This window comes from Nicotiana tomentosiformis, chromosome 10 (genome assembly GCF_000390325.3).
Source record: "Nicotiana tomentosiformis chromosome 10, ASM39032v3, whole genome shotgun sequence".
NCBI classification, from domain to species: Eukaryota; Viridiplantae; Streptophyta; class Magnoliopsida; order Solanales; family Solanaceae; genus Nicotiana; species Nicotiana tomentosiformis.
This window is the reverse complement of record NC_090821.1, coordinates 39,102,027-39,174,115: the sequence shown is the minus strand read 5'-3', so window position 1 is coordinate 39,174,115 and position 72,089 is coordinate 39,102,027. Positions and strand designations below refer to the sequence as shown.

The following is a 72,089-nucleotide window of genomic DNA, read 5'->3' as shown; positions in this document are numbered from 1 at the left end:
AAGAAAAGAAAAAGAAAACATGGGTTGCCTCTCAAGAAGCGCCTGATTTAATGTCGCGGCACGACACAGATTACCATCACTTCAAATGAAAAACTACCACCACGTGGCCATCATCAGCTTGTCCCAAATAATGCTTCACCTGGTGACCATTGACTCGGAATACCTCATCATTTTTGTTCTTCAGGTCCAATGCACCAATAGGTGTCACACCCACAATTTCAAAGGGACCACTCCATTTGGATTTCAGCTTTCCGGGAAACATCTTCAATCGTGAGTTGAACAACAAAACAAGATCGCCCATCTTGAACTCCTTGTTTCAGATGTATTTATCATGAAGGTACTTCATTCTCTCTTTGTACAAGGACGAACTTGCATATGCATGGTATCGGAACTCATCCAATTCATTCAAATATGCAACCCGTAAGTTAGCGGTTGCATCCCAATCAAGATTCAGCTTCTTTAAAGCCCACATGGCTTTGTGCTCAAGTTCCACCGGAAGATGACAAGCTTTTACAAACACCAACTGGTATGGAGACATCCCAATAGGAGTTTTGAAAGCATTCTGATAGGCCCACAGTGTATCATCAAGATTCTTTGACCAATCCGCCCGGTTAGCATTCACTGTTTTTGACAAGGTACTCTTTATCTCCCGGTTGGAGACTTCCACTTGACCGCTAGCTTGAAGATGATAGGGAGTCGTAACTTTATGAGTGACACCATACTTACTAAGAAAAGTGTCAAATGCCTTGTTGCAAAAATGTGATCCCCCCCCCCAATCGCTTATGATAGCACGTGGAGTACCAAATCTTGTGAAAATATTCTTCTTCAAGAACGCCACCAAACTCGTCGCTTCATTGTTGCATAAAGCAATGGCCTCAACCCATTTAGACACATAATCAACTACGACTAATATGCAGGTGTGTCCACAAGAACTCACAAAAGGACCCATGAAGTCAATACCCCACACGTCAAAGATATCGATCTCCAAAATGGTAGTGAAAGGCATTTCATTCTTCTTCGAGATTCACCTGGCCCGTTGGCATTCATCACATATTTTCACCATATCACTTGCATCTTTGTAGAGAGTGGGCCAATAGAAACCACGACTTAGCACTTTAGCCGCCGTTCTTGCTCCGCCATGGTGACCACCATAAGGCGAAGAATGGCAAGCCTCAAGAGTAACATTTTGCTCTTCATTCGGTACACATCTTCTAATTTGACAATCCCGTTTGAGCTTCTTCCTTTGATTTGAATAAAACTCATCCGGGATGATCCACATACAAGGAAGTTTGCTAGATCGGCGAACCATGGCACCTCCTTCATTGAAATGGCCAGGAGTTTCTCATCGGGGAAAGAGTCATTGATTTCAAGGCCATCATGCGGCTTCCTCTCCTCCACCAAATGAGACAAGTGGTCTGCCACTTGATTTTTACTCCCTTTCAGATCTTGAATGTCAATATAAAACTCTTGCAACAATAGCACCCATCTCATCAACCTAGCTTTTGAATCTTTCTTGCTCATAAGATAGCGAAGTGCCACATGATCCGTATGAACAATAATCTTTGCACCCATCAAGTATGGGCGGAACTTCTCAATTGCAAACACAATGGTAAGGAGCTCTTTTTTAGTAACGGTGTAATTTACTTGGGCATCATTCATGGTCTTACTAGCATAGTAGACCGAATGAAAAATCTAATTGATACGTTGCCCCAAAACTGCTCCAACCACTTCATCACTACCATCGCACATGAGCTCAAAAGGAATACTCCAATTAGGAGCGGTGATAATGGGAGTTGATGTCAACTTAAACTTTAGCAATTCAAAGGCTCTCATGCAATCATCATTGAAGTCAAACTTAGCATCTTTCTCTAAAAGCTTGCACAAGGGGTTCACCACTTTGGAAAAATCCTTTATGAAGTGCTGGTAGAACCCGGCGTGACCCAAGAAACTTCTAACGCCTTTCACTGATGTTGGAGGTGGAAGTTTAGAAATCACCTCTATCTTCATCTTGTCGACCTCAATGCCCTTCTTTGAAATTTTGTGGCCAAGGACAATGCCCTCCTAGACCATGAAATGGCATTTCTCCAAATTCAACACCAAGTTCGTTTCATCACACCTTGCCAATACTTTATCCAAATTTTCCAAACAATCATCAAAGGAATCCCCGACTACCGAAAAGTCATCCATGAAGACTTCAAGGTAGTCCTCAACCATATCCGTAAAGATCGCCATCATACACTATTGAAATATTGTCGGTGCATTGCATAAGCCAAATGGCATCCGCTTGAAAGCGAAAGTGCCATAGGGACAAGTGAAAGTTGTTTTCTCTTGATTTTCCGGGGCAATAAGGATTTGGTTGTAGCCCGAATATCCATCTAGAAAGCAATAGAAAGCACAATCGGCTAACCTATCAAGCATTTGGTCAAGAAAAGGGAGTGGGAAATGGTCTTTCCTTGTCACTTTATTTAGCTTTCGATAGTCCATACACACTCTCCACACAACTACTGTTCTTGTTAGAATCAACTCGTTCTTATCATTGGTGACCACAGTTATGCCCCTCTTCTTAGGGACACATTGCACCGGAGAAGTCCACGAACTGTCGAAAATGGGGTAGACCATACGGCATCTAACCACTTGATGATCTCCTTTTTTACCACATCTTGCATGGCTTCATTGAGTCTCCTTTGATGTTCTATGGAGGGTTTGGAATCTTCCACCAAGTTAATCTTGTGCATGCAAAATGCGGGGATTATTCCCCGAATATCCGCCAAAGTCCACCCAATAGCTTTCTTCCTCCTATGGAACACCGCTAATGTGGAGTCAACCTGCATGTTAATCAAACAAGAGGAAAGAATAACCGGTAAAGTAGAACAAGGGCCAAGGAATTCATACCTGAGATGTGGAGGGAATGGCTTCAACTCCAACATAGGGGGCTCTACAATTGAAGTCTTTATAGGAGGGGTTTTCCTGTTCTCAAGATTCAAGGAAAGCTTATGGGGTGCATAGTTGTACGACCTCATTGCTTGCAAAGAATTAACCCATTCCATGAAGCCATCCATCTCGTCATCATGTAAATTTATCAAGACGGCCTCCAACATGTCACCCCACATTAATCGTGGCACTTTTATCATCAATAATCATATCGGTCACCAAGTCCACGAACGAACACACTTCATTGCTACTCGGTTTCCTTATAGATTTGCACACATGGAACACTACCTTTTCATCACCCACCTGGAAAGTGAGTTCTCCGGCTTTTACTTTAACAAGAGCCTTCCCCGTAGCAAGGAAAGGTATACCAAGAATAATCGGGACCTCGTATTCTACTTCACAATCAAGAATAACAAAATCCACCGGGAGAATGAACTTGTCAACTCGAACCAATACATTCTCAATCACCTCCAACGGTCTCTTCATTGTACGATCGACCATTTGTAATCTCATAGATGTGGGTCTTGGTTGCCCAATTTCCAATGTCTTGAAAACTGAATAGGGCATCAAATTGATACTTGCCCCAAGATCACAAAGAGCTTTGGCAAACTCGGCACTTCCAATGGTGCAAGGGATTGTGAAAGCACCGGGATCTTCCAACTTAGGAGCCACCGAATGCACAATTGCACTCACTTGGTGAGTGACTTTGATAGTATCAAAAATCATCGATTGATTCTTTGTCACCAAGTCCTTCATAAACTTTTCATATTCTGGCATTTGCTCCAAGGCTTCAACTAATGGCACACTTATCGAGAGACTCTTCATCATATCAAAGAACTTTTTAAATTAATTCTCACCATTTTTCTTGGCGAGACTTTGAGGATATGGAGATGTGGCTTAGGCAATGGTGCCTTAGATTTTTGCACTACCGGTTCCAGTATGTCAATCACATGCTCCCTAGACGGGTTCACTTCCTCTTGAGTCTCGTCCACCGTGTCATTAATATTAATTCGTACTTCATCATTAGCTTGCACTACATTGGTTGGGATCTCCTCTTATTCTACCACTTGCTCATCATCCACAAGCTGCCTTTGACATGAGGTGGGTAGATTCCCACCTCTTCTACTTCTTATAGTAACGGCCATGGCATGCCCTGTATTGTTCCCACCCTTTGGGTTTACCACTATGCCACTTGGTAGTGTCCCCTTTGGACGAAAATTTAGAGCTTGAGAGATTTGACCCATTTGCACCTCTAGATTGTGGATCGATGTGTTGTGTGAAGCAAGTTGGGCATCGGAATCGGCATTCTTCTCCATCATTTTTTTGAACATCTTCTCAATACGGCCCATTTCATTGTTAGAAGAACTAGGACCATGGGAAGGATAAAGGAGTAGCTTGCTCGGTTGTTGAGACATCGGGGGCCTTTGAAAACCTGACCCCTGATTTCCTTGATTGTTGTTCCACCCGCCTTGGTTGTTTCCTCCCCAATTACCTTGGTTATTATTGTTATGCCAATTCCCTTGTTATTTCTTCCACTCCAATTTCCTTGATTGTTTCCACCACTCCAATTACCTTGATTTTGAGAATTCCAATTGCCTTGATTGTTTGAAGGTCTCCATTGTTGTTGACTAGGGCCTTGGAAGTTGTTTCTTTGCCCTTGAAAATTGTTAACATATTGGACCTCCTCTTCTTGGTCATTGTAAGATTCATCTTGAGCAAAATCCACTATCATATTGCACAAAATTATCCACTCTTTGTTGCACTTGTGGACTTCTTGTTCTTCGCTTGTTCACCATCATATTTACTCCCTCCATTGCATTGACTTGACTCGGGTTTTGCACTTGTTGAAGTTGAGCCTTTTCCAATTGGTTCATGGTGGTAGTCAACTTGGTTATGGATTGTCCATGATCATGCAACTCTTTGTGAAGGTGAATCACGTTGGGGTCACCTTGTGGAACATTAGCTCGAGATTGCCACGCTGTCTGCCATCTCATCCAAGATATCACACGCCTCCGCATAAGGCGTAATCATGAAGTTCCCATCGGCAAGTTGATTCACTACACATTGGTTGGTTGTATTGATCCCCCGATAGAAAGTTTGTTGAATCATGTTCTCCGTCATATCATTGTTGGGGCACTCTTTCACCATTGTTCTATATCTTTCCCGTATCTCGTGTAGTGGTTCATTGGGATCTTGCTTGAATGCTAGAATTTCATCCCGAAGAATAGCCATGTGCCCGGGAGAGAAGTACTTAGAGATATATTTCTCCGCTAGTTCATCCCAAGTATGAATGGAATGATTTGGCAAACGTTCCAACCAATCTAAAGCTTTCCCCAGTAGAGAAAAGGGAAAAAGCCTTAGCCTCAAAGCATCCTAGGAGACATTTGTTTGTTTGCTCCCCTAACACGTATCTACAAACCCCTTCAAATGTTTATATGCATTTTGACCCGGTGCACCGGTGAAGAACCCTTGTTGCTCGAGCTCGTGGTGGAGGTGGGGGTAGAGCAGGTACATTGTCTTGAGGCGGTCGGCCTCGTCTATTGGCCTGAGGTTCAAGAGGGACCTCATCCATTTGATCATCCTCAACATCCACATCCCCCACGGCTATGTTTCCGAGATCGTTGTTTGCCATGATTGCACCTACAATAATCACACGTTAATAACAAGAAAGGAAAGCAAGATATCCCAAAAATACACCTAAATATATAGCTAACACCGTTTTTAGCTCCCCAGCAACAGTGCCAAATATTGATCTCGTCCAATTCCAATCCTCTATTCGAGGTTATGAAAATGGTCAATACAATAGTAATACCCAACAAGAGTCGGGGTCGAATTTCGAAGGGAGCTATATGAATGGGAGTTAGTAGTGTATATCTTAGCGTGTGAGTTTGTATATCTAAATTTGCACTTCCACAAAGTTTGGTTGTTTAAAAAAACTAAATTACACTACGATTGCAATTTAAAGACTAAAACTAGAAAATTATTTTTTGTTGTTTTTCAAATGATATAAAAGGCCTAGAGCTATGACCTTCACCTAGGTGTTTGCTTAATGGGTTGTAAACTTTAAAGCTTGTTTTATTGGTCGGGGTGTATTATAGCTCTCAACACTCGGTTACCCACTCAATACCTCTCGGTCAGAGAGTGATTTTTCCCAATTTGGCTTTCTCAAGTCCAAATGGGTATTGAACAAAATGGTTGAATAAAAGCTCAAGTCGGGTTTTATTATCTCTAGGTTCAACCCTTTAATTGGGCTTATCAATCTCTCGATTGACCCAATTTCTTGTTAGCCAAGTTTTTCTAGACTAAGTCTCTCTTTCTCAAGTAGAAACCAAGTCAAATAGGTATGAACTAATAGTTGCAGTCATTAATTCTTCAAATAAAAGCAAGAACAAGGCTAAATAAAAAATACTCAACTATAAACAAGCAATAAATCAAACACCCATTAAGTTTACACACTAGGGTTGGGTTACAACCCTAGTAAACATCTAGCTACTCATGCTTAAATTGGAAGAAAAAGAAGAAGAAATGATAATTAAACCCATATTGCTAATTAAAATGATAAACTCTATGTTCAAAAAGCTAAAAATAGCAAAAACTACTAAAAAGAGTAAAAGGAACCGCCTACTATAGCAGATGATGTCAAAAGCTAACATAAAAAAGTTAAACTCTTCTATTTATACAGGGCTGGAATTTTTGGACAAAAATGCCCTTTTCGGAGGTTCTGCGGCCGCACAATTCCATGTGCGATCCGCACTTTTCCTCAGCTTAAAAGGATTGGAAATCTGCAGCCGCATAATTCTGATTTGCGACCGCACTGCACTCTTTCTGTGGTCAGCACAATTGTAAGTGCGGTCGTACCTTGTGCTTCTGTGGTCCGTACAAATGTGACTGCGCCGCGTAGCTCTTCTTCGGCGGCCGCACAATAATTGTGCGGTCCGCACTTTTGGTGGGCTTGAGATGCAGGTTCTCTGAACTTTTGCTCTGACCCAGCTTCTACGGCCGCACATTACATGTGCGGACCACATTTTGCAACATTCTCTGATGGAAGATTCTTCACAACCTGCGGCCGCAGATGATATTATGCAGTCCGCACTTCTGAGCTTTTGTGCCTACTTTTGTTCTTGAGTTCAGATTACTCCTTCTTGAGTTGGATTTCCTCTCGAGAGCTCATCTTCCAATATTCCTGCAATTAAGCACAGTTCATCAGTTTTCGGGAACACATTTAAGCACTTTTGGACTAAAACCAAAGCTAAATGGTGCTAATAAGTAGTCAAAATCCCCACTATCAAAGGCCAAGTTCGCATTTGCGAAAAAATCATCGCAAATGCTATGATAGCAGAGGTTTGGGTTGTTTCGCATTTGCGAAAGAAATCTCACATTTGCGGGGTTCGCAATTACAAACCACAGGTCGCAATTGCGACATCTGTGCCTGGTCAAAATCTGAGTTAGACGGGATTTTGTTTCATTCTTTCAAATTTTCAACCCTAAAAACCTTAGAACCGATTTTCCCAAGAGCGTTTCTTCCTCAATACATGGGTAAGTGACTCTAACCTACTTTCTTTCAATTACCCTCTACATTTCATAAGATATCAACCTTAAATCTAGGATTTTCATAGTAGAAATTGGGGATTTGGGTATAATTAGGGATTTTTGTAAAATTGGAATTTAAACCTCAAATTGAGGTCGGATTTCGACATAAATTACATAACCGGGTACGGGGGTGAATGGGTAATCGGGTTTTGGTCCGAATTTTGGGTTTCGACCAAGCGAGCCCGGGGTTGACTTTTTGTTGACTTTTTCAATAATAATTGAAATTAAATCTCTTTCATTCGTGGGTAGTTCCTAAGGTTTATTTTGAATCGTTTGGTTAATAATTTGCTAGATTTGGTTGGTTGGGAGGCTTGTTTGAAAGGCAAGGTCGTAGTTGGACTTTGAGTCGATTGCGGAGCGAGGTAAGTGTCGCGGTTAACCTTTTCTTGAGGGATTAGGACTTGTTTGCCTATTTGCTACGTGTTTAAATGTGTGGGTACAACGTATATGTGAGGTGATGAGTACTTATGCGTTGTTGTTGGGTTAAAGCATGCGGGTGGGACTTGTTCCCTTGTAATTTATTGTCTTCTTTGATTATGATATCCATGCTTAGACTAGTTTATTACTTAATTGATCGTTCTTTCTACATTTATGAACTATTTGCGATGATTGAGTATTTTTGGAAGTTGAGGTTCGGTGTTTTGGAACCGTTGTTGAGTAAAGTTTATTCTTGCTTATTTTATCTCCCAAACGTCTATATTCATTGCTGCATGGTAAAGGATAGTGTTAAAGCACGAAAGGTGATGACGTGCCGTTTAATGCGTCATTTACTGATTAATACATGGTGAGAAAGAGAGTTAAAGAACAAAGGGTGATGTCGTGCCGTATTTATCGTTTCATGGAGAGGTTAAAGGTAAAAGCACGAAGGGTGATGTCGTGCCATTATTATTATTTCATGGTGAGGTTGAAAGCAAAAGCACGAAAGGTGATATCGTGCCATTATTATTATTTCATGGTGAGGTTGAGAGTAAAAGCACGATGGGTGATGTCGTGCCATCTTTATTCAGTACATTTATCCGTTTTCATTGGTTGATGGTTTATTTGACTGTCTCATGTTGTCATTTCCTTTTGTAGTTATCGTATCTTGTACCCCCTTTCCCATGTCCCCTCCCAATCGTATGTGTTTAATCTCTATTTGTTGGTATGTTACACGTATATCTTCGTTTGTATAGGTTTAATTATGTGGGTGTCCTGTCATAGCCTCGTCACTACCTCGTCGAGGTTAGGCTCGATACTTACGGAGTATATTAGGTCAGTTGTACTCATACTACACTCTACACTTCTTGTGCAAACTTTGGTACTGGTCCCAGCTGTACGTGAGGCGCATCAGCTCGGATTGGCATATCTGGAGACTCGAGGTAGATCTGCTGGCGTCCGCAGACCTTGAAGTCCCCTTCCTCTTTCCTTATTTACTGTTCATTTCATTCGAAACAATTTTATTTATTTCAGACTCTATTTGTAGAACCTCTAGAAGCTCGTATACTTGTGACTCCAGATCCGGGTTATGTTTAGATATGCTGGTTATTATGCTACTTCGTATATCATTTTTATTTCATCTCAGTTTAATTGGTTTATTTATTTGAACTGTTTTAAGAAATTGGTTTAAGAATTTCCCTAACGTTGGCTTGCCTAGCGAGTGAAATATTAGGCGCCATCACAGTCCCGAAGGTGGGAATTCCGGGTCGTGACAACAACTTTGCTCACATTCAAGACTAGCCATGCAGAAATTTATTATAGTTATACAGTCAGACTTCTCTATAATAGCATCTCTATATAATAGTCATTCACTATAAAAGTCAAGTATTCCTCAGAACCGATTTTTTAAGTTATATTTTACCTCTCTATAATAACTTTTTACTTATAACAACAACTGTCAAATTTATAGCAGAATGCTCTTTGTAAAATTATCCAGCTATAACAGTCACACACATATATATATATATATATATATATATATAATTATTAAGATTACTAATAATAATTTTAATAATATGCGCACAATCCTTTCCATTAAACACAATTTCTGTCTTTACTAAGATATAAGATTTGAAGATTTGCACATGATATCTTTTCCAATGGACAAATTCCAAAAAATATTAAGATAGAAAATTTAATTGTTAGGCTTTTATATTATCTTCAAGGGAAAGCTATTGGATACCTCTTTCCTGAAATTTTGGACAAGAATCTTCGCCAATTCAAGTGTTATATCACTAGTAAGAGAATAAAACTACAAAACAAGCTACAATTACAAAAATTCTTCCATCAATCTTGAAAGAATGTATTTTTCTAGGTAGCTTTAAAATATCCGCCTTAGAGTTTAAATCTTTATACGTTTAGTTATGAATTTATTATTAATGTATTAGCTTTTTTCAATATTTAACTAGTGAAATATTGCATCTTTTGAGATTTTAAATTTGAATAATATATTTTTATTTTTTTATATGTAACATTAAAAAAGGAAAATAATTAATTTTTGGATAATTTTTATCTATAACAGCCAAAAAATATTTAAATGTCAAATGTTATTATAGATGTATAACAGTCATTCACTATAAAAGTCAAAAAATATGGAAACATACGAGATTGTTATAAAGAGGGTTATTGTAGTTCGAGTCCATGTGAAACATGCTCCTATTTTATATGTTGGACTTTTTGTAGCATTAATATTCCAGCTTATACTATCAATAATTAATTAAAGGTCCTACTCATGCCTAATTAAAGGTCCGGCCAGTGGAGAGTGTCAACACACCATTTAAGCATTTTTAACGTCCGGGCCGGTTTGGGATCTGGCCTATTAGAAATTGGGAACCTTTCAAAACTACAAGTCCTTAAAGATTAATTAACATTAATTACAACTAATTTCGTACCAAAAACAATCTTACTCCCTACCTAAATCAAGGAGTTAGATATTACAATAGAATCCCTAAATTTAAGCTTCCAAAAACAACAACAACAATAACAACAACCCAGTGAAATTCTAGTAATGGGGTCTGGGGAGGATAGTGTGTACGCAAACTTTACCCGTACCCGAAGGAGTAGAAAGCTTCCAATAACAATCTTCCCTAAAAAGTAGAAATGAATTTAGGAAAACACCCCACCAGCACATTTAATAAGCATAGACCTTTGTTTTGGTAATATGAAATATATTTTACTAAAAAATAGAAAAAGTATTTTTCAATTCCTTAATTAAATAATTCTTTTTATTACGAAACTTCTTCTTCATTCTGTTTTTTTTTTCGTGAAAACAAAGTGGTATTATAATGGCCACTAATAACTATTTTATGCTAAAGATCAGTTTCTAAAAATCATATTTGGTATAGGCTTTTAATTTTAATAATAATAATAATATATTAATGGTATATATTTGATATAATATGTGTATACAAATAAATTATCTCACATATATTACTTATATACATATAATATATACAATCCACATTTAGTGTAATATAACATATATACGTATGTATAATAGATTGTTTCTTTTACATTTGTACTAATATATCATAGATATTACATACATACATACATACATATATATATGTATGTATATATGTATGTATGTATATTATATCAAATAGTAATATTTAGTATGAAGTATTCTAATATCGCATAGCATCCATACATGCCCGTATAATATATATATATACTCTCGGTATTGGATTTGGTGTAAGATTTGGGAATGGGCGGGAGATTTGGGTTTGAAGAGAGAAAGAGACTTGATATAAACTATTGACCGAGAATCAAGGGAGATATTTTAGGGATACCAAAAGTTATATAGTATTAATATAATTAAAGAATAAAAAAATTAAAAAATAATTTGTATTTATGAAATTCAAAGAAGTTGTAACTTTTTAAAATTATTTTTAAAAAGTTGTATTTGTATAAATTAGGAAATTTTACCTTCTATAGCAAAATAGTACTGTCACGACCCAAAATCTCACCGGTCGTGATGGCGCCTATCTCAATACTAGGCAAGCCAAAAATCTCAATAAACCACCATATCTTTTAAATTTGAACACAAAATAATTAAATTCAGCGGAACAATTTCAAATATAACACTCCCAAAACCCGGTATCACTGAGTACATGAGCATCTAAATATGAATACAATATCTAACTGATAAAAACTACTGTCTGAAAGTATAGAACAGTACAATAACTGAAGGAAAGAGAGACAAGGTCAGTGGATGCCAAGCAGCCACCTTGATACTCTCCAACAGAAATAACTCTGAATTCTAGCAGTCGTCGTATCCGGGAGCACCTGGATCTCAAACCGTGTAATTTCTCACTCTGCTATGCCCTTGCCTCGAGAATTGGTCTCCGAAAGCCTCGTATCTAGTCACAATTAATTTGATTCAGTCCACACAATTATAGGAATTAATTCCATATCAAAATACTAATATTTTCCCGCAAAATCCAAAATTACACTCCAAAAAATACCCGTAGGGCCCACATCTCGGAATTCAACGAAACTCACAAAATCCAGCAACTCATTCGATTATGAGTTCAACCACACTATTTTCACTCAAATCCGACTCTGAATCAGTATTCAAATCCAAAAAAAATCGTTTTATAAAATTTCTACAATTTCCCCCAAATTTTCATTTCAAAATACTGATTACATGATGAAAACAATGATATATTCATATATGTTAACCAAATCTGAGTTAGAATCATTTACCCCGACGAATTTCTTGAAAATCCTACGAAACATAGCCACAAACCGAGCTCCCAAAGTCCAAATATGAAATAATAGCCAAACCCTCGATTTTATAATACACAATCTGACCGTACTATTTTTGTGCGGTCCGCACATTTCAGGTTCTGCGGTCGCACAAAAATTGTGTGATCCGCACTTCGCAGCTTTTCCACTACCAGACTTCAGTAAATTAGCCATAACTTTCTCTACAGATGTCCAAATGATGATTTCTTTACTCTTTTCGAAACTAGACACGAAGGGCTACAACTTTCGTTTTAAGATCATCTCAAAATTCTTTGTGGATCAAAAGATATAAGCTTCTGAAGTCGTACCGGCGAATCTGCAGAACTCCCTGGAGTGCGGCCGCGGACAGAATTGCGCGGTCCACACTCATCCTCTGAGGTCCGCACATCTCTGCTACGGTCCGCACTCTTATGTGCGGTCTACACCTCTCTTTCGCCTCAGCAGCCCAAAATATGCGGTCCGCACCCCCAAAAGTGCCAGAACAATATTAGAGTGTCGAAATATCCGGACTCGCTTAAAACTCACCCCGAAATTCATCCGGAACCTCCTGGACAAAAAACATATATGAATTTCAATCATAAAATATGCTACGGACCTGCTCGCGCACTCAACAAACTGAGAACATGCCGTCTTGATCCGATATTGACCATGGCCAAACTCCCAAATTTCTTAACTTTACTAATCCCAATCAATGATCCAAAAATACACCCAAGCCCCTCGGGACCTCAACCAATTATACCAACATGTCCCAAAATACAATACGAACTTAGTCGAATCCTCAAATCACCTCAAACAACGCTAAATCCACCAATTACACCCCAATTCAAGCCTAATGAACTTTGAAATTTCTAATTTCTACAAACGACTCTGAAACCTACCAAATCACGTCCGATTGACCTCAAATTTTGCACACAAGTCATAAATGACATAACAGAGGTAGTTCAATTTTCAGAATTAGATTCCGACCCCGATATCAAAAAGTCAACCCCCCTCCCCCGGTCATACTTCCCAAAAATCTAACTTTCGGCATTTCAAGCCAAATTCCACTACGGACTTCAAAATAATTTTTCGGACATGCTCCTATGTCCAAAATCACCATACGGACCTATTGGAATCATCAAAACTCTATTCTGGGGTCATTTACACATAAGTCAATATCCAGTCAATTATTTCAACTTAAACTTCCAACATGAAATTCATTCTTCCAAGGTAACTCCGAAATACCTTGAAACCAAAACCAACAATTCACACAAGTCATAATACCTCGTAAGAAGTTATTCAAGACTTTGAATAGTTGAAAGGATTCTAAATGCTCAAAACGGTCGGTCGGGTCGTTACAAGTACACCCTATTTATTATAAATCAAAACTATTTTAAAATATTATTATCTATAGCTACCTTTTATATTTTATAGAAAAATAGGTATTTATGGTATACACTAACGTTGAGGCATAAAATACGGTATTTATGTTTTTTCTTTCTCTTTCTTTCAGTTAACACACGTTCTCTCTCAAATCACAGCAAGATTTTTCTTCTTTCTCTCTCTGCAATCTCTCTCTCACACCAAGATTGTAGGAACTAATTTCTTAGAATTGATCCTCAACGTGTTTGCTCCAAAAATTTGTGGTAATTGGTGGCCGGTTCACGCCAAATTACTCTGTCATTCTTCTTTTTCTCTTCACTTTTTTTTCTATTTTCCCCATTGTTAGGTTTTCAGCAAGAAACTTCAAAATTTGTCTTCAATGGCTGATTCAACAACTCTGAAGAGGGTTACACGAGGTATACCCACTAAAGCACTCAGTTTTGATGGGCCGTCTTTTGATTTGCGAATCAGTCAAGAGAGACATGTATTTGCAGGTTCATCAGCAACCATGGAATCCGAGAGGCGAACAGAAATATGCAATGACCATATGAAATAAGGTCAAGATGAGAAATCTTCAAAAAAAATCCACAGTTCCAAATGATCCTCAAGTTTCGGTACAAAACTTAAATGTGAAAAAGAGAAAAAAACTTATCGATGTTGCTTCTGGGAGCAAGGGAAAATAGGTCGCTAAAGGAAGTAGCCCGAAAATACGGAAGGACAAGGTGATTTTTAAAAAAATTGTTTTCACAAAGGGCGATCCATCTTGATGACGAATTCCACTATAACAAGAAATCGAAATCAAGCGTTCGATGTCTGCTTGTTCTCCCCTCTTCAATTCCTAATGAACTTGTATTTTGTATATTTCTATAACCTCCCTGATTTTTATTATACATTTATTTATGTATATTAGTCCGCATACACTGATTTTTAGTTCGTACAATATTTTTTTATTTTTTGTATTTAGTTGTATTTATATGTATTTGAGTTCAGAAAAAAATATTTTAAAATACACCAACAGTTATGTCATTGTATGTACTGTATTTTGGATATAATGAAAATTATGTATTTATCTGTATTTGAACTCAGAAATCACCTATATTAAATACAATGAAAGTAATGTACCAAACTAGTTATATTCATCTGTATTTTCAAGCATGTATTTATCTTTTTGAGGTGTTTGTATGTAGGAAATAAAATTCTTTGTTAAACACCCGCCTACTTCATCGCTGCATATCAATTCCTATAATAACACCGAATAATCTCCGACCTCAAAGAAAAGCTTAGTCCAGAGCAGTATAAACTATTTGGTAATACCTGTTTTGGTATATTCCTCGGTATGAAGCATTGTGAGGTTCAACATCAGTTGTTCAGGTGCTTAGGGTACTAGAGATGGAAGAAAGTTCTCTTGACTCATTTCTCATACATATGAATGGTACAACATTGTGCTTTTCACTCAGGGAGTTTGCGATAATTACTGGTCTAAATTGTGTTAGTGATGTTGAAGATTTTATGTTTAACACAAAGAGGCCTAACAGGATTGTGAAAACATACTTTGGTGCAGCAAAGACTGTTAGGAAGACTGATTTGGTAAAATGCTTTAATGAAAAGAATTGGAGTTTTGACAACAATAGAGATGCCATTAAAATAGATGTGTTGTATTTCATACATACATTCATATTATCCAGTGAGAAGAATTGCACAACCATTCCAAGGTTATATTTTGACTTGGTCGAGAGCAAAAGATATTGTGATTACCCATGGGGTAAGGAGGCATTAATGCCCTTCTCAAATCTATTAGCCAGAAGAAGTATTATAGGATAACTGGCATGCTTCTTGCTATGCAAATATGGTTATACGAGTGATGTTCAAATGTCGACCCCAAAATTGCACTCCGAACTGATAACCAGATTCCCAGAATACTCAATTGGAAGTCCACTGACAACCAGCCACCGTTTGCTTACTTGGTGAACGGCATGTTCAACGACGAGGAAAATTGGATAATTTATTATTATTTAACTAACTAATATTATATACAACATATGTTTATGTAATTAAATACATTGTTATAACTCAATTCAAAATACATTTGAATACAGCATACAACTATATACATGATTGCACAAATACAAATATACAGCAGAATACATAATACAGAAATACAGCTTTCACATTTAATACATTGTTATTAATTTTTACATAACATATGAGAATATAAGTATATACATGTCTGCCCATATTTAGATATACAGTAACTTATGAGTGATACAGCAATAGAGATTTACATTGAGTGTATTTCTATTTTCAGCTGAAATACAATAATATTCAATCAACCACTAGTGAGCTTGCAGTTATTCAGGTGCCTCCGGATGACGCTGATATAGACCAAAGTCCTCTTCATACAGACCACAATGAGGAGGATTCTGATGACTTTAGTCATACACCCCCTCTTCAGCTGAAGAAGAAACATGATGCAAGTACAGGTCCATCATCATCACCACTTCACAAGAAGCGCAAACAGCAGCTAATTGATCCCTCACCTGTAAAGAGTCCAATAACATATGTGTCTACTAAACCTCATGCCAAGAATCCTCCTTTTTATAAGATTGAAATCAAGGAACCTGCATTGAGGGATAAGAAGCCAGTTTATCCAAAGGCATCACATCATGTGGAAACAAACGACACTTCTATCCACCATGACGTACCAATTGATACTAAATCTGATGATTTGTCTGTCTTGGGGGAGGATCTAAACTCATTCAAGAATTTTGTAAATATTGTTAAAACATATTCATCTTTACATTATATGTCTTCACTTTCTTGTATATTCTAACATGTTTCTAATTGTTGGTTTAATTATTAGGTGATGGGCAAGTTCGCTTCTCTACGAACATTGATCAATGACAATTTCAAAATGTTTTTTGAAGATATTAAAGCCAATCAGAACACAGAAAAGGTATATCAAAGAAAGAAATATACTGGAAGACACGATTGTGGTAAGGACAACTTGTGTGACCATCTGAAAATTCAAATACAATATGATACAGCTGTCGCGGAGAGTTCAGAGGTTAAACTTTTTTCACTGTTTAGTATATATATTGTGTAATAATTTATGTTTAATCAGTTTATTTAATTGTATACATGATGGAGTTCTGTATAAATACACTAAAATACAATACTTTTAGTTATATACATTATTGTTATATATAGATAAACGGTAACATACATAAGTCAGAATACAGGTATATAGATGAGAATACAGTGATATACATGTGAATACAGTTATATAATACATGTGAATACAGTCAAATACATGTGAATACATTGATATACTTGTGAATACAGATATATAATACATTTGAATGCAGTTATATACAGGACTGCCTACATACAAATATACAATTATTGTATTTTTTTTAAATAATATACATGTCTGCCAACATACACTAAAATTGGTACTTTATGTTTATTCTATTCTCCTGCATATATTTTATTCAAATAAATAGTATATTAATGTATTCCATTATTCTTTATCTTAAGGGTGTGGAAAAGAAACTGTTGTAACGACCCGACCGGTCGTTTTGAGTATTACGGCCCCGTTCCCCAATTTACTGCTCAATTTATACCTTATAATTGATTTATAACTTATCGGGTTAGTTGGTTCGGGTCCGAAAGGAATTCAAAATGAAATAAGACACTTAGTCTAATTATTGAAAATTTAAGTTAGAAACATTGACCGGATGTGGACCTATGCGTAAAAGATCTCGGATTTGAATTCTGATAATTTTAATAGCTCTGTATGGTAATTTTGGACTTAAGAGCTTGTCCAAAAATTATTTGGAGATCCGTAGTGGAATTAGGCTTGAAATGCCGAAAGTTTATTTTTTGTGAAGTTTGACCGGGGGTTGACTTTTTGATATCAAGGTCGAAATCTGATTCTGAAAATATTAATAGGTCTGTTATGTCATTTATGACTTGTGTGCAAAATTTGAGGTCAATCGGACTTGATTCGATAGGTTTCGGCATCGAATGTAGAAGTTGGAAATTTCATAAGACTAAAGTTTCACGTGAGTTCGCACAAGACCTAATTTCAAATTAGTATAAATCTGATGATACGAAGTTTTATATGGTTTATTACCTATTAAATGAAACATCTTTGAGTCTAGTTTCTAATGCTTCAAACCATTTATCATTTGAACATTCCTACAAGAAGTTATGACCAAATTACCAAACGCTCGAAAAATGCAATTATGCGGCAAATTGTGCGACCGCAAATCAATTATGCGAGCCGCAAAACAGGTTTGTGACCCGCAAAATGGTCGCCGATATGCCCAGCGCACACCACTTCTGGGCATCAGTTTTGCGATCAATTGTGTAACCCGCATACCTATTTGGCGGTGCATTGTGCGATCGCCTACCTGTTTTCGGAGGGATAATTTTTCAATTTTCATAACCCGACCCCAATTTGATAAATAGGTTTTGGGGCTTATTTTGGGGCAATTATCTGATGATTTTAGAGAGAAGTGAGAGTGTTCTAGATAGAGGAAGTAGATGAAGTGTCTTGTTCATCAAATTCTTATCCAAGCCTTAAAATCCAACAAGAAATCCCTCAAGTTCTTCATCAAAGAGGTAAGGTTCTAACCCATAATCTTCAATTTCGAGTTTGGGTAATGATGGGTGATTAAGAGTATGATTCTTGGGTGTAAGACTATTATTTATATGTATCGATAAGGTTTATGGAAAGAGTGTTGAGTTCAAATGGGTAAAGATTGGGTTGAAAATGGTATAAATCTTCAAAGACTTTAATTGAAGATTTGAGGGTTGAGTTGATGTCGGAATTTGGTAAAATATGTATGGTTGGACTCGTGGTTGGATGAGCGTTCATATTTTGTAACTTTTGTTGGGTTCCGAGATGGGGGCCCACGGGCGATTTTTGAGTTAATTTCGGATTTTATTGAAAAAATTAGTATTTCCTTATGGAATTAATTACAATAATTGGTATTGACTAAATCGAATTAATTGTGGCTAGATACGAGGCTTTCGGAGACCAATTATCATGGCAAGGGCATAGCAGAATAAAGAATTACACAGGTTGAGGTAAGTAATACTTCTAAACTTGGTTCTGAGGGTATGAATCCCCGAATTTGGTATGATATGAATTGTTGAAGGTGACACACACGATAGGTAATGAACATGTATACGTGCACCACAGAAATTGTGTCTTGATCCTGTGAAGTTGTAAAATTAAAGAATCGTGTTATTATCTGAACATGTGGCTCGTGTTAGAGAAATAGAGCTGAGGCTCCTATTAAAGATCATGTTTAGGCTACGTGCCAATATTTTGGGACCCATGGGGTCGTGTTGCTGTTGAGTTAATTGTTCAAAAATATACATTTTGCACTCAGTAATATTTGTCCATTGTTAGGATATTTATGGGATTGAGCTGCGCAACGCAGCAGGCCATAATGGCTTTGTACATCATTATTATATGGATCGGGGTTGCCCGCCTGCAGCAGGCCTTATAGGCTTTGTTATTATACGGATCGGGATTGCCCGCCTGCAGTAGGCCATATTGGATTTATATCACGTTTGGGATGAAGGAGCCCCTTCGGAGTTTTTACACACCCCCAGTGAGCGTAGATGATCATATTTATTCGAGATGGACTTCCCAGGGCATGGACTTGCCTTACTTACTGCTTTTATATATATTTGGGATGGATTTTCCCAAGGCATGGACTTGCCTTACTTATTTGTATTGTAACGAGTTTATCTAGACATGGATCTTGTCCGTATCATTTATATTTGGGGGATAAATTATCCCAGCGTTGGATTGGCCTTATACGGTACTGGGTGACTGACTGTCAGTTGATGTGTATTTATATACGGGTTGGAACATCCTGGGCTGGATTGGCCATAAACAGTACCGAGTGACCGGATAATTTGTGACCAGTATTTACATGAGGCCTTTCTACTAAGATGTCATATTCCTTATATCATGCAGTATTGATCTATTTCACTTGTACTGAGTTTAACTGTTGAACTTGAAAGCATGCCTATATTTCTGTACTATTATTTATATTGGACTGTACCTGCGGAGCTCATCATTTCTTTCGGCCTAGAGGTTAGTCTTGTTACTTATTGAGTTAGTTGTACTCATACTACACTCCGCACCTCATGTGCAGATCCAGTTTGTTCCGCTGTTAGTTTTGTTAACTTATTTTAAAAAAATAGCTTCAAAATGTAATTGAAACCGGCTTACCTAGTCTTAGAGACTAGGTGCCATCACGACGCCTGTGGTGGGATTTTGGGTCATGACATTCAGTTATTGTATTGTTCTATACTTTCAGACAGTGGTTTTTATCAGCTAGACATTGTATTCATATTAGATGCTCATATACTCAGTGACACTAGGTTTTGGAAGTGTTATATTTGAAATTGGGAGATTTTGAATTTAATTATTTTGTTTTCAAATTTAAAAGAAATGGTGGTTTATTGAGATTTTCGGCTTGCCTAGTATTGAGATAGGCGCCATCATGACAGGTGAGATTTTGGGTCGTGACAACTGCCTACCGACATTCCTGCCGATGGAGTTCCACATGGTAATTTAAGTGGAGACACATCAAAGGCCTCTACAGATAAGATTCCTGATTGTGGTGATTTTAGAGATGAAGGGCCTACTGAATCTGAAGTGACAAGTGCGATACCACCCAAAACTGCCTAGGATTTATCTGATGACCCAAATAGAATACAATTTGATGTTCTACCTCTTGCCGCTCAAATGTCTGGAGAAATACATGTGTCCCAATTTGAGTTGGCCGGCGAGGACATTTCAAGTCAGTTCCTGAAACAAGAATTATGATACATCCTGCAGCTAAACTTGCTTATGCAACACTGTTACCTTTACACACGAATCGGCGTCCAAGTAGATGGAATTCTTTGCCCTACGAGACAAACTTCGACTCAGACGGTTAGTACCTTTGAATACAAATATACATTCTGATTTTCTCATTAATATCCTATTAACGTTTATCAAACTATATTTTATATTACTATGTTCACTATAATTAGATGTCCTTATTTATGACTCCGATGAACTGCATGTAGTTCAGTGAAGTTGACTCCCATTTTTGACAAAAAACATCCTTTTCGAGATGATTTTATCATGGGGCAACTTTGACACTTACTATGGGCTAACAATAATATGTCAAAATTTTAATTAAGCATGGATTACATGAAGAATGCCGAAAAACCCAATAACAAGAAACAGTAAATGATTCCTTCACCAATATTAAGTCCCAAATTTATTTTTCCTCATTTAACTAATTATATCTCAAGCCAAAGAAGAAATATCAATTATAATTGGTTCCAAAGATTTATCATACGCAAATTATGTCGAGGTCGTACGGCTCTATCCAACATAATATTTAAATTGTACACTGTCGAGGGTCGAACGACACGAACCATAGATGCATCTATCTGCTATCGATGCGTTCAGCCCACTCTACAAAAGAGAAAATACATTTACAACAACCAATTCAAGATTTATTAAGGGGAAATTATTCAAGGGAATACCAAATTCTCATTAACGGTCAAGAAAATATAGTTTAACCTTTTACAATTCCTTTATCAAGTTTCAATATGATTTAAGCAATTAAATTAACAAGTAGGGTATAACATTGTAAGTATAACATGGTATGAGTCCTAGACTACCTGGACAATAGCATAATTAGTAGCTACGTACGGACTCTCGTAACCTCGTGCGTACGTAACCCCCACAAATAGAAGCACATTTTAATTAAATTCTCCTATGGGGTTAATTCCCTCTTACAAGGTTAGAAAAGAGACTTACCTTGTCTCAAGCCTACTTTTGATCCAAGATTTGTGCCTAAACCCTCAATTTAGTGCCAAAAAGACTCGAAACTAGTCAAATGTTATATAAAATAGTCAATATAGGCTCAAAAGTTCATATTCTAACTATTAAAGCGATTACCCAACCCCAATTGAAGAATTTCCAAAATACACCACCAGTCCCACGTGCCCAGAATCCGAAAATTTATGAAGCAAATTGTTACTCATAGCCTCATGAACGCAAATATATGATTTTCATCTAATTCTATAATCAATTTCGTGGTCAAATCTCATTTTTATCCAAAACCTAAGTTTTCATCAAAACCCTTGATTTTATCAAATTTTTACATGTTAATCTACCCATAATCTCATGTTGTGTAGAAATTACTTACCTCAAAGTGCTAGGTGAAAACCCCCTTCCAAGAGCTACAAAATCGCCCAAGAGATGAAAGAAAATGAGGTAAATGGCCTAAGTCCCCCATTTAATAAGTTGTGCACAGGTCTCAGATGTCGTATTTGCGACATCTAGTTCGCAAATGCAACAAATCCATCGCAAATGTGAAGCTAGGCTTCTACTGCCAAGTTCGCAAATGCGGACACTGTTGAGATCGCAAATGCGACCAAAGTGTCGCAAATGCGAACACTGCCCAACTCACGCTTCTTCGCAATTGCGAAGCCTTCCTCACAAATGCGAGGTTCGCAAATGCGAACAAATTCTCGCATTTGCGAGACCTACAACAGCTGCCAAGAAACACCAGAAAAACTAAAGTTTTTCTCATCCTCCCGAACGTCCGAAACTTACCCGAACCCTCGGGGCTCCACACCAAACACACACACAAGTCTAACAACATCATACAAACTCGCTCGAGCGATCGAAACACTGAAATGACATCAAAAACCACAAAACAGACGCCAAAGCGCATGGATTAACTCATGAACTCAAAAACTTCTAAAAATACTCCCGCGCGTCCGATTCCTATCAAATCAACTCGGAATGACACCAAATTTTGCGTGCAAGTCTTAAATGACATTACGGACCTACTCCAATTTTTGGAACTGGAATCCAAACTTTATATCAAAAAGTCAACCCTCGGTCAAACTTTCCGAAAACTTCAAATTTTCATTTTTTGCCAAATGACCCCGAAACGACCTACGAACCTTCAAATCCACTTTCAGACGCGCCTCTAAGTCCAGAATCATCATACTGAGCTATTCCTAGGCTTGAAATCCCAAATGGACGTCTATAATGTAAAGTTCCACTTCAACCCAAACTTATAAAATTCACCCAAATGCCAACTTTCACTATTGGGCGCCGAAATGCTCCCAGGTCATCCAAAACCCGACCCGAGCATACGCCCAATTCCGAAATCATCATACGAACCTATTGGGACTGTCAAATCCTGATTCTGAGGTTGTTTACTCAAAACGTTGATCGAAGTCAAACTTAGCCTTTTAAGCCAACCTTACAGAACCAAGTATTCCGATTTCAATCCGAACGCATCCAAATCCCGAGATAACCATCCCCGTAAGTCATAAAATAGTAAAAGTATGTATGGGAAGTCTTATTTAGGGGAACGGGGTTCTAGAAAGTAAAATGACCGGTCGGGTCGTTATATTCTCCACCTCTTAAACAAACATTCATCCTCGAACGGGTTTAGAATCATACCTGGAGTGTTGAATAAGTGTGTATATATGCTCTGCATGTCCTCCTCGGACTCCCAGGTCGCCTCCTCGACTAGTTGGCCCATCTACTGAACCTTTACCGCAGAAATCCACTTGGACCTCAACTGGCGAACCTGTCTATCAACAATGGCAATTGGTTTCTCTTCATAACCCAAGCTCTTATCTAGATGAACTGTGCTGAAGTCTAACACATATGACAATTCGGCATGATACATTCGGAGCATAGACACGTGAAAAATCGAATGAACTCCCGATAGACTGGGAGGCAAGGCAAGCTCGTAAGCAACCTCCCCAACTCGTCTTAACACTTCAAATGGGCCTATAAACCTTGGGATCAACTTGCCCTTCTTCCCGAATCTCATGATTCCCTTCATCGGCAAAACCTTCAAGAGAACTTTCTCATCTACCATAAATGATAAATCACACGCTTTTTGATCCGCGTAACTCTTCTGTCTGGACTGTGGTGTACAAAGTCGCTCCTAAATCAACTTTACCTTTTCTAAGTCATCCTTCACCAATTCCGTACCATATAACTTAGCTTCACCGGGCTCCAACCATCCGATGGGCGAACGACATCGCCGACCATACAAAGCCTCAAATGGAGCCATCTTGATGATGGATTGGTAACTATTGTTATAAGCAAATTTGGCCAAAGGCAAGAAATGATCCAACTGACCTCCGAAGTCAATCAGACACGCCCTGAGCATATCATCCAAAATCTGAACTGTCCGCTCCGACTGCCCGTCGGTTGCGGATGAAAGGCTGTGCTGAGCTCTACACGGGTCCCCAATTCACTCTGTACTGCTCTCCAAAAATGTGACGTAAACTGAGGGCTTCTATCTGATATGATAGAAATTGGCACACCGTGCAACCTAACTATCTCCTGAATATAAATCTGGTCCAACCTCTCTGAAGTATACGTAGTCACAACCGGAATGAAGTGTGCCGACTTGGTCAATCTATCAACAATGACCCACACTGCATCGAACTTCCGCAAGGTCTGCAGCAACCCAATTTATTATTCAACTTCCATATTCAATTTCTCATGATTCAACAATCCATTTTATTTTTACTATTTTCTTAAAAGTGCTGAAAATAATGTATTCAAATGTAGTTGTATTAATAGTATTTTAGATACTTTGAATACATGAATATTTTAGCTCTTTCTGAAATTAATGTAGTTATATTTATCTATATTTGAAGTCTAGTAAAAACTTTGTTTAAATACATTGACTGTACATGAACCACTTACTGTATATATACATGTCTTGTATCCATTTTTTGCTACACTATATATATTCCGACAACGGATTTTCCAACAAGCCTTACGAGGAGCTCTAGGAACTCTGAATAGTTGTTTGAACAACGAGTTACATTTATGTACCATTAGTGCCAATATTGGCATGTTGGGAACAATGAAAGAAATAACTGATTAGTCTTTCTACTGTAGGTATTATTTTTTTCTTTCAAAAAATAATAAATAAAGAATCATGGTAACCATTCGAGCTGACGAAATTAGTAATATTATCCGTGAACGTATTGAACAATATAATAGAGAAGTAAAGATTGTAAATACCGGTACCGTACTTCAAGTAGGCGACGGCATTGCTCGTATTCACGGTCTTGATGAAGTAATGGCGGGTGAATTAGTCGAATTTGAAGAGGGTACAATAGGCATTGCTCTGAATTTGGAATCTAATAATGTTGGTGTTGTATTAATGGGCGATGGTTTGTTGATACAAGAAGGAAGCTCTGTAAATGCAACGGGAAGAATTGCTTAGATACCCGTGAGTGAGGCTTATTTGGGTCGTGTTATAAATGCGTTGGCTAAACCTATTGATGGTAGAGGTGAAATTTCAGCTTCTGAATTTCGATTTTATATATACATACGGGACTGTATGAGGATACATGTCATATAATAAATTTACGCTATACTGTTATACATATACATACATATATATACATCAAATACATACATCCTACTTTACTTAATACACCATTTTTTTAATGCATCGAGAAACTTAATAGTAATGTATATAGTCATCTACATTTTTAAAAAAATCATCCAGGAACAATAAAATTATAACGACCCGATCGGTCATTTTGAGCTCTAGCACATCGTTCGGCGGTTTGAGGCCTTAAGTAGCTTCGCTTCATGTATTATGACTTGTACGTATAGTCGAATTTGAATTTCGGAAAGTTCGGAGTTCATTTGGAAGGAAAATTCTCAATTCGGAAGTTTTAAATTGAAAGAGTTTACCAAGGTTTGACTTTTGAGTAAACGACCTTAGAATCGGAATTTGAAGGTTCCAATAGGTTCGTATGATGATTTTGGAATTGGGCGTATATTTGGGTTAAGTATCGGATGGTCCGGGAATATTTCGGCGTTGATTGTGGAAAGCTGACATTTTGAAGGTTTTAGAATTTTCTAAGTTCGAGTTAAAGTAGACTTTGGTGTTATTGATATCCGTTTGGGATTTCGAGCCTTGGAATAGATTCATATTGTGATTTGTGACTTGTACGCAAAATGTGGCGTCATTACGAAATATTTACGTGTGATTCGGACGCGTTAGACGAAGGATGAAAGTTTGAAAGTTAAGAGAGTTTAAGAAATTGAGTTTGATCCTTAATTCTTGGTTTCGATGTTGTAATATGTGTTCCGAGCCTTCGGACAAGTTTACATAGGGTATATAAACTTGTTAGAATGATTGAACGGGGTTCCTCGGACCTCGGGTGAGTTTTGGAATAGTTTCGGACCACTTTAAGGCCTTTTGGAACTGCTGATAACTGGCGTTGGAGGTGTGCTATGCGATCTCGAAGAGTAAAGTGCAATCCAGGCCTTATGAATCGCGATCACGGAAGGAAGGGTCGCGATCGTGTAGAAGGAATTTCTACTAACAGTGGTCTGACTTGAGGAGCTTATATCTTGCAACCTATAAGGAATTTGGAGATGATCTAAAAATAGAAGTTTTACTTTGAATCTAGTTTTTGGAAAAGCAAACCATTTATCATTTGAAATTGTGTACAAAATGTTATGGCCATTATACTGAAGGGTGTTTGTGAAGAAGAAAATAAAATTTTTACATCGCGATCGCATGATTTTGTCCATGATCGCGATGAAGGAAACGATGCTGGAACTTTTCTTAACTGCGATCGCATGGATAATGACCGCGATCACAAAGGAGGAAGCCTGGCAAGTGTATTAAACATCTAATTTCAGGATTTTGAGCTCATTTTCTTCAATTTTATGTTTTTAGAGCACATGTGGGGAGATTTGGGGCGATTCTTGAAGATCATCTTCGCCATATATCATGAGGTTAGTTATTACTACTTGTTGTAAGATAAATACATGGATTATATATGAATTTAAACATGGAATATTGTAGAAATTGTGGGATATGGAAGAAAATTTAGAATTTGGTATATTTGAATTTTGACCACAAAATTGGGTATGGAATTAGGAATAAATTATATATTTGAGTTCGTGATGTTATTGGTAATGTTTATCTTTGAATATTTTCGGAATCCAGGCACGTGGGCCGAGGATTAACTTTGTTGACTTTTCGAGCGAAGTTGGGAATTGTAATAAATTGATTAATTATGAGTGTATGAGTATATTTTTATTGATTTTCATGATTATTTGACAAGTTTTGGATCGATGGGCATTGGTTTGAGGTGCTAGTGAGGCGATGGAGCCGGTTATGGAACTTCAGAGCGAGGTAAGTCTGTCTAACCTTGTGAGGGGGAAATTACCCCATAGGTGTTATATTGGTTGTATGCTACATGTTGTGGGAGCTACGCACGTATGAGGTGACGAGTGTCCGTGCGTATGCTAGAATTCCTGATTATGTCCGTGTAGACTTAGACTCACGCCATGCTTTAATTGTACTATTTAAGTTATTATTGCATGTTTAATTGCTTTAATTCGTATTATGACCTGAGACTAGACTCGTGTAGAGTAATGGACTCGCTATTTTAGATATTTGACGAGCTACTTGATTAGCCGTAGAAATTGTTCCTCCCTTACGGATTTCTCCCGCATTGTACGTATTCATCGAAAAGTTTTCTTGAATTTCATAACTCACACGTATATTCGTGAGTGGGGTCAAAGACCCGTAAAAGATTCATTTTCTTATAGGATTGGGTCGTTCGCCTCGACAGGATATTGTAACACACTCTTATGGGATCGGGTCATTCGTCTCGGAAGGATATTGTAGCACACTCTTATGGTATCGGGTCGTTCGTCTCGGCAAGATATTGTAACACACTCTTATGGGATCGGGTTGTTCGCCTTGGCAGTTCTATGAAACACTCTTATGATATCGGGTCGATGGCCTCGGCAGTTCTATGAAACACTCTTATGGGATCGGGCCACTCGCCTCGGCGAAATCATGTGAAATACTTGATAAGGAGTCCACATACTTATGTGTTTTCCTAACTTGAGATGTGACCATTGATTTGGTGTTGACCATTTCGTATTCCATTTGAGAGGTATCCGGCATTTGAGGACATTGTGTTCACTGTTCAGCTGTAAACCATATTATTTTCCTATAAATGTACTCATTGTTTACTTACCATGTTTCATGCTTGTCTACGTATTTATATTTGATTTACTGGACAACTAGTAAGTGTCAATGTCGACCACTCGTCACTACCTCTTCGGGGTTAGGCTAGATACTTACTGGGTACGTGTTGATTTACGTACTCATGATGCACTTATGCACTAAATGTGCAGGATCTGACAGGTTCATTCGGTGGTCATTTGGGAGCATAGGCGCAGCTGCTGAGGGGACTTTATGGTGAGCTGCAGTCCATGCTACGATTCGCAGCACACAGAGTTTCCATCATAATTATTTACTTTATCCTGTCTATCTTGTATTTCATACAGATGTTGTATTGTTATTGTAATTCTTAGTAGATACTCATGCACTTATGACACGGGGTTTTAGGATGTTCTAAAACTTATTTGTGGTTTTGCTTAGAATTGAAACACTTTTATTATTATTTCTACATAAATTGTAAGTTTCCATGATTTCAATGCGCTAAATTCTCTATCTGATAAAAATTCACGATTTTGAAAATGATAAAATGAATAATTAAGTTGGTAGTTCACAGTTGGCTTGCCTAACGGCGACGTTGGACGCCATCACGACCTATATTGAGATTTGGATCGTGACATAAATACATCTAGTCTAGAAAGCAATAAGTAATACAAAGTCTTTAACACATCTACAAACAGGGATTGAAGGAATTAAAATCAAAACATCAACTAATTCCTACGTGAGGCATTTCTACAAGTACGCTTATTATGTCCACCCTGCCCACAAATACTACACGAATGTTGAATCTTCTTTTGAAGCAATTCACTTAATGGCTTATCGCGCTTCTTCTTTGGCCTTCCAAGAGGTCTCTTCTATTTGGGTGGTAAGACAACTCCTTTGATATATGTGCTGGTATATTCCATTCACTTCGGTCAGGGAGAGGATACACGAGGACCTCGTATGTCATTAGAAACTTGCTTTTCAAAACAGCCCAAGCATGTGGGCATGGTACTCGTCCACTTGGAACCTCCCACAACTGCAATTTTCTTTTGGATGCAAACTGTGTAATGCCTTCCTTCATCATTCACCATGTGCAAGTATTCAGTCAATAGTACAACCTACATTAAGCGGAGAAACTTCAGTTTTGGACATATGTACAAAATATGTATTTGTCCATGAATACATGTAGTACATACAGTATGCGTGAATGCAGGCAGCATGTATATATGTATTGTCTCAATATACATATACAGTTAGGATGTATCCAAACAATTTATATGCATGTATCATAAATTACATGTATTTATATATGTATTAATCTATCAAATTGCAACTTTCTTATACATTATACCATAATTATAAATAACATATACATTATACCGATTGAATACATGCTTTCAATAAATAGGCAATATTACAGGATGTATTCATGTATTCATCCTGAATAAGTACATGATGTATTCATATATCATAATTTCAGCAATGCAAGTAATTATAGTAAACTAATGAAAACTTACAGTCATACGTGTAGACAGTGCCTCATTCAATGTAAGAATCTCTTGATATTTTTTCCCAAGTGTTGTGTACGTGTGTGAAGCTTATTCTCAATTGCTGCAATTCCAATGTCCAACCATCTTCCTAACTTCTTCTAGGAAGTCATTTATTGGCAACTCTCTTGTTGATACAAGTGCCAAATTGATTGACTCCGCAATATTTGATGTCATAGTCCATTCCCGGTTAACAGGTGCATACAACCTAGCCCACTTTTCGTATCCAGCTAATACCAAGTAATCTTTCACCCGAATATACACCTTCTTCACATTTTCTATTAGACTATCAAATTCATCTTAGGTGTATGCGTTTTCCATTGAAAAGTATACCTGGCTCAACTTCTCATGACTCTTTTTGAATTTCTTGTATACGTTATTCCATATATGCCATATACAAGCAAAATGAGGTACGGTAAGATACACTCTGGATACAGCTTTGATGATGCTCTCATTCCTATCTGAAATAATGCATATGTTTTCCCATTTGCTATAAGCTACATTGAATTTCTCAAAGAACCACAACCAAGCAGCTTTTTTCTCTGAATCAACTACACCATATGCTAGTGGAAGTATATGTCCTGTAAATATAATTGCATACAAACAAAAAAATCATTAAAGTTGTATTAAATAATACGAATAGCAGTTTTTATGTTAGTGTAACTTGTATGTATTTTTTTTAATTGACTAACTTGCACCATTCAACGTGATAGCCAAAACGAATGTCCATGTATATGCTGATTTTAGGTGGCTGCCATCCACAAGGACGATGGGTCTACAATAATCGAATCCCTTTATAAAAGCATATAGCGATATATACAAATACATGAACTCATTTTTAGGAGATTTTTCCATTCTAATATGTCAACCAGGATAAGTTGTATCCAGTGTATATAAGTACCCTGGTAATTTATTGTATGAATCAGGTGGTTCACTCCTCAGAAAATTCACTGCCTTTTCTCTAGCACGTCATGCCAACATGTAACTAACATCGACACCAAAGTCCAATTTCACATCATCAATTATATCCTTTGGCGTGTATTTCCTCTTATGATTAGTAAACTTGGATATAATCATTCCACCAATCAACCTACCGGTTGCTTGATGTTGCACATATAGTTTATCCTTCAACGGACATGTATGCTTATCATTGAACTCCCTCACTTTGAAAATTTATGATTTGTTAATACTAGAAGCCTTAAATTTGTATTCACAATGCTCAGAAACACATAACAAGGTATAGCTACAAATAAAATTTTGATACACACACAATTGGTTATTTTGACATATGAATACATTATATACATATTACAGCAGGATAATTTTGAATACAGTATATAAACGGGGCATTATGAATATTTGAATATAGTTGGAGCATTACTCCTACACCTTATTCAGTACATAGTTTTCCAACCACTGACACACGACATTTACCTTTTGAACAAAGTTTTGAATATAGAAACACGAATACAGCAGGAAAATATTGAATATAGTTTATTATGAATACATGTATATAGATGGTTCATTAATCCTACAACTGATGCAGCGCATACTATTCCAACCACTGATACAGAAACATATAATGAAAGTCAACATATATTACAAATACAACGTAATATATGATGTATTCATAATATGCTATTATGAATACACAAACATACAGTTGAATACAACATATATTTTGAAGTTCTAATATGTAATAGCAGTCAAACTTGATAGCATTTGACCTATCAACCAGGAATTGAAACTTTTCAGTAATTGCATATTGCTCCATCACCGCCTTCAATGTGGCCTTATCCTTAAATACTTGTCCAGCCATCACCTCATTTTGATTAGTATTTGAAATAATCAAATCCCTTTCCGGTTCAAAAACCTCAATTGGTTCACCTGAGTTTAAAGACGCAAGTGCAAGTGTATCAACTGTATCAAATGTATTCACACCATATGTAGAATCAAATTGCATTAGGTCACTTTGAATTACACTTCCTCCTTCTACAATTTCCTTATCCAATGTAGTTATACACAATGGATACATCCCTAACTCCCTGTTCTCCTTTTTCAACTCTACATACACCCTGAAACCCATGTCGTTGTGTATTTCCATAGGCGCGCAATTCCTTTCCACTTTGTATTCAATTTTAATTGACTTGGAACTCAAATCTATATCAATTTTCTTCGAAATTGAAGCAACTAAATTATTGTACGAAGCATACTCCTTTATCGATATCCCATCTATCGAATAATCGACATAACAATTTTCATTGTTCCACTCCCAGAATGAAGAATTAGCACAGTTAAGCTTGCCATCTAGTAAATCAAATTACTAAATATACTGTGAATACTTGTATCAATGCCGGACGAAAAAAAATCCTATCAAGGACGGTTGAATCAAAACCTCGAACTATCTCAGAAAAAAAATTTGCATGTATCTCTGAAGCTCTGCAGATTGTGTTTTGTTGAAGCACAATACAATGCTCTGTTTTTGTGTTTAGTATATGAAAAAACATGCTAATTAATTGGGTTGATAATGAGACATGTTAGAATTGATTTTGTTGAGTTAAATTAGGAGTGATACACCCTAATTTATCCTCTTTCCATTATTAAACAGCTGGACAAACCTATATTTTAGGCGATTGTCGTTACTATATTCATGAATACAGTAGCGGAAATACAGTCACATACAGCTGGACTCCCCTATTTTTAGGCGATTTTTTCTACTGTATTCATGAATACAGTAGCGTGAATACATCGAATACACTCGCATAACAACTGAATAGTAGCTATAGAAAGTTAATAGCCACTAAATAATAGTGATTTCTGAAAATTTCTCTATAAATTACTCTTAGAAATTGACTAATGGGCTACACGATCACTTTAATGAGGGCCCTAGCCCAAGCCCAGGTCAGTGTTTCTTTCTCTGGCGGGAGTTGTACTTTGAGATTTTTACCTATATGTACTATATTATAAATTTATTTACCCTCACTATTTAGGTTTTAGCTTAATTATAAGTTGATATACAATTTATCAGTTATATACAAATAGGTTTTAAATGGGTATCCTTGATTGTAGACTTTTAATGTGGAAATCAAATTTCATAGATCTACCGCTTCCACAGATCTCTCTCTCTCTCTCTCTCTCTCTCTCTCTCTCTCTCTCTCTCTCTCTCTCTCTCTCTCTCTCTCTCTCTATTTTCTTTTTTCTACTTGATTTCTTCTTCTTTGGATCTCTATGATTCACTTCTCTTTTATCATCTCCTTTTTATTTTTTTCTTCAGAGAATTCAATAATAGATTTGATGTCGTTGCTTATCACCATCAAACCAGTCATTATCCGTTGCTCTGGCAGCCAATGAAAGCCATCAAAAGCTTCGAAACTTTGATTTTGAATTCGACTTTTTAAAAATTATTATTTGTTTTGATTGGGTGTTGTTGCAAACGATCAAAAATATTTTTTGAAGTTTATATCTCAATTTTGAGGGTGTTTGGTAAAAATTAGAGTTGATTATTTGGATGAATTTTTAAATTGGAACTCGAAGATGAAGAAGATGTATTAAAGTTGTATTATAAATATATGTAAATTATATTTAAGTTGTATTCTGTTATTATTTTTTTAAATGTGAAAGTTGAAAAATAGTTGTATAATGTATGAATCGTTGTATGAAATTTGTATTTAAGTTATAAATACTTTCTTTACATAAAATTGTTGATATGTATCAAAATTGTATTAAGAGGGGAAGTTTTGATTGGAATTTCAGAGAAGAAGAAGAACACACAACATACAAAATATATACAAATACAAAATACATACAAAAGACATATTTGTATAGAAATTTGTATGGAAATTATATTTAAGTTGTACGATATTGTAGTTGTATTTAACTGGGTAAAAATGATATATGAAAGTTGTAGATAAGTTATAAATAAGTTGTATACTATATAATTAGTTGCATAAAATTTGCTTTTAGTTTATATGTTGTTGTAGATGTATCAAATTTGAATATTCCAACATTCAAATTATCTAATTTAGGTGCTATCTATCATCAATGTCTTTATTTGTCATGACCCAGAATTCCCACCCTCGGGACTGTGATGACACCTAATATTTCACTTGCTAGGCAAGCCAACGTTAGCTATATCTCTTAACCATTTTTAACAATTTCCAAATTTAATGACAATGATAAAACTGAATAGTCTAAAATAAGGTAGCATTAGCATCTAGAGTAATACATTAGCATCTAGAGTAATACAGATAATGGTCTGAAATAAACATAATTGTCTGAAATAAAATAAACAGCTAAAATGGTGTAGAAGGGGACTTTAGGGCTGCGGACACCGTGCAGCTATACCTCCAGTCTCCACTGATAGCTAGATCTGAGCAACCTCACCCAGCGCAACTAGACCAACTCTGGTATCTGCACAAGAAGTGCATAGTGTAGTATGAGTACAGTCGACCCTATATACTCTGTAAGTGCCGAGCCTAACCTTGATGAAGTAGTGACGAGGGTAAGGCGGGTCACTTACAATAACTTGTACGCAATAATAATAATAACAGAAAAGGCAGGAATGGAAATAAAGTAGTTAATTCATAACAAGGAACTCAAAATCCAACTACCAGAGGGCCCAGAATAACAAGTCATATAAACTCATCTCAAATACCAAGGCAAATCCAACAATCACAAACAATATAACTTTATACAATCCGTTGCGGCGCGCAACCCTATCCCACCATATCATCATCTGTTAATATCATAATTCGTCCTTATTCCACCATTTCAACTCATTACCTTTTAATTTCCGTTGCGGCGTGCAACTCGCTCCCCAAACAATTTCAAATATCAATAGCAATCCAACAACCAAAATTTATAAGAAGTTCTACATCAAGAGAGAAAATGTAACATGATAATCAAGAATCTCTAACAACTCGAATGCTTCAACTTTACCAACTCAACGGTATCTACCAATTAACAAATCATACAAATAAAATTACATTATTGAAAGCAACAAATGTTACGAAACTCTAAGACAAGGAAGACATAGGACAATTTAGATATGCAAGAAAAGCATGGAATTATGGAAAGAATGGACAATTTAATATAAGGAATACGAAATGGTAAGTATCAAATATGGCATGGAAGTCAAATAAGCATGTAGCAATTAAGCCATGAAACAGGATATACTATGAAGTAACAAGGACAGGGAAGCAAGTAACGTAATGGCGCATATACACTCGTCACCTCGCATATACGCTGTTTCACACGTAATTCACATAACATGTAGTTCAAGCGTTACTAATTCCCTCAAATCAAGGTTAGACCCAACACTTATGTCACGACCAAAAATTCCCACCGTCGGGACTATGATGGCGCCTAGCATTTCACTTGCTAGGCAAGCCAACGTTAGATATATCTATTAACCATTTTTTTACAATTCCCAAATTAAATGACAATAATGAAACAGAATAGTCTGAAATAAGGTAATAAGCTAATAAGTGACGAAATCCAAATGCAAATCCTGAAACTGGTGTCACGAATACATGAGTGTCTAGAATACTACAGATAATGGTCTGAAATTAACATAACTGTCTGAATCAAAATAAACAGATAAAATGATGTAGAAGGGGACTTCAGATCTACGAATGTCGTGCAGCTATACCTCAAGTCTCCACTAACAGCTGGATCCGAGCAAGTCTACTGAATTCCGCTAGGACCAACTCTGGTATCTGCACAAGAAGTGCAGAGTGTAGTATGAGTACAACCAACCTCATGTACTCTATAAGTGTCGAGCCTAACCTCGATGAAATAGTAATGAGGCTAAGGCAGGTCACTTATATTAACATGTACGCAATAATAATAATTACAGAAAAGACAGGAATGGAAGTAAAGCAGTTAATTCATAACAACAAATTCAAATCCAACAACAGGGAATCCAGAATAACAAGTCATATAAACTCATCTCAATTACCGAGGCAAAACTAACAGTCACAAACAAATATAACTCTATGCAATTCATTGCGGCGCGCAACCCGATCTCACCATATCATCAACTGTCAATATCATAATCCGTCCTTATTCCACCATTTCAACTCATTACCTTTCAATTTCTATTGCGGCATGCAACCCGCTCCCTAGACAATTTCAATCAACAATAGAAATTCAACAACCAAGATTTACAAGAAATTCTACATCAAGAGAACAAAAGTATGAGCAATGGAGAATAACATGATAATCAAAGAATCTCGAACAACTCGAATTTATCAACTTTACCAACTCAACGGTATCTACCAATTAACAACTCATACAAATGAAACTACTTTATTAAAGGTAACAAATGATACGAAACTATAAGACAAGCAAGGCATAAGACAATTTATATGTGCAAGAAAAGAAAATAGAGACAAGTAGCAAAATAAGCATGGAATTATGGAAGAATTAATAATTAAATACAAGAAATACTAAATGGCAAGTAGAAAATATGACGTGGGAGTCAAATAAGCATGTAGCAATTAAGGCATGAAACAAGATATACTATAAAGTAACAAAGAGAGGAAAGAAAGTAACGTAACAGCGCATATACACCATATCACACGTAATTCACATAACATGTAGTTCAAGGGTTCCTAATTTCCTCAAATCAATATTAGACCCCACACTTACCTCACTCTGTAACTCAAGAAATCAACCAACCACGGCCTTGCCTTTTGAACAAGCCTTCAAACTAACAAAATCTAGCAAATTATTGACCAAATGATTCAAAATAAGCTTTAGAAACTACCCACAAATGAAAGAGGTTCAATTTAGATCATTTTTGAAAAAGTCAACAAAAGTCAACCTCGGGTCCACTTGGTCAAAAATGAGATTCTGACCAAAATCCGATTACCCATTCACCCCTGAGCCCGATTATGTGATTTGTTTCAAAATCCGACCTCAATTCGAGGTCTAAATCTCAATTTAACAAAAATTCCCAATTCTACTCAAATTCCTAATTTCTACTATGGAAATCCTAAATTTGATGTTGAAATCTCATGAAATGTAATGGGTAATTGAAAAGAAATGGATTAAAGTCACTTAACAATAAATTTAGGAAGAAGAGTCTCTTGGAAAATCGCCTCTAGGGTGATTAGGGTTGAGAGATTGTGAGAAATGAGCTAAGTTTTATTTTTTCCCTCTTTTACCCAACTGTGGATGTCACAATTGTGATGTATTGTTCACAATTGTGAATACCGCATTTGCGAAACAAGGGTCGCAAATGCAAACCCTATCTCAGAGCCCCAGGAGTCGCAAATGCGACATTTGGTTCGCAAATGCGAGCATCCATCCTTCGCAAATGCGAAGCAGTACACTAGTGGTCAGTGATCGCAATTGCAACCACTTCCTTCGCACTTGAGAGGGTCAACAGTTTGCAAAAGCAAACAACTTCTCGAAAATGCGAGTGTCACCCAGCCTAGCCCATGCTCGCAAATGTGAACCATTATTCACCTATCTCCAAAGTCCAACATCAATCTGTAGCCTATCTGAAACTCATCCGAGCCCCTCGGACTCCAAACCAAACATGCACACAAGTGTAATAACCACATACGAACTTGCTTGTGCAATTAAATCACCAAAATAACATCTAAATCTACGAATCAATCCTCAAAACGAATGAACTTTCAAAGTGAAACTTAAGAACACTAGAATCACATTTAAGCATCTGAATCATGTCAAATCAATTCCAAATTGAACCAAATTTTGCAGACAAGTTTCAAATAGCAATACAGAACTATTCCAACTTTTAACATCAAAATCCGAACCCGTTAGCTAAGAAGTCAACTTTCGGTCAAACTTAGTAATTTTCAACTTTCAAAAATGCTAGATTTCGGCAAAATAAGTCAAAAAAACGTTAGGGACTTTCGAATTAAAATTCCGGGCATATGTCCAAGTCTCAAATCACGATACGGACCCACCAAGACTGTCAAAATACTGATCCAGGACTGTTTACACAAAATGTTGACCATAATCAACTCAAGTCTAAAGGCAAAAATTTATATTTTCTTCAATTTTTGACATAAAGACTTTCCGTAATAAGACACGGACGGTGCATGCAACTCGAGAAACATAAAATGGAGCTAATCGAGGTCTCGAAATATGGAAATAGAGGCTAAATCTCAAAATGATCTATCGGGTCATCACATTCTCCACCTCTAAAACAAACGTTCGTCCTCGAATAGACATAGAAAAGTACCTGGACTTGTGAAAATATGTGGGTATTTACTCCGCATATCGGACTCGGACTCCTACGTAGCTGCGTCGATCGACTGACCTCTCCACTGCACTCAAACTGAAGGATAACTCTTAGACCTCAACTTCCGAACCTGCCGAGCTAGAATGGCCACCGGCTCCTCCTCGTAAGTCAAATCCTTTTTCAATTAGACTGAGCTAAAATCTAACACATGGTACGGATCACCGTGATACTTTCGGAGCATGGACACATGGAATACCGGATGGACTGTTGATAGACTAAGTGGCAATGCAAGCATGTAGGCCACCTCACACTCTCTCTCTCTCAAGAATATCAAAAGGTCTGATATACCTAGTGCTCAACTTGGGTGTATGTTCGGGTTGAGAATCGGGTGGTCCGGAAGCATTTTGGCGCTTAATATGGAAGTTGGCATTTTGAAAGTTTTAAGAATTTCTTAAGTTTGAATTTAAGAGGACTTTGGTGTTATCCAAGTCTATTTGGGATTCCGAGCTAGAATAGTACAGATAATGGTCTGAAATAAACTTAACTGTCTGAATCAAAATAAATAGCTAAAATGATATAGAAGGGGACTTCAGGGTTGCGGACGTCGTGCAGCTATACCTCAAGTCTCACTGATAGCTAGATCCGAGCAACCTCACTTAGCACAGCCGGGACCAACTCTGGTATCTGCACAAGAAGTGCATAGTATAGTATGAGTACAACCGACCCATGTACTCAGTAAGTGTCGAGCTTAACCTCGACGAAGTACTAACGAGGCTAAGGCGGGTCACTTACAATAACTTGTACGCAATAATAATAATAATAATAATAACAGAAAAGACAGAAATGGAAATAAAGTAGTTAATTCATAACAACGAACTAAAAATCCAACTAGCAGAGGGCCCAGAATAACAAGTCATATAAACTCATCTCAAATACCAAGGTCAATCCAACAATCACAAACAATTTAACTTTATACAATTTGTTGCGGCACGTAACCCGATCCCACCATATCATTATCTGTCAATATGATAATCCGTCCTTATTCCACCATTTCAATTCATTACCTTTCAATTTCCGTTGCGGAGTGCAACTCGCTCCCCAAATAATTTCAAATAGCAATAGCAATTCAACAACCAAAATTTCAAGAAGTTCTACATCAAGAGAGAAAATGTACGAAATAACAGAGAATAACATGTTAATCAAGAATCTCTAACAACTCGAATGCTTCAACTTTACCAACTCAACGGTATCTACCAATTAACAACTCATACAAATAAAACTACATTATTGAAAGGAACAAATGTTACGAAACTATAAGACATGCAAGACATAGGACAATTTAGATATGCAAGAAAAGCAAATAGACACAAGTAGCAAATAAGTATGGAATTATGGATGGAATGGACAATTTAATACAAGGAATACGAAATGGCAAGTAGCAAATACGGCATGGCAGTCAAATAAGTATGTAGCAATTAAGGCATGAAACAAGATATGCTATGAAGTAACAAGGAGAGGGAAGCAAGTAATGTAACAGCGCATATACATTCATCACCTCGCATATACGCCGTTTCACACATAATTTACATAACATACAGTTCAAGGGTTCCGAATTCCCTCAAATCAAGGTTAGAACAAACACTTACATTGCTCCGCAACTCAAGCAATCAATCAACCATGGCCTTGCCTTTTGAAAAAGCCTCCAAACCATCAAAATCTAGCAAATTATTGACCAAATGATTCAAAATAAGCTTTAGAAACTACCCACAAATGAAAGAGGTTCAATTCATATCATTTTTGAAAAAGTAAACAAAAGTCAACCCTGGGCTCGCTTGGTAAAAATCGAGATTCAGACCAAAACCCGATTACCCATTGATCCCCGTGCCCGGTTATGTGATTTGTTTTGTAATCCAACCCCAATTCAAGGTCTAAATCTCAATTTTAGCAAAAACCCCAAATCTATCCAAATCCCTAATTTCTACCATGAAAATTCTAAATTTGATGTTGAAATTTCATGAAATGTAATGGGTAATTGAAAGAAAATGGATTAAAGTCACTTACCAATGAATTTAGGAAGGAAAATCTCTTGGAAAATCGCCTCTAGGGTGATTAGGGTTGAGAAATTGTGAGAAATGAGCTAAGTCTCGTTTTTCCCCTCTTTTACCCAGCTGCGGATGTCGCAATTGCGATATCTTGTTCGCAATTGTGAATATCGCAAATGCAAACCCTGTCTTAGAGCTACCGAAGTCGCAAATGCGATATTTGGTTTGCAAATGCAAACTCCCAACCTTCGCAAATGCAGACAAATCATTCGCTAATACGAAGGTAATCTAAGAACACACTGAGTCGCAAATGCGACTCAATCATCGCAAATGCCATCACTGTTCATTCGCAATTGCAAACATATTCCTCGCAAATGCGAGGCTACCCAGTCCAGCCCATGCTTGCAAATGCGAACACTTGTTCGCAAATGCGAGATCTGCAGCAGAGCACCACCATTAGAAGTGCACCAGATATTCCAACCTTAACCAAACTCGTCTGAAACACGTCAGAACTCACCCGAGCCCCTCGGGCTCCAAACCAAACATGCACACACGTTTAATAACATCATACGAACTTGCTCGCGCAATCAAATTGTCAAAATAACATCTAAATCTACGAATCAATCATCCAAACGAATGAACTTTCAAAGTGAAACTCAAGAACACTAGAATCACATTTAAGCGTCTGAATCATGTCAAATGAATTTCGAATAGAACCAAATTTTGCAGACAAGTTTCAAATAGCAATACGGAAGTATTCCAAGTTTTAACATTAAAATACGAACTCATTAGGTAAGAAGTCAACTTACGGTCAAACTTAGTAATTTCCAACTTTCAAAAATGTTAGTTTTCGGCAAAATGAGTCAAAACAAGTTAAGGACTTTCGAATTAAATTTCGGACATATGCCCAAATTTCAAATCACGATACGGACCCACCGGAACCGTCAAAACACTGATCAAGGTCCGTTTACACAAAATGTTGATCGTTATCAACTCAAGTCATTTTTAAGGTAAAATTTCACATTTTATTCAATTTTTTACATAAAGATTTTCCGAATTAGGACACGCACTGCACACGAAAATTGAGAAACGCTAAACGGAGCTATTCGAGATCTCGGGACACGTGAATAGAGGCTAAATCTCAAAATAACATATCGGGTCATCACACTATTGCTTTGGTTTGGCGCTACTTTCTAGTTCAAGCTATTAAGATAGTTTTATAAGATTTGGTTCTCAATTATGTCTTGAACTATTTTACGTCAGCGTGGTTCGATATTATTATAATTGCTATACTACAATTAAGGCACTATTGGAAAGATGAAAGGAGAGAAAAAAGGAAAAAAGTGTAACTGAATCCCATAATTTAAGGCACTAATGAATTATATATGGAGAGAGGCGGCAGAAAATAGGGAAAGAAGAGAGGAGAGAAAAAAGAAAAATGGTGTAACTGAATCCCCTAATTTAAGGTACTAATAATGGATTGTATATAAATTCTAAGCAATCCTTGTTTAGGGCGGATAGTATACAAAAATAGGACAATTTTGATAAATAAGTTTTAAATATTGTATAGGAATAAAAAAATTTCTTGTACTTTTTCCGAAGAAATGAGGACTCTCTCCCAATTTAGATGATGCACTTTGATTGGCCATGAGTTTAAAAAGGAAAAAAACTTATAAAATATGTGATTTAAAACAAGTCATAAATAGTTGTATGGCTATAAATCATCTCATTGATGATAAAATAAAAAGTCTAAAATTTAAATTATTTTTAAATATATAAATAGTATTATTTTGGGAATAGACTGAAAAGGAAGGCACATCACATAAATTTGGATAGAGAAAGTCTCTTTTTTGGAGGTTAATACCTTTTTCTTTCTTTAGATGACAAATATAATTAAATAAACTAGCTAAAGTGTTGGACAAACTTTTGAGGAAGAAGAACCTCAAATTAGAATATATATATATATATATATATATATATATATATATATATATATATATATATATATATATATATATATATATATATATTAATTAATTATTTAAATATATAAATAGTATTATTTTGGGAATAGACTGAAAAGGAAGGCACATCACATAAATTTGGATAGAGAAAGTCTCTTTTTTGGAGGTTAATACCTTTTTCTTTCTTTAGATGACAAATATAATTAAATAAACTAGCTAAAGTGTTGGACAAAATTTTGAGGAAGAAGAACATCAAATTAGAATATATATATATATATATAGAGAGAGAGAGAGATAGTTCGAATATCTTCATGTTAGCAAAAGGCCCCATTAACCATCTGTATATACAGTCCACGCCACCTATACATTGGTCATCTTTAAAAATTATAAGCAGTTCATAAGTGTTTTCTAAGTATAAAAAAATAAAAAGTAAAGACTATTTAATGACGACAAAAATGAACAAATATTAATCAAATACTAGCTATGCCATTCTATTTAAAACCTCGTCTGCCACACTTCTAACAACCAAGAGTGAACAAATAATTTAAATACTAGCCCTTTCCTCCCATTAATGGAAACGATGGCCAAGGATACAGAGGTACCACTTCTGACACCAATAGGAAATTACAACGAAGATGATCATGAGTTGCACAGCCCAATACTGAAGCCATCAAATTGGTCTTTTACTCATTCTTCATTCAAAGCTGACGAAGATGATATCCAACAAATCCGTGGAGTGAAAGATTTAATCCGAGAGTTTTCAGTAGAGTCCAAGAAACTATGGTACCTTGCTGCTCCAGCCATTTTCACTTCTGTTTGCCAATACTCCATCGGTGCCGTAACTCAAGTGTTTGCTGGTCATGTTGGTACCATTCAACTAGCGGCCGTCTCCATTGAAAACTCTGTCATTGCTGGTTTTGCTTTTGGTGTCATGGTATGATACATCTCTACCTTATACATGACTTTAAAATATATGATTGTTTAAAAATAGAAAAAACTGAAATTACATATATTACTACTTATTAAAATTTTATTTTCAACAGACCATAATTTATAGTCGATTTGGCTATGAAAGTAGGTTGAATTTGATCTTTGTCTATCATTTTAGGAGAGATTAATAAATATTGTTAATTAGAGCTAGATGGATTTTAGGATGAACTTTGTGGATAAGCTGAACTCATGGATTTTGGCTCGATCCATATATACATATAAAAATTATTTACACATAATAAAATCGATGACTGACTTACGAAATTCTGAATTCGTCTTTGCTGTTAACGAGGTTTATTGTGATCACAGTTGGGCATGGGAAGTGCATTGGAGACACTATGTGGACAAGCATTTGGAGCAAAACAACTTGAAATGCTAGGAACTTATATGCAACGATCTTGGGTAATCCTCACTACCACAGCCCTGGTTCTAATATTTCCTTACATTTTCGCCACCCCACTTCTCAAATTCATCGGTCAAACGGCAGATATATCGAAATGGGCAGGTATACAGACGCAGTTAGAACTCATTTCTTATACACGCCGCACGCGTATGCAAAACAAAAAAGAAGAAAAAAAGGAAATTAAATACATAGATATAATAAGATACTCAATATCATACTTATTCTGAATTTATTAACTCTAAATCTTGAATTCACCGATTTACAGGTATGTTTGCTGTGTGGATGATTCCACAGTTGTTCGCCTATGCACTGAACTTTCCGATACAAAAATTCTTGCAAGCTCAAAGCAAGATCATGGTGATGGCGGCCATAGCGGCGATTGGTCTAATCGGACACACATTGCTCAGTTGGCTGTTGATGATCAAGTTAGGGTGGGGACTGGTGGGTGGTGCGGTGGTGCTGAATGGTTCGTGGTGGTTCATAGTGGTGGCTCAGCTGGTGTATATTTTCAGTGGGACTTGTGGACAAGCTTGGTCTGGATTTTCTTTAAAGGCTTTTCAAAATCTTTGGGATTTTGTTAAACTATCTTTTGCATCGGCTGTCATGCTCTGGTGAGTTTCTTGATTGAAGTCGTTTAGATTATAAGTTTAATTTTTATAAACAGACATAACATACAAAAAAAAATTACATTATAAAATTATTTAAAAGGTAATTGTATATTCATAATACCTGCAACGAATAAAATAAGGCATGTGATCTGCAATAATAGATTAAGTTATAACTCTTGTGGTGTAGTTAGATTATTCAGCTTTTATTTATTAGTACGCAATGCATTTATGATTTCATACTTCAAACCATTTTCAACCCCAGAAAAGAATACTTAGAACCATTTTACTTATAATATTACGTTATGATATTAATGGTCCTTATCCAATAGGAAAGACCCAAAAAGGACTTACTTCCGAAAGTTGGTTAGAAGTTAGATGAAGAACAAACATATACACAAATAAAATAAAATTACATATGTCACACATGTAAGTTATAATTTTGATCATGCAAATCTTGAAGCTTTTACTAGTAGCATTTCTTAAATTTTTATCACTATCCAAACTATTTCTTTAAAGGAAGTTAGGGACTTCTATTGATGATAATTTTAAGTAATATGAAACGTAAGACATAAGTTTCATGTATAAAAGCTGTCGTATACTCGTATTATGTTATCAACAATGCATCTTTATATGTCTCGGTCTTAATATTTACTAGCAATAAATAGACGTGATCATTTCTTGTTGACCTATCTTTATCTTAATATTTGAAAGACTAAACACCATTCATCCTCCTCTCCTTCAACCGTCAACTTCCCCTCAAACAAGAAAAGGAAATGACGAAGAGGACTTTAATTATGCCCATGTTCTGTTGTACTTCATATAAATAAACTTAGATCCCCCAATTTCGCTATTCAACGGTCAAATAAATGATGCTAACTGCTGCATTGATAGAAAAATAAAAGGATATAATTACGCTGTGTAGCCAACTGTGACAAAAGCTTCTGGAATCCCGGCACCATTTGGGCAGTGTTGATCATGTGATTAAGAACTATTTAGGGATTCTGAATTCTTAAACTGAAGAATGAATAAACAATCCTGTGATTCGAACTTTGGCGCTGAGTATCCTTGTAACTAGCACCTAGGGCTAGGATTATATATATATATATGTCACGTTAACAACTATACTTTTAATGGATGGTTATACAGTCAGACTTCTCTATAACAGCATCTCTATATAACAATCTATAAAAGTCAAGTTTTTTCGCAATCGATTTTTACATTATGTTATAATATATGTTCTCTACAAAAGCACTTCACTATACCAGCTAAAAATATCAGAACAAACGAGACTGTTATAGAGAGGTTTAACTGTATGTCATTATCATTCAAATTCACTAATAGTGTAAAAATTCTTTTATCTATTTGTAGTTGTCTTCCTTTTATATTGCTCCTACTGTTATTTTCTTCCTTTGTGTTTAGACTTAATTCCAAGTCTAACCGGCTAAAAGTATGGTAACAAAGGGTATTTCAAGATTTATTGCAGCTTAGAGATGTGGTACTTTATGGCACTAATTCTCGTTGCTGGATACCTCAAGAATGCTGAAGTAGCTGTGGATGCAATTTCTATTTGGTGAGTTCGCAATTTAATTTCCATGTGATATTGACATAGTTTTATTTAATTTGGCACGAATCCTTATTGGAAAATGACCAACTCTTTCGTACTGTGGACCAAAAGCTGATGCGAAATCTTCTTATTGAATTAATTTATTTACCATAGTAGCACTAATAAGTAGCTGTACCATTTGACTAAGGAATTTTCTAAGTTTAGAGTCAACGTGGCGTTATTAGCCTCAATCGTATTGTTCTCACGGAAAGTACAACTAATAAATTTTTTGAAAATATTTTATTACATAGATATCAATCCGCGAATAATGGGGACAGGGAGATAGAAGAGAAGATCTTGGGAATTAATAGCTTTCATTTTAATAATGTGTTCAAAGATGAAACCATTAACTATGTTTACCCTTAAAATAAATAATAATTAAATTTATACGTGGTTTTAAAGATATGTAGATTGATTCAATACAAGTAATTGAGGATGTTAGATAAATGAATGAAAAATAAAACGAATAATCAAACTAGTTGTAATGCTATGACCTAATTGGAACTTGGGTTGGACAATAGTTTTGCCCTCAATTGGACCCTCGGTTCGGAGCCAATAGAGAATGAACAATGAACAGTAAAGCAACAATTTTTCTATAGCTAGAGAGCAGTAAAAATGAAATTGTATTCCTTTGATATGCGTATTACAATATGTCCATTCAATAAAAACTATCCCCCTTTATAAAGTAGGAAAGTTTCACCCCTAGTACAATTCTAAGAAAGGTAAAAAATCTTCTTTTTTGTTAATCACTGATCCACTACCGATACGGGCCGAGATATGCGCCGTGATATCTGATGGGGTGCAGATATCGCGGCCCTCTGTTGGTCGTGGGTAACCGTTATCGTGTCTTCCGAGGTCTCGGAGCTCGTTTCGGGATCGGAGAAGTAATGTCTTATCAAGCCTGGTGGCGACCACTCCGTTCGGACCTTAGTACAAGGCGTTCCGGCTTTGATTCTGACCCCGTATAATCGTCCTTTGCTTCTTTTGACCCCGTATAGGTTACCCCCGGTTTTATCTGTATACAGATATTCCCCTCATTTCTTAGAGAGTAGGTTTACCGAAATGATGGGAAACGATAGATGTTCCTCGGTTCCTTCCTTCGTACGTTACAACCAAAAGGACAAAGAAGTCGAAACGTCCCATCAGTCATATCGTTCTGACTTCGGACATGTGTCAATCATCGGCTGGTCGCTCCTGAATGTGAAACGTCGCGTACTACCCTTATAAAAGCTTCTACCCTTTGCTCTTTTTCCACTTTCCGATCCAAGCTTCTACCTTCGAATTTTCTAGTTGTTACCAACTCTTTCAAACCTTCATATCTTCATCTTTGATCTCCAAATCTTCATATTTGTTCTTAGGTTCTTATCCAGATCTTTATCCTACCTTCAAATCTTCGTACTTTTTTCTTTAGCCTTCAAACTTGTTCCTTCAAACCTTCATACTTTTTTTTAAGTTTTCAAACTTTCTCAGATAGTAATGGCTAAAACTTTCAAATCAGTTCCTCAACAAGCTGCCTCTTTGTCTTCTCACCCGGTAACAGGTACCGAGGCGGCCGCTCCTGAAGTAGTTGTTCTCGAGATGGCTGCTCCCGAAGCGGTTGCTCCCGAGATGGTTGCCGCTGAATCGGCTCCAGAGCCCCCCATGAAGAGCTTTATTCCTGGGGGCTGCTCGACCTTAGACGACTTCAAATTAAGAAGGCCTCGTCCAAACAAGACCGAGGTGAAAGGGCATCGAGGTATATATGCTCTATCACCGAAGATACCCTTCCCATTGTCCGAGAGGATTGTAACTGGGGAGGTAAGGACGTGGTAGTCCCCGGGCCTGAGGACGACATCACCACTCACGTGAAGGGGTATTTAAGTGTTTACACTTATCCCTTCATACTAGGCCATGTATACCCAGTTGTTTTGGACTTTTGCAAAAGATACGAGGTGTGCCTTGGGCAAATCCACCTGTCTCTTTGGAAGATCGTGATCCTCCTCTGTTACTTTGCGAATAACACCGAGTCTCGTCGGTTCACCCTCGACCACCTGCTCCGCCTATACAGTCTCTGAATCTTCCGAGAGGGACTAATCAAGATCACTCGCCGGGCCAGCAAGGCCCCCTTTTCGAGTATCGACGAGGACCGAGACCAAGGCTAGCAGGGGTGCTTCGTTCGAGTGAAGACCGAAGATTTAATCCCTCCCGAGTTTCTGCCATTCCCCGAGAAGTGGAATGCAACGCGTAAGTGCACTTTTTCCTTAAGTGTCGAGTTTTCTTTTGTTCCCCTTCTCAACGTCAGTATTTGTGATCGTGCAGTTGTTGCTCGGGTTCCCAATGCGGTCCCCCGGCTCAAGGAGTGGATCAAAGGCATCTGCAAGCAGATGTCATATTTTGAGCGCTCGTAGCGCAATCTTTCAAAGGGCCTATGGGAGGCCCGTTCACATGGTAAGGCTCTTCTTAGAATAGTCAATATTATGCCTCGAACATACATAACGCTGATCCTTTCTCTTTCCTTCGCAGGTTTGCCTAAGACCACTGAACTTAGGCCGCTGAAAGGGGGCGAGGATACATCCCTGTCCGTTGATCCCTCCATTACAGGACAGCCCGGGGCTGCCGCGGAGGAAAAGAAAATCCTCGGGCTTATAGGGGTCCGAGGTGAAGATAAAAAGGAGGTCGTTCACTCGGTCCCGTAAGCCCAAAAGGAATATTGTGCCACGGGTACCAGACTCTCATTTGCTTTACCGGCTTAGGGATGAGCCCGAAGAAGATGATATCTTTGTTGCCCATGGATTGACCCTTGCGGGGGAGTAGGCAGCAACCAAGGGGAAGGGTCATGAGGACGACCTTCCCCTGATTCGAGAGGCCGAGATGGAAAGGGGGCTAAGACCTCCCGAGAAGCCGCTTCTGTATCAAAAGAGGCGACTGATGTGATAGACATCATGTAGACGCCCTCCTACACCGAATCCATGCTCGAAGAGGCCCAAGCCGGCAAAGAAAAATCAAGTGAAGGGGCACAAGGTGCAGAAGACCTTCTCCACTCTTTCTTAGAAGGCATGGATACGTCTACATTGGAAGATGTTTTCGGGTTGGGCCACCTGGAGATACCGAAGAAGGACGTACCTATGGGAACTGACGGGCCGAGCACGAGCCCAAGATTGGTGAGGCAGTTCCCTGCGCTGAACGCGGACCCTGAGCGTAAGAGGACGGTTGTTATCATAGTTTCGAAGGATGCTCGGGTCCTATCCGCTCCAGTAGGCGTAGCCAGCTACCTCCGATGCCTGTTAACCGAGGAGGACCAGTCAAAGATGAATGAGGTGGGCACGTTGAGTCTCTTCAACGAGGCACAACAGGCATTGAACAGAGTAAGGTTTTGTAACCTTCAAACTTTCCCTTATGAACCACTTAAAGTCTCCCTTTGACGTTTCTTACTTAGTTCCCTTTCTTTACAGGCTTCAGTGCTTCACCATGAGAGCTTACTTCAGTATCGCTTGGAAATCAGTCAGCTCGAGTTCAACCACAAGGAACAGGCCCGAAAAAAGGATATGTTCAATCTCCTTAGTGAGCAATAGGATAGGGCCATCAATGGTCTTTGGGCCGAGCTGGACAGGGCTTAGAAGGAGACTTTGATCCTGAGGTGGGATCATGCCGACCTGGTTGAAAAGGTAAAGGTCTTTGAGGTTAAAAACGACGAGCTTGCCATGGTGACTAAAAAATGAGGAGCTTGCCGTGGTGACTAACAATACAACCTCACAAGTCCAACAGAATATCGACCTAATTAACCAACTCCGGAGCCGAGATGAACGAGGTCCAAGCCATGGCCGATGGGTGGAAAAGCAGAATGGACCTTCTGGCTTCGGATAAGGAAACTGCCAAGGTGAAGCTGGCATCAGTAGAGGTCCAACTCTGGGTTGCGAAGGAGAAAGCTGACAAGTGGTCTCAATTGAACGACGATCTCTGAGCACAACTGAGCTTGGTTGTCATTGATAGGGACACCCTCAGTAGAGAATACGAGGCAATAAAGTCCTACTTGGCTACTACCTCCGCCGATGCCAACGAAATGGTGGCCCAATACAACGCCGATGTGGAGGCAGCCGAAGTCTGCCTGAAGGCAAAGGCCGAATATATGAAGCGGTTATCCCGTAGAGAGACCCTCGAGGATATCCACACTCGAGGCTTTGACATGTCGGCTGAGATCAAAGAAGCCAAAAAATCTTAAGCCAAGGCGAGGAAGCTTTATGAGCCCGAAAATGCAAAAGGCTCTGAGGGTTCCGAGGGTTCATAGGAACCCGAAAGCTCCGACGGTTCTAGCGAAGAGTCGGGCTCTGGTGAAGATCAGGTGTGGATGCCTTAGTACTTTTTTGGTTTTTGTCTTATGTACATTTTTGTTTATTTTGAGGCCGTTTTTGTTGGGCCTTTGTAAGTATATTCTGGAATATATAAAATTTTCCCTTTCTGGCAATTCTGAGTGTCTACTTTTTTAGCATCTTTTAATAATTTCTATTCTTGCAATGTCCCTAATGCCTTATCATAGAATCCAATATAGTTATAGGGCGTCCGTTTTTTCAGAAGTTCGAATGGAGACTGACTTCGATACAACCTTGTTTGTTCGAGGCTTTAAAAACTCGATGTGATTGGAAGTTTTTTCAAGATGCTTAAGTGATTTTAGACAGTGCTTTTGCCGAGGGTAACCTTTTAGCAGGTTTTGAATTTTTATAAAGGCCTTTCTTTTGATTACGAGCTTCGGACGTCTTCGAGCCATTTTTTGGGTGGCCGCAGCCTTTTGTTTTTGGAAACCATCCAATAGGTTTGGTGCTCCCAGGATCTAGTAGCCCGGTTCATCCGAGCATTTTTTGGATGATAGTCCCCGAGTAAGGGTAGCCCTTAGGTTCGAAACGGGATCTAGTAGCCCGGTTCGTTCGAACCTTTTTCGGATGATAGTCCCCGAGTAAGGGTAGCCCTTGGGCTTGATAGTCCCCGAGTAGGGGTAGACCTTGGGCTCTTAGGATCCAGGGTTTTAAGAGGCAAGAAAATGTATAATAGCAACGCGGAACTTTCTTTCATTTCAATGTGTAAAGTACATGATAAAAATTTATATCATGGCTAAGGTGGGCTACGTGGGCACGGTTCTTACTACCGTTTGGCCCTTACAATGTATCCTAACTACCGAGCCTTAGCTACTCAAGTACGAAGTGTCCTCCCTTCATTGCTAAGAGCCTTAACCCGGGGATTATGGCCCCCAATATTCAAGGTCGATCGGATACTGTTGATACAGAATGAACACCCATTGACTACGATTTGAGACCGGCCTTCGAATCTAAGTTAGCTTGTTTTACTATTGCCTCGTTAAAAACCTTGCAGAAAAATTCATTTTGGGACAAAACCGGTTCAAGGGAAAAAGAGTGCAACGCGTGCTTTCAGACCTAATAGCCACATCCATTCTTGAGTGTTGCCTGCAAGTGTTAGTTTGATTCATAACATGATAAAAGAGTAGTTGAGATTGTACCTTAGTAGTAGTACCATTTTATGTGTGTCACGTTTTAATTGTTCGGCAGTTGCACACTGTTTCCCTCTTCGAGTTTGCATGAGCCTTTATCGGTAACTCCGATGATTCGGTATGGTCCTTCCCAATTTGGTCCCATCTTCCCCTCGTTCGGGTCCCGAGTGTGTAGTGTTACTTTCCTCAACACCAAGTCCCTGATCTTGAAGTGTCGGAGGTTAGCTCTTCGGTTGTAGTATCTTTCTGTCCATTATTTTTGGGTGGCCATCCGGACTAGGGCGGCCTCACGTTTTTCATCCAATAGTTCTAGGCTCGTGATCATGGCCTCGCCATTCGACTCTTCGGTCGCATATTGGAACCTGAGGCTCGGTTCTCCCACTTCGACCGGTATTAAGGCTTCGGCACCGTAGACCAGTGAGAACGGGGTGGCCCCGGTACTAGATTTTGGAGTCGTACGGTACGCCCACAGGACTTTGGGCAGGATTTCCTTCCATTTTCCTTTGGCATCGGTCAACCTCTTTTTCAGATTTTGGAAAATGGTCTTGTTCGTAGATTCTGCTTGTTCGTTTTCACTCAGGTGGTAAGGTGTTGATAGTATTTTCTTTATCTTATGATCTTCGAAGAACTTATTTACCTTGCTGCCGACGAACTGTTTCCCATTATCACATACGATCTCGGTCGGTATCCGAATTGGCATATTATGTGGTCCCAAATGAAGTCAATGACTTTTTTTCCCGGATTTTCTCGAACGCTTGAGCTTCGACCCATTTAGAAAAATAATCGGTCATGAATAATATGAATTGAGCCTTACCAGTGCCCATAACAGGGGACCGATAATGTATGTTCCCCATTTCATGAACGACCATGGGGATAAGACCGAATAGAGTAGCTCTCCTGGTTGATGGATCATCGGTGCATGTCTCTGGCAGCCATCGCATCTTCGTACAAAGTCCTTCGCGTCTTTCTCCATGTCAATCCAGTAATAGCCAGTCCTGATTAATTTCAGAACCAAAGATTCTGCTCCCGAATGGTTCCCGCAAGTGCCTTCGTGAACTTCTCTCAAGATATATTCGGTACCTCCCGGCCCCAAGCATATGGACAGTGGGCCGTCGAACGTTCTTCTGAATAGAGTCCCTTCGGACAAGCTAAACCTGGAAGCCTTCGTATGCAGAGCTCTCGATTCCTTAGGATCCGAGGGTAATTTTCCAGTCTTCAAGAAATCTATGTACTTGTTCCTCCAATCCCAAGTTAAACTCATGGAGTTTACTTCGGCGTGACCTTATTCTACTATCGACTTCATGAGTTGTACTACTGTCCCTGAGCTAAACTCATCATTATTAACCGAGGACCTCAAGTTAGCCAAAGTATCGGCCTCGTTGTTCTAATCTCGGGGCACGTATTGTAGAGTCCATTCCTTGAATTGATGCAGCATTACCTGTAACTTGTCCAAATACCTTTACATTCATTCCTCTTTTACTTTGAATGTCCCATTGACTTGATTTACCACAAGGAGGGAATCGCACTTAGCTTCGACCATCTCGGCCCCAAGGCTTTTAGCCAATTCTAGAACTGAAATGATGCCCTCATACTCGGCCTCATTGTTAGTTAATTTTACAGTTCTAATAGACTGCCTAACTACATTCCCCGTAGGAGGCTTCAGCACAATGCCGAGCCTGCACCCATTTGCGTTTGAGGCATCGTCCGTAAAAAGGGTCCAAATTCCCGAGGTAGTCCCCAAGGCTAACAATAATTCTCTTTCGACTTCGGGCACTAAGGTCGGCGTAAAGTCGACCACGAAGCCGGCCAAAATTTGAGATTTTATGGCAGTTTGGGGTCGATACTCAATATCGTACCCACTGATTTTGACGGTCCATTTGGCCAATCATCCAGAGAGTCCGGGCTTGTGCATGATGTTTCTCAGTGGGTAAGAGGTTGCAACACATATGGGGTGACATTGAAAGTACAATTTTAGTTTTCTGCGCTTAACAAAGCGAGCGCCAATATTTCCAGGTGGGGATACCTTGTTTCAACCTCGCCTAGAGTTCTACTGACATAGTAAATTGAAAATTGCATACTTTCCTCTTCCCGGACCAAAACTCCACGTACCACCACCTGGGACACTGCCAAGTAGAGGTAAAGTTACTCATCCTCCTTCGGAGTGTGGAGCAGTGGAGGACTCGAAAGGTATCGTTTAAGTTCTTCCAAAGCTTGTTGGCATTCCGGGGTCCAGAAAAAATTATTCTTCTTTTTCAACAGTGAGAAGAACCAATGGCGCCGAGTATTCTACCAAGTTTTGTTTCAGCTGCTGCGAAGCCAAGGAGCTTCGGGGGTTGAGTCCCTGAGTAAATGCCTGAACGGCCCAACCGTCCGCAACCAGAGGCAGGTCCATCCGTTCCATTTGAAACCTCGATATGAACTCCCTAAGCATCTCGTTGTCCCTTTGCTTAACCTTGAAAAGGTCCGATTTTCTTGTCTCGACCTTAATGACCCCGGCATGAGCCTCCACAAAAGCATTTGCGAGCATAGCGAATGAATCAATGGAATTTGGGGGCATGTTGTGTTACCATATCATCGCTCCTTTTAACAGAGTTTCCCCAAACTTCTTTAATAACACTGACTCGATTTCGTCGTCTTCCAAGTCGTTACCTTTGATGGCACATGTGTATGAGGTCACATGCTCATTTGGATCCGTGGTTCCATTATATTTTGGAATATCAGGCATCTAAAACCTCTTCGGGATTAGTTTCGGTGCCGCACTCGGAGCGAAAGGCTTTTGGACAAATTTCTTGGAGTCCGGGCCCTTCAATATTGGAGGCACTCCTGGGATTTGATCAACTCGGTAATTATATGTCTCTACCTTCTTGTCGTTTGCCTCGATTTTCTTTTCACCAGATTCCACTCGTTTCGTTAATGCCTCTAACATTTTCATTACTTCAGGGCTCACATCGGACTCAGCTTCGCCCGGCCTTTCGGTGATCTGCTCATTTCTTCGGGTGTTTTTCCGGGGCTGTTCGGGCTCAACTCTACTGGGGGCGTGGCTTTGGTTTTGCAGCTGCGCTCTCGCCATTTTCTGAGCCTGCAGAATTTCGAAGATCAATCGTAGAGAAACCCTGTCACCTTTGCCTTCGGGTGCTCCTTGAGTCGTTGGTCGGGTTCCTCCGCGAACGCTATTTTCGGGGTCTGTAGGGAGATTGGCGTCGATGGCCACATGTGAGTTAGCATTGACTGTGTATGTGACTGGGACCCCGTTGGGATCAGCAGGGGGCACCTCATTGCTAGGCACCAGATTGTTGTTTTTTCCATGATGGCCAGGCCCATCCTCAACGTTCAAAGTGAGCGGACTAAGAATTTGATATTTTTAAGGTGACATGAAATTGAGACCTTAAAGAACAAGTATAAAATAGAGTGTATTATGGAGATTTATATTAAACCACCACTATTATTCTTAGCCCCACGGTGGGCGCCAAACTGTTTACCCTTAAAATGGATAACAATTAAAATTTTACGTGGTTTTAAGAATATGTGAATTGATTTAATACAAGTAATTGAGGATGTTAGATAAATGAATAAAAGATAAAATGAATAATTAAACCAGTTGTAATGTTATGACCCAGCTGGAACTTGGGTTGGACAATAGTTTTGCCCTCGATCGGACCCTCGGTTCGGAGCCAATAGAGAATGAACAGTAAAGCAACAATTTTTCTATAGCTAGAGAGTAGTAAAAATTATGCGTGTTACAATGTGTCCATACAATAAAAACTACCCCCTTTATATAGTAGGAGAGTTTTAACCCTAGTACAATTCTAAGAAAGGTAAAAAATCTTCTTTTTTGTTAATCAATGATCTGCTATCGATACGGGCCGAAATCTGCGCCGTGATAGTCGTGGGTAACCGTTATTGTGTCTTCTGAGGTCTCGGAGCTAGTTTCGGGATCGGGGAAGTAATGTCTTATCAAGCCCGGTGGTGACCACTCCGTTCGTACCTTAGTACGAGGCGTTCCGGCTTTGATTCCGACCCCGTATAATCGTGCCTTTGCTTCTTTTGACTCCGTATATATTACCCTCGGTTATACCCGTATACAAACTAGGCTTAACTCTGTTATATCCCCTTAAATATTACTAACTCATATTTTGTGTAGCTTTGAAAAGAAAAAAAATCTCTTTAATTATATGTGTTCTAAAAGAGAATATGCATATATATACAATAATCAAACACCAACCAAAAATCCTGTAATGTTAAAATGTACTATTTATTTAGGACAAAATGTAAAGTCTCAAAAACTTCATATTATAATTTTAAATGACCAAATTTACTACAAGCTGAATTGTTATAATAGTGTTAAAGAAGGAGTGGGTATTTGAGAAGGAGGCAGGTGGCTACATGGGCTATTTGGTGTGTTTAACATATAGTTAGTTAGTAGAGATTGTTGCCTAACTAGTTAGCTAATTGCGTATGTAAAGCAGCTGCATAGAGTGGAAGTAATTCAGTTTTCTCATTTTCTCCATTTCTCTTTGTTGGTTTTTAACTTTGCTCTCAAATAAGGTTCTATGTTTGCTCTCAATTCAACAATTTGACATGGTATCAGAACCTTTGGGCTAGAGATTCTAGATCCACTCAAAGGCGGTTTCTTCTCGATCTCTTTTGTGTATGGGGTTTCGTCTTTCTTCATTTTGTTTCGTTAATTGCTCACGGTGGGTAACAATGTCAGACGTAGTTGAAGACGATGAATTCGAGGTTAAACTCGGTCACAATCATCCACTTTATTTCTATGCTTCTGATACATGTGGATCTTTTCCTAGCTCTGTTCAATTGACTGGAACCGGGAATTATTCTCTTTAGAGTCGCTCGATGAAGATCGCACTCATGGGATGCAACAAGCTAGGTTTTTTGGATAGTACTCAGTGAAGGAGAAACTCAAAAAGGATTATGGTACTAGTGAGAGTGTTGCAATTCACATGGTTCCAACTAAGTTAAAAGAGTTGAAGGAGCAGTTACAGGAGTTTTGGATAAGGCATTCATCAGGACAAGTATTTCTCCTTGGGGTGTGCCGATGTTATTTGTGAAGAAGAAAGGTAGTTCTATGAGGGTGGATATTAATCACAGGTAGGGTCACTATCAAGAACAAGTATTTATAGCCTCCTATTGATGATTTGTTAGATCAGATTCAGGGTACCAGGGTATTCTCGAAGATTGACTTGAGATCGGGCTATCACCAATTGAAGATTAGGGCTTATTGGTCGTGCGTGATTGATGAATTTTGTGTCTAAGGAGCTAATTACTGGAGTGTCTATAGATACGGTGCTCAGGCGGTCTGGGTAGATCTTCATAAATGCTTTGACAAAGTTAATGCCTCCAAGTCTTTATACTTGCACAAAGAGATATCCACTCCTACTCAAGGTACATCATCTATATCCGTTTATTACTCAAGGCATAAGGACCTTTAGTATGAGTTTGAGACTCTAGTACCTTCTCATGGTTGCAATTGTGTGAAATCGAGAGATTATGTAGTACATATGCGAGTCAGAAGTTATTTCAATTTCTGATGGGGTTGAATGAATCCTATTCCCAAGCTAGAAGTTAGATTCTGTTGATGGCTCATATACCCTCTATTAATCAAGCTTATGTTATGATTACGAGGAATGAGAGTCAGAGAATAAATTGTTGCAAATGCTAGTGTTAAGTCTTTTGCACCTAATGCCATTATGAATCCACATCACTCTTTACTGCTAAGACTGATACTTATTAGAAACCTAAAAAGAACTTTAGTGTTCAATTTGAATTTTATAAAATGAAAGTCCATAACAAAGAGAAATGTTACAAGATTATAGGGTATCCTCCTGACTTTAACTTAAGAAGAAAGGGGAGCTGGTCCTACAGTGCAAATGCCTATAGTGTGATTACTGAGGGCCAATCCTCTGTTGGTAATGGTAATTGCTTTGCTAAGGGGGAGCAGAGTAAGCAAATGATAGTCCTCATGAAGAATAGATAGTTGACACAAGCGCCATAAATCACATGGTCTCTGATCCAAAGTATAATTTTCTTTCAGTATCTAAGATGACTAAGGATCTGTAATGCTCTGCTATATTTTTCCCCGATTTCCTTATATTTTAGGATCTCTTTACTAGGAAGGTGAAGGTGGTAAGGAACTCGATGGTATTGGGGTGTTTGTGTTATGCTAAGATATCCCACGAGGCTAACAAGTTCAAGTCTAGAAAAATTCCTACAATCGTAATGGGCTACTTAGAAACTCAAAATGGTTATATACTCCTTGATTTAACTAATTACTTTTTCTTTGTTAATAGGGATATTACTTTCAAAGAAAATATTTTTCCCTTCAAGAAGTGAACTATTGTCAGTTCGGGTCTTGCTGAACACACTCAATTCTGAGGTGTAGTGCCTGATGAAGAAGACTCTTGGTCTGAAACAGGACTATCCTTACAGTCTGTTGATGATGCAAAAAGCACTAGTGATTCTCATGTGGATCTTGATATCAACCTAGTAACTGATGTTGATGAGAGTGTTATAGCTAATGCTGATGTGCCAAAAGCTAATGCTGATGAGCCAGAACTTCCTCGCTCTAATCAACTTTTTGCTCATCAAAATGATCTCATGCCTCAAAATTATGTGCTTCCTTCTGAGGTTCCTCCTTTTGGGGTTCCTCTGAGGAGAAATTCCAAGAATATAAATCCTCTTTTACTGATGAAGGACTTTGTAACCTTGCTAGTTTATCAAGATGTTCCGTATACTTTCTCTCACTATATGACTTATGAGACCTTGGCACCGTCATATCAGGCTTATATAGCAACTTTATTTTCTATTGTGGAGCCATCATTCGATGCTAAAGCTATCAAGAACCCTAGGTGAGTTGAGGTTATGCAATCTGAGATTGCTGCCGTAGAGCAATCACACCTAGGATGTAGTTCATTTACCAATAGGAAAAACTGCAAGTGGGTATATATCGTGAAGTATAAGGCCACAGGTGAGGTAGAGAGGTTCAAAGCAAGACTAATATTGACAAAAAGATATAGTCAAAGAGAAGAGATTGACTACTCGAAGACTTTTTCGCATGTTGTAAAAATGGTAACAATTAGGACCATCTTACCTATTGCAGTTGCACAACATTGACATATCCATCAGATAGATGTGTATAATGTATTCTTATAAGATGACTTGCTTGATGAAATCTATAAGGAATCGCCTCAGGGATTTCAGAGTGAGGGGAAGAGATATGCAGACTCATAGAAGCCATGTATGATGCTAAGCTTTCAGAAGTTCTTTTGTGCTTTGGTTTTAGACAACATGATTATTCGCTATTTATGAGGAAGACTGACAACAACATTATAGCAATCTTGGTATATGTAGACGATATGTTGATTACAGGTAGTCATTTAGAACTTATAGAGAGTACAAAGTTAATCTTACAACAAGCCTTTAAGATGAAGGATTTAGGAGAGATAAAGTACTTCCCTGGAATAGAGTTTGTAAGGAGTAAAGATGGATTATTGATGCATTATAAAAAATATGCCTTAGAGCTGATATGTGATCTGGGACTAGGAGCATCTAAACCAGCTGGTACTCTACTTGAAGTCAATACTAATATAACTACTAAGTAATTTGATGATCATGTAGGAGCATCAAGTTGCACCAGAGATGAGTTGTTGCCTGATATAGGAATGTATCAGAGATTAATTGGGAAGTTACTATAATTTATAATAACCAGGCCTAACATAGCATTTGGTGTGTGGACTCTTAGCCAGTTCCTACAGCAACCTAAGAAGTCTCACATTGATGTTGCATGAAGGGTGGTTAGATATGTAAAACAAAGACCAGGACAAGGAGTGTTGTTGTCAAGGTGCAACAATGGAACTGCGACAGCATTTTTTGATGCTGACTGAGCAGCTTGCCCACACTCTAGGAAGTCAGTGCTAGAATTCTTCATCAAAATTAGGAGATTATTTGGTTTCTTGGAAGTCAAAGAAGCAGACCATAGTGTCTAGAACTCTGCAGAAGCAGAGTGCAGAAGCCTTGTCTCAATAGTTGCAGAGCTAACATGGCTTTTAAGATTAATAAAGGAAGTTGGGATTGAGGTGAAACTACCGGTTCATATCCATATTGACAGCAAGATAGCCATATAGATACCTACAAATCTAATTTTTCATGAAAGAACGAAGCACATTGAAATAGATTGTCACCTTATCAGGGAGAAAATTCTGAAGGGCATGGTGAAGACTGAGTATATCAATACCAGGGATCAGCTGATTTGTTGACAAAGGGACTTGGCAACATACATATGAATACTTGATTTCCAAGCTTGGTGTACTTAATGTGTTTGCACCACGTAGCTTGAGGGGGACTATTAAAGAAGGAGTCACTTGACACGTTGCTACAAGGGCTTTTTGGTCTATTTAACAGATAGTTAATATAGATTGTTGGCTAACTAGTTAGCTAACTGTGTATATAAAGCAGTCGCGTATAGTGAAAGCAATTTAATTTTCTCATTTTTTCCATTCTCTTTGTTGGTCCTGAACTTTGCTCTCAACTAGGATTCCATGTATGCTCTCCATACACTAATTTGATAAATAGATCAATATTGCTTATTGAAATCCTAATGCCACTAGTGACTACCATATGCACATATATGGGCATGGGGTTGGGCAATGTTTTTTCTTTTTTTGGTTAAGTTGATGTTATTTCAAATATTGCAGCATGAATATAGAAGGCTGGACGTTCATGGTGGCACTTGGGTTCAATGCCGCAATAAGGTGTGTGTATATATATTATCCCATTTAGATTATAATTAATGACTGTCACTTAATTCGCACGTTGTTGTTAGAGCAAGCAACACCCTTAAAATTGTTATCATTTGATGCAGCGTGAGAGTATCGAATGAACTAGGAGCAGGGCATCCAAGAACTGCAAAATTTTCAGTAATAATAGCCTCCATCACTTCTCTTTTAGCCGGCGTCTTCCTCTCATTGGTTCTACTTTTTTCTCGGAGTTGGTATCCTCCATTGTTTTCAAATAATGAGGAAGTCCAGCAGGTTGTATATGAGCTCACACCTATGTTAGCAGTCACCATTATTGTTAGCAGTCTTCAACCTACTCTTTCTGGTACTCAACTTACCTGCTCTTTGATCTTTTTTGCACAATTATTTTATTGGCTAATAAAACGGACGGAATATAGAAAATTTGGGATAATTTCATGGTCACCTAACTTTTTAATTTTATCGCGCCAAAGTCATCAAATTAATATTTGTAAAGAGAACTCTTTTACGCAAAACTCAAGTAGACAACCACATGTATAAAAATTGAAATGTAAGAACACTCGCGTGAGCAAATGGTATGCAAGTGACGCCATTTAAAAAAAAATCATGTTTCAACTAGTTTGAGATTGAGATATGGTTGGTTGATTCGATTGATATATACAATTGTTAGATGGTCTAAGCGTGAAGGTTGGTGACTTGGTAGATTTCCTGTAATTGCAGGGGTGGCCATTGGAGCAGGGTGGCAAGCATATGTTGCATATGTGAACATAGCTTGCTACTATTTGTTTGGTATTCCCATAGGTCTTATACTTGGCTTCCTCCTTGACATTGGTGTTAAGGTATGAGTTCCTTTATCTCACTTGAAACAAAATTGTTTAATCAATTGCCATACGAACATCAGCTCCAAGATTCTTATAATTCTAAGACATTATATTGTTATTTAAATGTTGTGCATGAAATTCTCAGGGAATCTGGTATGGGATGCTAGCAGGTATGACTCTTCAAACTGGTGTCTTGATCATGATGGTCCTTCGAACTAATTGGAACAAGGAGGTAAGGCACACATCAAGAATCAAACTCTTGTTTTCTCAAGTTATATACACGGGCAATGAGAAGATTTTTTATATTATCGTTTTAGTTTAATATAAGGTTGCGTACACTACCCTCCTCAGACCTCACTATGTGAGATTATATTGGGTTTCTTGTTGTTGTTGTTGTAGTAGTATTAGTTTAACCCATGATAGAAGTTAGTTATCATTTATATCATATTTTTTATGTTTATTTACGTATAATTACCTTAACAGTAACCCAATAGTGTAAATATTTGTTACCCATCAATGCATAGAACTAATCTCATATTTAAAAGAGATGTTGACTTATTTTCACTTCGGTTATCTGGTACAGGCTTCCCTTGCCAGAGACAGGATAAAACGATGGGGAGGAGACTCGGAGGCGAAGGAAAATGGTGAAAACCTTGTTAGCTGAGTGCATGCCAAATTGAAATTATACTGCCTGTTTAAGCTGAATGCCACAAATGATTATAGAGATCAAGTATCATACTTTGCATTTATGTCAATTTCTTTCAATATTCACACAAAGGAATCTAATGTTTCGAAAAAAGAGGATTTTTTTCACTTTTAGCTCGCCCCAGAAACTATTAACATTCTGTTGGGAGGAGAAAGAAAAACCATCAAACATGTAAACTGAAGATAAATGCGAAGTCCAGTGCATGGCAGAATCGATATTTGCTAATAATCATATTAAAAATGGTAATATACAACAGGCATAAAAATGGCAATACACATCAGCCTATACCAATAAAGAATAGAAAGCTAGACAATAAACATTTTACTTGTATAAACTTCACTTTTGCAAAAAGAGTGCAGCTCCAACCAAAGCTATCCATATTGTTAAAATTGCCCAGAATGATTGGCTATTCTCCATACCAACTGCTGGTTTCCACACCATAAAGTCCCCCAACCAGTCCCTGCTTGATGGAAGCTGATTTGTTGTTGATCGACTTTGTCTTTCATCTTTCTCCTTGTTTTTGTCAGTCCATGTTCCAGCATAACTGCAAAAAGAAGCACAGGAAAAAATGAAGGGAATTTCGCACTGATCTTCAACGATTCTTGGAATCACTCCCCCACAGGAAGCATGAGTTCCTCTAACCGCATGATTCTTCAAGAATTACTTCATACGAATGTTATCATGAATAAGGAATTGTCCCCAAAGTAGCGAAAATGGGCAAACAGCCTAATATTTAGTAAAAAGAAGAAAACAATGTTACCTACCTATTCATCATTTGTATATGTTAAATCAATATGCTCAGAACTCCATACTAATGTGTTGATACATGTTACACCAGATTGTGGCATCGCATACTATACTAATGTTGTCATTCAGTTACTGCTAGGCTTCTTGCATGGGTAAATGAGTCTAATATATTTCATTCAATCAATTTCTAACCAGAGGCGGGAATCAGGATTTGAAACTTATGGGTTCAGAATTTTAATTTTTTTAAAGTTATTAGGTTTTAGATAAAGAATTTTTATATAATTCAATGAATTCTTAAGACATATACAAGGTTTGGATTAAAGCTATTGGGTTCAGCCGAACTCGCAACCGAAAGGCTAGCTCTGCCCCAGTTTCTAACTTCAATAGGTTTGTCTACAATACAACTAGTTAGATTATCCGAGCATCAACAAGCTTCAGTTTCTTAGAAAGGTCTCATATCTGATCATACCCCTTAAAATTGGTACATTATGAGCTGAAAATCTACTTCACATTAAAAGGTACCCTCATTCATTTAAGAAGAAAGAAGAGATTCCAAAGGTCCTACCAGGAAAAGGCACCCTCAACCATGAAACAAAAAACTTCAAAATGAGAAATGAAAAAAGAAAGAAAGAACGAGAGAAGGAAAGGAAGAAGGAGAATACAACCCCTAAATAATTCATTCATCCAAAGCGTCAACACAGGAAAAAGTTCTCGTTAATCATCTGAAGTCACATTCCTAACCTGACCCTTGCTATCCACTGCCGCAAAAAAATTTACATTTATCGGCAAAGAGGGAGAAGAGAGGGTACATAGCAGAATAGCACATTAAAAAACTTCAATTGTTCAACTGCTCTGCTACTTCTATGCTTTAACCCGTACATATCTTGGAAGCATTTTCATATTTCCAATAATCCATGGTCCATGGATGCTAAAACTAGCATGCAAAAGAACACAAAGAATTTTAATTACGTTATTGTTACAATTATATTGATGCTAGCTAGTAACATTATGCTTAAGCCATTATCATATTAAAACAAACGCAACACTAGCGAACCATATTGATTTCCCCAAGCACTTGCATATCACGCCCTCAGCTTAGAGGCAAGTAATTGATACTGTCTTAATTAGCTAACATAAGCAATATAATATTGCATGACTGGGACTTACCTATCATAGCTAGAACCAATTAGTGGTATGGTAACCATTTCTTCTTGAGATATCTTCAGCTTAGGTGCTTGCAATATATAGCGAAGCTCTGCAGCTTGACGTCGGATGCTGATACTGGGATGTTTCCTTTCTAATTGCTTATACAAATCAATGCAGTCAGCATGGCGGTTATTAGCTTCATAAGCCATAGCAAGCCATATTTGTATCTGAAAGTTCATTGAACATAGGCAATTAGTCTTAGAACAAAAATTAGCACATTTTGTGTGTGGTTATTCAGGAAGTGGTCACCACTAACCTCTCCACCGAACAAGGTTGGTCTAGGAATGATAGTAAGAGCACCCTCGAGGAACTCTATTGCACGTCCATACATGCCCTTCCCATAAGCCTTCTGGCCCAAATCAAACATTAATTGAGCAGTTTTTCTGCGTTCTGATTGCTCTTTTGCCACCTAAATTTCAAACCAAAATAAAAAATGATAATTTAAAGGATCTGACATTTTTTATCAAACCCTAATGTTAACCAAGTCATTTAAAAGATAATTTCACCCATATCAACATCATCACGACAAAGCTTCAACACATACAACAGTAAGTATTTTACGAAGCATGCAAGTGAAATATATATATGCAATAATAGTTGTTAAGAGTAATTTTCAGCAAATTTCAGCTCTTCCGGAGTTTCTTGGTTGCAAATAAATACCTACTCAAATTAGAAAACCATTCCCAATTACTGAAAAATAGGCTTTAGCCACTGATGCACTACAAAATGAAGCGCTACAGAGGATTCTGAAATAGTTCTCTCATTTCTGCTATTCCGGATACAATTTTGCAATCGTATGTTACCCACCTTAGTTTCTCTTCTTTTGCTCCCTGTCTACCATGCTTCAAAATTAAATTAGCAGTTAGCCAAACCTAGACGAAAGATGAATAAGACTATCACTAGTACATCAGAAAAGGCCACACTGCCCCTTTTATAAGTTGCTTCAATAGCTATTCATCTCCAAGTGCTAATACCTAAAACAGGTTACCATAAGATGAAGAGAGAAAGCATCTTATGGACCGGGGCGGAGCTAGGTGGGCGGAAGGGGTTCAGCCCTAGATGTTGAATCCCCTTAGCTTCTTCGCATGTTTTTTTTTATCTTTTATTTTTTGAATCCCCTCGGTGAACTTCCCGCCACTGCTTGTAGGATACACATATATACAACTTTCAGGTTCCTTAGGTGATCTCTTCTTGCCAGCCTAAACCTAGATGGACTAAGTTAAGTAGCAGGTACTCAATCGATTAGTTGTGAGAGCACAAACTACTCCAAACATCACCAGTATAAAAAAAATCAGTAGCAATACGACAGAATAAAAAAACAAGGACTGTTATAACATCAAGAGTAAAGCAGCCTCACCTTTTCGAGCTCTCTTCGAACTCTCTCACGCTTCTCTTCCTCAGTCTCTTCGCTACTTTCACCTTCCTCACCAAACTCCTCATCAACCCGATTCTGCAACTCCTCGGCTTTCTTCTCCAACTCCTTCATCTCTTCTATCTCCTTCACTCTCCTCCTCATCTCTTTCTCCCAATCAAACTCTTCTCCACTTTCTCCTTCATCCTCAAACCCATTTCCATTCTCATCATCACTTAAATTCTCGTAATCCACAGCACCCACTTTCGAATTCACTTTTCCTCTAAAACCCACTTTCGGATTTACTCTATCTTTCTCATTTTCAAACCCACTACAAGTGTACATGCTTTGATTCTGATACGGGTCTTTCTTTACAAAAAAGTTCAAAAGAACGTCTCTTGTTTTGCGATCTGGTAACACGACAGCAGCACGTGGGGTGGTCACGTGAGTTCCGTCGAGTAATAGTGCTATGTTTCCGACCACTACCGCCATGTCCGATGATGGACTGTTCAAACGAGTGAAGGAGGAATAATGGAGTTGGAATTTTCAAAACTGGGGAAGCTTTGAAATGAAATTCAAAGTAGATATTTCAGTACAGAAATGACAAAAAAGACCATTTCTTTTGTGGTTTTGTGATGCTGAGTTTGTTGTAAATATTTGGAAATTGTCTGGGCAATAATGGGTGCAAGAAAATGGAAGACGTGGCCCTTCGTTAACGAGAGCCGTGTGGCAGCAAAGTGCAAAGGGCCTAAAAAAATTTCAGAGTTTGAGGCTCTGTCACGGCACGAGCCTTTTCTGGTTTCACGGGTGATCCACCGTTCTCCGCCGTTGATGAGGCGGATCAGAATGCCATCGACGGCGTGAAATAAAACACGATGAACCCTCTCAGTATGCAACTTGAAAGGAAGTCGTTATCATTCTCAATACTATACTCCAGATCTATAAACTATATTCCACATGAACTCATTTGACTGGAACGGAGTTTAAGGAAAAAGAGAATATTTTTAAATTTGTAGTATAAAATGAAATATATATATTTTATGTGGGTATAAATTATTTAATAAAGGTAAATTATTTTCAAATAAGGAAAGGAGATATTCTTTTTGCCACAGACTAAAAAAAAAATATGTTCACATAAATTAAAACGGACGGAGTATAAGATCTAAAATAATTATATGTATATACGTGTGTACTAGTTATGATTAGTAAGATATTACAACAATTAAGTATCGTATTATTGGTTTAAGAACTTGTTTAAGCTTTAGTTAAGATTCAATCATGAGTATAAGATTTGTATGAAATGTACATGTTTGATCAAAAAGTGTAACTTTCGATTAAACTGTTAAATTTATATAATAATGAGTTAAATCTAGTAAGGATAATAACTCTAGATACAAATCTTGAAAAAGTGTGAGAAATGGGGACAGATCCCAAAAATGATTGACGACAATAAGTGCGAAATATTCTTAAAGTATGAGCAATAATAGAGGTGTAACTAGTAATAAATAGCAATAAATAGCATTTAAGTAAGTATGGAGAATGATCCACCCGATAATAGATGGATTGGACGAATGTTGCTCCTCACAATTATGAGTGACAGAAAGATTCAAGATTTGTTTAAACAATCCCCGGATCTGATGGAAAAGTGTGGAATGATATGAGCAAGAATCTTTATCAAAAGGTAATCTTTGTATTTTTACAAGAGAGAGAATTTTCTTCTGAAAAGTGTTCTTATCAAATGAATATTACATGCCCCTATCATTGTCTCTTCATTTTATATATACGGGACATTTTCTTAAGAAACCCTAATAGTACAAGTACAAAGAATATTCACCAGAATATTCCCTTTTAATATCCTATCATGGCTATAACGGCAAACTAGCCGTTATAGCTCCTATCATCAATATTCAACCTCAACCTCGACCTCGACCCTTGTTGACATCTTGATTACGGCTCTTGTCGACATCTCGACTACGGCTCATGTCGACACTTCGGCCAATGACTTTGATACTTCTTGGGTGACCTCAACCAACTCTTTCCTTAATGCCATATTACGCTAAATATCCTTAGGGCGGATTTTGGCCTATACAGTTAGTCCCTCCTCTTATTAAGGCCGACACCAGACGGCCTTGATGAATGGACTCTGTGTAATGTGATCGAAGTGTTTAGACGAGATTGACGAGCCGTGATGGTTAAGGCGAACCGTAAGTTATAGGGTTGCAAATCCCACGAATCAAGGTGATGTCATGGCAGCTGACGTCATTATGGCGCAATTTCCTAAGATGTTGCTTCGTTTCGCGCGCGCCTCCTGATAGAGCCTGCCGCTTCGATTACAGAATCATGTAATGATGGATAGTTTCTTGGTTTCGATGCATGCATCCTTATAAATAGGGATATGTGAGTAACGTTTCAACATTTACGAAATTTCTTGTACCCAGCAAATCTTGCATCTTCTCCTTCCCCCATTGTTTGAAACTTCTTAGTGGTTTTAGCGACTCTCGCTGCTTCTAACATTTCCTTGCTCGAACATCCTCCCTTAATTAATATGACTAAGGCATCCTTTTCTCCTGGTATGGAAATCGATCCTACCCCTTTGGCGGCGCTGATGCCCCCTCACGCCGATAGGATCTCTGTCGCCGCTGAGGAAGAGAACTTCCCTACGGCGAAGAAAATAGTTCCTCGTAATGAGAAAATTAGGTCTGATTTCTCGAGGATGCCTGAGGATGACCCTGAGGTCTCGGAATCAACGATGAAGGAGATCGATCTCGCCGAGCTTAGGGCTAAGTTCAAAATTCCTGCCCACATCGATCTGATCCCAGCGGAGCGCGATATGGTACAAATACACTGCCCCGGGTATTGCGCATTTTATGCGTATCCTTTCTATGTTGGCTATTCCTTTCCTCTTCTCCCATTGGTGGAAGAGTTTTGTCGTTAATTTGATATTTTCCCGGCCAAACTCTCTCCATACATCTACAAGTTTATCCGCATGCTTGCAAAATTTGCGGAATTAGCCGGGGTCGAGGTCACACTCCGCCACCTGATGCATCTTTTAGCTCCCAGTTTCTATAAGGGGACGATGTTGTACCTCCGCCACCGAGGAAATAAGTGCCTGACGGTGAAGATGGATGATAAGGCAAATCGCCAGTTCTGGCTCAACTACTTTTTGATCAAAACCGAGGACATGGTGGCGAACGCGAGCGGATTCCCTGAGACTTGGAATTATGCCCGTAAGTATCTTTTTTTGTCAAGCGTTTGTTTTTCCCATTTGTTTTGCATGTTTCAGTAGTAGTCTGACATTCCGTCCCTTCTTCGTGTAGCCGAGACTACGCCCCCTCCTTTGGTCGGGGACATTCATGACTGGGTCCGTCAGGTTCTGCCTCACACAGTGGGGATTCGTGAATGGACGGCCTTCCTCAAGAGGTTAGGGCCCACATCTTTCATGACCGGTGAGTTCATCTATGTATTTTTATTATTTATTATTATTATTTATATATATACTGTTCTGGCCTCATAGTCACTTGCTCGTTATAGTTTTGCATAGGAAGTGACATTCTCTTAATCTTTCTTTTACAGCTCGAGGACCTTCGAATAGACCGAAGGCCTCTCCTCCTTCATTTCGTAAGAGGAAGGTTGCTTCTTCTTCGGGGTCTGTTCCCATTATGACCGCGGCCAGGCCCGCCCGATTGTACGTTTCTATTCCTTCTTCTGTCGCGGCTAGGTCTGGCCGGCCGTCGACTACATCTGTAGAAGAACTCCCGACTTCCCTTTTGCATCATCTAGTAGACGAGGATGATGAAGAGGAATCGTCGCCAAGTGGAGGTAACTTTCTTCCCCGCAAGAGGAGATCAGTGATGGAGGATTTCGTCGTCCGAGAAATGGAGACCATAAAGCTTGGAGGTGGCATCGAATTACCGCATGTGATTCCACCACCGTCTGAAGCCGAAGAGGGTACATCTCTCCCTGATACCGTGATGGGATTCGAAGGGCCATCAGCGGGAGTCCCTATTGACTTCCAGTAGGACGAGCCATCAACCTCGCGACCGGCCGAGAATCATTCTTCTAGGGCCGACTTAAAAGGAAAATGTGTAGCCGAGGAAGGTTACGAGACAGGCTCTGACATGTATGTCGAGGAGGTGAGGATGATAGGGGAAGGACTTACCCGACTCGAGGTGAGGTTGGAGGGGACCACGCGGACTATCGCGATCCCTATGGATCGTGATTTGTTGGTCCCTTCTCTTGGTCCCCTCTATTCTGATGCGGAGGGTAAAACCCTCGAAAAGTTGAAGGATGCCACTCTATCTAGGAGCATAGTCGGCCTCGCTCTTAGGGTAAGTTTTTCGATCCCTCTTCATTTTTTATTTTTCTTTTAGACTGTGATTTTGGAGATTGAGAACGCCCGACGAGAGGAGAGGCGTAAGGCTATTTTTCAGAAGATGGAGCAAAAATATCGTGAAATCGCGAGATATGCAGACGGTTCGGTAAGAGCGGCAATATCCAGGCTCTCCGAGATGAACTGATGGAGAAGGATGATGAGTAGGTAAGAGTCATCGAAAAATGCAACATTCTCGAGGGGGCGTTAAGGGACAAAGAGGAAGAGCTTGAGGTGAGCAGGGGTGTCGAGGCCCAATGTACCGACCTTTAAGACCAAGTGGTCTCATTGCGCGCCGAGTTCGAGGAGTGTCAATTCAAAGCAGACGCTCTGAATGGCGAGATCACTGAGAAGGCAGCGGGTTTGGAGAAGGCGGAGTTAGCCCAGTTGTCGGCTACGAGGAAAGCGGGGGCTTTGGAGATCGTGATCCGCATTCTCCGATCTGAGCGGGAGAGTGCTCTAGAGACAGCCAGGCTCAGAGAGGAGTGGCTTGATGAGCGGATAGGGGAGCTGGAAAAGAAGCTTCAGGACTTTGTGATCGAGTTGTTGCTTCGAGGCCTAGAAGGCACAGTTATTGGCTCAGCCGTCTTCTTCCCGTGCTTCTGCTTTTCCTGATGTTCCGTGGGATTTGTACGAGGAATAGATTCACGCTGAGGCCCAACTGGAAAGATTTAGGGATCTGCTGGGGGCGGGAGCTATTTCAGAAGCCTACTTTGAGGATGCTCGTGCTAAGGCACATAGAGCTCGGTTTGCTTGTGGCTATGATCCCGCTACACCGGAGGATGGTGATGATGAGGAGGGTGCGGGTGTGGATCGAATTGAACAGGACATCTGGTACGAGGATGAGAATCCCGCTGGCGATGGCGATGGCAAAGAGGCAGATGGATATGGCCTGGGCGATCAAGCTGGTGGTGCTGTTGAGCCAGGCAGCGATTAGTTATTTTTCCTTTCCTTTATTGTTTAGGCACAGTCTTGTGTACATTTATTGTAGGCGAGTATTCGAACCTTTGTAAAAAATATTCTAAGTATGAAATGTTAGTTTTGTTATTTGTACCTGATTCTTTTTCTTGGTTGCCTTAGTCATAATAACTTTGTTCGAGTAGGTTGAACGAGGTTGAAGCAAAGCCTAGGTTTGATTATGGCCGAGGGCCATAGGTGTTGATTCGAACAATGTCGAATATAACCTGTATTTAGTTATAGCCAAGGACCGACTAGATGTTAATTCTAACAAGGTTAAGGTTGAATATAACCTGCGTTTAGTTATGGCCGAGGGCCGATATGGGCGTTAATTCGAACGAGGTCAAATGTACCATGCGCTTAGTTGTGGCCGAGTGCCGATATAGGCGTTAATTCGAACGATGTCGAATGTAACATGTGCTTAGTTATGGCTGAGGGCCGATATAGGCTTTAATTCGAACTGGGTCGAATGTAACATGTGCTTAGTTATGGCCGAGGGCTGATATAGGCATTAATTCGAACGAGGTCGAATGTAACCTGCACTTGGGGAAAATAGAAATAAACTCATGTATTTATGCTTTGTTCATATACTTGGAGAGATTTACATATTTTTCGGGCGCCGGCTGGCATTTCAGTCCCAGTCCCAGTCTATCTAGTCCCTTTCTTGGTCGAACTGGAAAAGTGTTAAGAGGTCGAGCAATGAACTAGCTGTCCGGTGCTTTCGTCTGTGCGCACTTCAATCCTGAAGTATCCCCATCATCGCCTCGTTAAAAACCTGCTCGAGAAAACCCAATTGGGACAAAACTTGAGTGAGGGAAAAAGAGTGCGACTTTAGGGATCTCATTCTTTAAAAGTTGAAATACTTGAGGTGTGTAATATTTCAGTTGTTTGGTAGTCGCTTTCCTTTCATTGTATCTAGTGTGAATGATCCTTTGTTTGTTGTTGTCGTGATTTTCTAGGGGTCGTCCTAATTTGTTCCTAGTTTGCCTTCCCGCGAGTCTTTGCTTGCTTGTGTTTTGGCTTTAAGCACGTAGTCCCCGACTTTGAGTGGCCTGATCTTTGCCTTTTTGTTATAATAGTGTTCTGGTTGTTGCTTTTGGGCGACCATTCTCACGTAGGCCATATCTCTTTGTTCCTCGACTTCGTCGAATTCTTGCATTCTACTATCATCATTCTAGGGTCCGCTTTCATGGTAGTATCTTAGGTTGGGCTCCCCGACCTCGACCGGTATTACTGCATCAGTCCCATAGACTAACGAGTATGGCATTTCTCATATGCTCGTCTTTGGAGTTATTTGGTAGGCCCAGAGTACTTCTGGTAATATTTTCGGCCACAGACCCTTGGCGTCTTCGAGTTTCTTCTTCTTGTTGTTCAGTATTGACTTGTTGGAGGATTCCGCTTGCCCGTTGCCCGGGGTGGTAAGGCGTTGAGAGTGTCTTTTTGATGTGCCATTTTTCAAAAAGGTCGGCGACCTTCTTTCCTACAAATTGGGGTCTGTTATCGCATCTGATTTCTTTGGGGAGCCTGAAACGGCATATGATGTTTTTCCATATGAAGGTGATCACTTCCTGTTCGCGTATTTGGGCGAATGCTCCTGCCTCCACCCATTTAGAGAAATAGTCAGTTAAAACCAAGAGAAATCGTACGTTACCTCGTCCTGCCGGGAGAGGGCCCACGATGTACATTCCCCATTTGATGAACGGCCAAGGGAAAGTTACTGAGTGTAGGTGTTCGCCTGCTTGGTGGATCATTAGGGCGTATTTCTGGCATTGCTCGCATTTTTTCACAAAGTCCACGGCCTCATTTTTCATGGTGGGCCAGTAATACCCTGCCCGTATGAGGCATCTGACTAGAGCTCGATTGCCGGAGTGAGCTCCATAGTGGCCTTTGTGTACTTCTTCAAGGACGCGCCGCATCTGATTTGGGCCTAAGCATTTCGCGAGAGGGTCATCGTATGTCCTTTTGTACAAGTTGTTGTGGATGATGTTGTATCTAGCTACTTGCATTAGCAACTTTTTGGCCTTTTTTTAATTGTTGGGGAGTACGACGTCCTGCAAATATGTAATAATACAATTGTGCCAGTCCCAAGTCAGATTTATGGTTCTTACCTCGATTTGATCTATCGACGAGTTGAGGAGGTAGACCACATTTCTTTCTCCGGTTGTAATGTTTTTGGTAGCTGCGACTAATTTTGCGAGGTCGTCCGCCCCGGTGTTCTGCGCTCGGGGGATCTGGTCGAGTTCGACGAATAGTAGCTTACAGATTTTGGTCTGGTACTTTTGTAACCTTTGCTCCTTGATTTGGAAAGTCCCTGTGACTTGGTTGACCACGAGTTGAGAATCGTAGCGCAATCTTAGTCGCTTCGCCCCGCATTTGAGTGCTAGTCTCAGTCTTGCAATTATGGCCGCATACTCGGCCTCATCTTATGGACTGGCGAATCTCTTCTCCTGTTAGGACTTCGAGCACGAGTCCCAACCCGTATCCTAACGCGCTAGACGCGCCATCGGTGTACAGGACCTAGAGGTCTTATGTTTGGGGAGAAGTGTGGGCGGCTTCTTTTTCGACTTCGGGCATTATTTTTGCACTGAAGTCGGCGACGAAGTGTGCGAGGACCTGTGACTTTATCACCGTTCGCG

The 72,089-nt window shown here is 38.6% G+C and overlaps 2 protein-coding genes across 2 annotated transcripts; one reads left to right on the top strand and one right to left on the bottom strand.

Annotated features, from left to right (window-relative positions):
• The first annotated feature begins 41,963 nt into the window (after positions 1-41,963).
• On the top strand, positions 41,964-60,930 carry LOC104088639 (protein DETOXIFICATION 29). Its single transcript, XM_009593348.4, has 9 exons — positions 41,964-42,382; positions 42,748-42,943; positions 43,107-43,452; positions 44,933-45,019; positions 59,237-59,293; positions 59,404-59,642; positions 60,017-60,135; positions 60,263-60,349; positions 60,701-60,930. The coding sequence occupies exons 1-9, from the start codon at positions 42,020-42,022 to the stop codon at positions 60,779-60,781; spliced, it is 1,575 nt and encodes a 524-aa protein (XP_009591643.1). The 5' UTR covers positions 41,964-42,019; the 3' UTR covers positions 60,782-60,930.
• A 96-nt stretch (positions 60,931-61,026) lies between these two features.
• On the bottom strand, positions 61,027-64,847 carry LOC104088638 (uncharacterized). Its single transcript, XM_009593347.4, has 4 exons — positions 64,134-64,847; positions 63,033-63,185; positions 62,738-62,943; positions 61,027-61,367 (listed from the first exon to the last, which is right to left on the bottom strand). The coding sequence occupies exons 1-4, from the start codon at positions 64,617-64,619 to the stop codon at positions 61,160-61,162; spliced, it is 1,053 nt and encodes a 350-aa protein (XP_009591642.1). The 5' UTR covers positions 64,620-64,847; the 3' UTR covers positions 61,027-61,159.
• Positions 64,848-72,089: the final 7,242 nt, after the last annotated feature.

Bases quoted from the DNA above. Each gene is read 5' to 3' on its own strand.
- LOC104088639 (XM_009593348.4), top strand. From the start codon at position 42,020: ATGGAAACGATGGCCAAGGATACAGAGGTACCACTTCTGACACCAATA. The intron at 42,383-42,747 runs GTATGATACATC...TTGTGATCACAG, and splicing joins GTTTTGCTTTTGGTGTCATG to TTGGGCATGGGAAGTGCATT. The intron at 42,944-43,106 runs GTATACAGACGC...ACCGATTTACAG, and splicing joins AGATATATCGAAATGGGCAG to GTATGTTTGCTGTGTGGATG.
- LOC104088638 (XM_009593347.4), bottom strand. From the start codon at position 64,619: ATGGCGGTAGTGGTCGGAAACATAGCACTATTACTCGACGGAACTCAC. The intron at 63,186-64,133 runs GTGAGGCTGCTT...TTTGAAATTTAG, and splicing joins TTCGAAGAGAGCTCGAAAAG to GTGGCAAAAGAGCAATCAGA. The intron at 62,944-63,032 runs GTTAGTGGTGAC...ATGAACTTTCAG, and splicing joins CAACCTTGTTCGGTGGAGAG to ATACAAATATGGCTTGCTAT.